This window comes from Alnus glutinosa, chromosome 1, assembly GCF_958979055.1.
Source record: "Alnus glutinosa chromosome 1, dhAlnGlut1.1, whole genome shotgun sequence".
Taxonomy (NCBI): Eukaryota; Viridiplantae; Streptophyta; class Magnoliopsida; order Fagales; family Betulaceae; genus Alnus; species Alnus glutinosa.
This window is the reverse complement of record NC_084886.1, coordinates 9,844,477-9,905,424: the sequence shown is the minus strand read 5'-3', so window position 1 is coordinate 9,905,424 and position 60,948 is coordinate 9,844,477. Positions and strand designations below refer to the sequence as shown.

The 60,948-nt window shown below is 37.1% G+C and overlaps 6 protein-coding genes and 2 pseudogenes across 6 annotated transcripts; all 8 read left to right on the top strand.

The window, feature by feature from the left end:
- Window positions 1-1,533: 1,533 nt before the first annotated feature.
- On the top strand, window positions 1,534-3,121 carry LOC133871582 (phloretin 4'-O-glucosyltransferase-like; annotated as a pseudogene).
- Window positions 3,122-7,424: 4,303 nt separating this feature from the next.
- On the top strand, window positions 7,425-8,972 carry LOC133871576 (phloretin 4'-O-glucosyltransferase-like). Its single transcript, XM_062309007.1, has one exon. It carries the CDS (start codon window positions 7,442-7,444, stop codon window positions 8,837-8,839), a length of 1,398 nt encoding a protein of 465 aa, XP_062164991.1. The 5' UTR covers window positions 7,425-7,441; the 3' UTR covers window positions 8,840-8,972.
- Window positions 8,973-10,841: 1,869 nt separating this feature from the next.
- LOC133866926 (phloretin 4'-O-glucosyltransferase-like) lies at window positions 10,842-13,957 on the top strand (annotated as a pseudogene).
- Window positions 13,958-21,447: 7,490 nt separating this feature from the next.
- LOC133871565 (phloretin 4'-O-glucosyltransferase-like) lies at window positions 21,448-23,006 on the top strand. Its single transcript, XM_062308995.1, has one exon. It carries the CDS (start codon window positions 21,516-21,518, stop codon window positions 22,908-22,910), a length of 1,395 nt encoding a protein of 464 aa, XP_062164979.1. The 5' UTR covers window positions 21,448-21,515; the 3' UTR covers window positions 22,911-23,006.
- Window positions 23,007-23,333: 327 nt separating this feature from the next.
- On the top strand, window positions 23,334-24,039 carry LOC133871571 (crocetin glucosyltransferase, chloroplastic-like). Its single transcript, XM_062309002.1, has one exon. The coding sequence runs from the start codon at window positions 23,595-23,597 to the stop codon at window positions 23,973-23,975; it is 381 nt and encodes a 126-aa protein (XP_062164986.1). The 5' UTR covers window positions 23,334-23,594; the 3' UTR covers window positions 23,976-24,039.
- Window positions 24,040-28,504: 4,465 nt separating this feature from the next.
- LOC133858498 (phloretin 4'-O-glucosyltransferase-like) lies at window positions 28,505-30,055 on the top strand. Its single transcript, XM_062293972.1, has one exon. The coding sequence runs from the start codon at window positions 28,556-28,558 to the stop codon at window positions 29,951-29,953; it is 1,398 nt and encodes a 465-aa protein (XP_062149956.1). The 5' UTR covers window positions 28,505-28,555; the 3' UTR covers window positions 29,954-30,055.
- Window positions 30,056-42,009: 11,954 nt separating this feature from the next.
- Window positions 42,010-44,819, top strand: LOC133866832 (protein FAR-RED IMPAIRED RESPONSE 1-like). Its single transcript, XM_062303516.1, has 5 exons — window positions 42,010-42,115; window positions 42,239-42,930; window positions 43,153-44,430; window positions 44,540-44,653; window positions 44,760-44,819. Exons 1-5 carry the CDS (start codon window positions 42,010-42,012, stop codon window positions 44,817-44,819), a joined length of 2,250 nt encoding a protein of 749 aa, XP_062159500.1.
- A 4,104-nt stretch (window positions 44,820-48,923) lies between these two features.
- On the top strand, window positions 48,924-50,460 carry LOC133858497 (phloretin 4'-O-glucosyltransferase-like). Its single transcript, XM_062293971.1, has one exon. The coding sequence runs from the start codon at window positions 48,938-48,940 to the stop codon at window positions 50,333-50,335; it is 1,398 nt and encodes a 465-aa protein (XP_062149955.1). The 5' UTR covers window positions 48,924-48,937; the 3' UTR covers window positions 50,336-50,460.
- Window positions 50,461-60,948: the final 10,488 nt, after the last annotated feature.

Sequence of the window (60,948 nt, the reverse complement as noted above, 5' to 3'; positions counted from 1 at the left end):
GAAGCTGGCCGATGGTCCAGTGTTGACGGAGATCGAGAGACAGAGAGCGAGAGAGCGAGAGACAGAAGCTGGCCGGTGGTACAGAGAGAGTGAGAGAGAGCGATACAGAGAGAGTGAGAGAGAGCGATACAGTGAGAGAGAGAGAAAGAATAGTGAGAGCGCGCAGAGAGAGAGAGAGCGAACGAGAGTGTATAAAAAAAAAAAAAAATTCCGTTTTGAAACTTAAATTAACAATGCTCACCAGGTGGGCGCGGGATAATTCCCGCGCGCCTACCTACACCAATCCGGGACGTGTATTTAAATACACGTCCCCAATTGTTAAAAATCTATTTAGTTAAAAAAAATTATATTTAGAAAAAAATAACATTTTGACACGTGTATTTAATACACGTGTCCAATTGGACACGCGTGTCCAATTGTTGAAATTCTATTTAATTAAAACAAAATTATATTTGGAAAAAAATAACAGTTTGACACCTGTATTAAATACACGTGTCCAATTGGACACGCGTATTAAATACACGTGTCAAATTGGACACGGGTATTTAATACACGTGTCAAATTGGACACGGGTATTTAATACGCGTGTCCAATTGTTGAAATTCTATTTAAAAAAAAAAAATTATATTTGAAAAAAATAACAGTTTGACACGTGTATTTAATACGCGTGTCCAATTGGACACGTGTATTAAATACACGCGTCTAATTGTGGCGGCTGTACAATTAGACACGTGTCTCATAAGACACGTGTCAAATTGGACGCGTGTCTACAGTAACCGGTACTGTAGACACGCGTCCAATTGTCAGTATTTTTGTAGTGTTTCAAGTTTTCTTCTAACAAATGAAGACAAAATTTGAATTTACGACATTTACGCTTATTAAATTATTATTTATTTTAAAATTATAAACTAATAAAAGTTGTTGATTTAATTATTTAATAATATTCTAATAGCTATACCATATTCTCGTTCAAAATACTTGAGCATTTCATATTTTATCAACTATAGCTTATGATTTAAGCATTGCAAATTAATTAATCTTGGAAATTCGCTGGATTTTTCTCCCTCTTTATTTTTTGAAATAAAATCATTTTTTTAATTATTTTAAATGAACTGAAAATAAGTCATTTAATAGTAAGGATTAAACTTTAGTAACGATAGGAATCTATAGTACTTTTCATATGAATAATTTAGGATTCGATTGTTAATCCTTTTTAGGTGGCATTTTTATTTTTTATTTTTAAAAATAAAGTTTTAGAACTACGTCAAGATAAAAGTAAGTTTTAATATTTTATAAATATTTTGTATTTTATGTTATTTATTTTGAAAACAAAAAATCGTTAACAAAATAAAAGCCCAGAATGCGTAACAAAGTTGATCACGAGCGCATATATATTTAATTTGTTAATGTTAAAAGCTTGTTTTCTTGTCGGAAATAAGATAATTTCCAAATCTCGATCAGGCGGTTCTCCAAATCGTCACCACAAACGTCATAACCCCTATCCCCTCATCCTTTATATGCGACCCTTCTGCGCCCACAGCTTGCATGTCGATCTAGTGATTTGAGCAAAGCAGTCCCATTTTCACAGAGCAGTCACAGCCACACCATCATGGCCCGCCCCCACTTCCTACTCGTAACATTTCCTGCCCAAGGCCATATCAATCCTAGCCTCCAATTCGCCAAGCGCCTCATTCGCTTGGGAGCACATGTCACCTTCGTCACCACCGTCGCCGCCCACCGTCGCATGAGCAAAATCCCCCCTCCCGACGGCTTGTTCTTCACCACCTTCTCCGAAGGCTACGACGACGGGTTTAAACCCGGTGATGATGTTGGCCACTACATGTCCGAGCTCAAGCGCCGTGGCTCCCAAGCTCTCACTGAACTTGTCTTGTCTAGCGCAAACGAGGGTCGCCCATTTACAGGCCTAGTCTACACGATCCTCCTCCCTTGGGCTGCGGACGTGGCGAGTGGACTTCACCTCCCGTCAGCACTTCTTTGGATTCAACCTGCCACGGTTTTGGACATATACTACTACTACTTCAATGGCTATGGAGATGTCATCAGGAACAGCAGCAATGACCCCTCATGTTCAGTAGAATTACCGGGACTGCCATTGTTCGCTAGCCGTGACCTACCCTCCTTTTTGCTTGCTTCAAATACGTATACTTTTATGCTCCCAACATTTCAAGAGCAACTTGAAGCTCTTGAAAAAGAAAGCAAGCCAAGGATACTGGTGAATACCTTTGATGCGCTGGAGCCCGAGGCCTTAAGAGCGATCGAAAAGTACAATTTGATTGGGATTGGGCCGCTAATTCCATCTGCTTTTCTAGATGGAAAAGATCCATCCGATACTTGTTTTGGAGGAGATCTTTTCCAAAGTTCCAAGGATCACTACATCGAATGGCTCAACTCTAAGTCCAAATCATCCGTTATTTACGTGTCGTTCGGGAGCTTGTTGGTGTTAGCCAAGCAACAAATGGAGGAGATTGCACGCGGATTGTTGGATTGTGGGCGCCCCTTCTTGTGGGTCATAAGAGCTAAGCAAAATGGAGAAGAAGAGAAGGAAGATGATAAATTGAGTTGTAGAGAGGAATTAGAAGAAAAGGGAATGATAGTGCCATGGTGCTCTCAGGTGGAGGTTTTGTCACACCCCTCATTGGGATGCTTTGTGACACATTGTGGGTAGAATTCAACTTTGGAGAGCTTGGTTTCTGGGGTGCCGGTAGTGGCGTTCCCCCAGTGGACGGATCAAGGGACAAACGCAAAGCTGATCCAGGACGTATGGAAGACGGGAGTGCGGGTGACTGCAAATGAGGATGGGATTGTTGAAAGTGATGAGATCAAGAGGTGCTTGGAATTGGTTATTGGAGGTGGAGAGGAAGGGGGAGAAATGAGAAGGAATGCTAAGAAATGGAGGGATTTGGCTAGGGAGGCCACCAAGGAAGGTGGCTCTTCGTATGAGAATCTTAAATCCTTTGTGGAAGAGATTAAAGAAGGATGTTGTTAGAAGTGTTGCGAAAGTTTGCTGATGAAAACATTTGACTTAATTAGGCTGCTTGTTGTTGTTAGGGATGAATTTCGTTGGGTTATATTTTGTTAATGAATTAGAATGCTTGTGGCTCGTTAGAATTTACGTACGTACCTTGTGATTTTGAAAGCCATTGATCTCAGAGTCTGTGAGTAATCAAAAATATTATAACGATTTTCTTCAACATTATTGCTTCGTATGATCAGCTTAGTTGACACCTTCCACGGCAATTTTATTTGTTTGAAAAACTATACACTAACCCACTCCTTAATTAGAGCTTTTCAAGAAGCGTTCCAAACTTTAATCAAATTTTAGCTAAAAAATATATTTTTGCTATTTTATTAACAACTACTTTTAAAAAACTTCTTACGCCAAACTCTCTAAATATTTTTTTTTTTATTTTAATTAAATATTAATTTTTTATGGATTTTAAACAACCTCTCCTAACAACTTTAACCGTCGTGAAATAAACGATCAAATGACTTTGCCTTAAAACGCTTTGTTCTTGACAAGTACTGAAAACTCAAAAAATATTTTGAAGCTAACGAAGCATGGGAAACCCCATAGTTGCCTTAGTTGTATTGTATTTTGAAGCTAATTTTAACTTAAAAAGTAAGAAGTTGTTTGGTTTCACTACATTTCTTTTGCAAAATATACATATATTTTTCAATTCGACAAGGGGAAAATGTTATAAAGGTCAGGATGGTTTTCAGCATCGATCTCAGTTAGGTAAATTATGTGCTCAAGAAAATGGAGTGTCGTATAATAATTGGCTGCCTATCCTATATATACTCAAAAAGGACTTGAACAGGATCAGAATCTTTTTAAATTTTTTTGTTTGAATTTGAAATAATTCAAGTAAATAATTATGAGATACCACTTATAAGACTCACTTGCTTGAATAAATAGTTGAATAACCTAATTTTTATTTGGTCAGATAAATTTCATGAGTGATCTCTTACAATCATTTATTCAAACTGTCTCAAATTCGAATATAATTTGAGAGATTCTTACCCTTAAACGGTCAAAGAACACGAACATGGTGAAAGGAATTGAAGGGCATCATTCATTTATTTGTCGAGACAACTTGGAAAGTAAATATTTTTCTTTTCTTTTCTTTTCTTTTGGCCATGGCCTAACTAACTAATGAGAATTATATTAATTACACGACTGTCATCAAATCTTGCTGGCACCAAAGAAGATAGTTTACAACTTGGGTTATAATGAAGACAGGTTGAAATGTTGAATACAGTCTACTTCATTTAATTCTTCTGACAATTCTCTTAACATATGCAATGAATTTTTTTGAGACATGACCAACGACTCCAATTACCTATTGTTAAGGTATAAATTATTTTAAAAGATTAAATTGATGAAAAATTATTTGAATTAGGTTTAAGTGGCGTAAAAAAACTATAGCATAGGTGCAGCAACTAAGCCAAATCCGTTTAATTAATATTCAAATGCTCTTCTTTTATGTGTGTTTTCAAGTTTTCTTTTAATAAACAAAGACAAAATTTGAATTTACGACATTTACGCTTATTAAATTACTATTTCTTTTAAAATTTTAAACTAATAAAAGTTGTTGATTTAATTATTTAATAATATTCTAATAGCTATACCACGTTTAGGAGTGAAAATACGTATGTGGACGCAGTTATTAGCAATATTCGCATCTACATAATGTTGTTATCGCTTTTAGATATCCGTATCCGCGTCATGCAATTACTATTTGCTTCTGCGCGATTATTACAGTTGTTAAATGTCGTTAATATCTGCTATCTGTAATAAGGTACCGAGCGTTTTGGATTACTATCTAAATCTATATATATGGATAATGGTTACGTGCAAATAGCAAATGCAGATAGTTATTATCCGTCCATATTTTTACCTTTAGGGCCCACACTTCCAAATTACCATGTAACTCTATTGATCCCTACCTACTCTTAAAAGCGGTGAAGGGGGTTGACACGAAACGAATTGGATTGAAAATTGTTCTCCAAGTTAGAATTCACGTTTCCCTTAAAAAAAAAGTTAGAATTCACTGTTAATGTTTTGTTTTTAACTATATCAAATTAAATTAGTTCGAATTTTGATTCCAAAAACAAAACTCAATAACTCATAGCATCATTTTGAGTAGCTTTGTAATATTAGTAGCATGTAGAGAAGTATATATGATACGAATTCAATATATTTTGAAGCTAATTTTAACTTAAAAAGTAAGAAGTTGTTTACTTTCACTACATTTCTTGTGCAAAATATATATATATATTTCAATTCGACATGGGGAAAATGTTAAAAAGGTCAGGATGGTCTTTTCAGCATCGATCTCAGTTAGGTAAATTATGTGCTCAAGCATCCCCTTTTAAGATAAAGGCAAAGGGAATTGACCCAATTAACATGAGGCTGTTGTTTGAGTAGGCAGCAAGCAAAATAACTTTAATTCAAACAAGCATATGCATGTCATGTGTATAAAAAAATCTGGCGACATGAGAAACAAAAGTCGCACTAATTCACTACATTTTTAACACACGTGGTATAAAATCTGGCTGGCACTAAAGAAGATAGTTTACAACTTGGGTTATAGTGGTGACAGGTTGAATACAGTCTACTTCATTTACTTCTTCTGACAATTCTCTTAACCTATGCAATGAATTTGAGACATTACCAACGACTCCAATAACCAATTGATAAGGTTTGAATTATTTTATGAAAATTATTTGGATTAGGTTTAGGTGCAGAAAAAAAAAACTACAATATAAGTGCAGCAATTAATATTGCTTATGCGATAGTTTTTTTTTTTTACAGCAATTAAGCCAAATCCGTTTAATTAATATTCAATTGCTCTTCTTTTATGCGTGTTTTCAAGTTTTCTTTTAATAAACGAAGACAAAATTTGAATTTATGAGATTTACGCTTATTAAATTACTATTTATTTTAAAATTTTAAACCAATAAAAATTGTTGATTTAATTATTTAATAATATTCTAATAGCTATACCACATTCGATCTGTTCAAAATAATGGAGCATTTCATATTTATATATATTTAATCAACTATAGCTTATGATTTAAGCATTGCAAATTAATTAATCTTGGAAATTCGCTGGATTTTTCTCCCTCTTTATTTTTTGAAATAAAGTCATTTTTTAATTATTTTAAATGAACTGAAAATAAGTCATTTAATAGTAAGGATTAAATTTTAGTAACGATAGGAATCTATAGTACTTTTCATATGAATAATTTATGATTCTATTTTTTAGTTATTGTAATTATTTTCGTACCGCTTTAATTTGTATTAAGCCTATTATTGAAAAATCCACTCCATTTTCGCGTTTAACATCACCTACGTACTCCTTTTCCAAGCAGGGAAGAATCCTCCCGTAATACTCTCCTTATCCAATTAAAAAAAAAGAAAAGAGAATTGACAAAGTCTTATCGCGTGGCCGGGGCCAAGTACATTTTGGTTTGGTTTTTCGTGGAATTTTGACTCTTCTTCGATTTCCTTCTCTAATAATATAAATCGATGTTGGAGTCTGTTGCCTGACTGACTTTTCAACTTATAAAAGTATGCAGCTTCGACAAGAATGAATGTAGAGAAACCCAGAGATCGGACTTCGGAGTGTGTTTGGCAATCATTTTCTTTCCCCTAGCTTTTTTGTTTTTTTGTTTTATTCTAAAATATTCTTTTCTTTTTTTTCACTTTTTATATTATATAAATAATTTTTTATTACTACTATTCAAACAAAAAAACATACTACAAAACAATCTTTTTTTACTTTTCTATAAAACAATACTAAACTTTTTATACTTTATATAATATCAATTGCTCAAACAAAAATTTTACAACTCCACCATTTACCAAACGGTGCCGAGTTGGAAAATAATAACGAATGATGTGCGTTGAGAAATACAACGGGTTAAAATTACACCATTGATATTTGTTGTTGGCCTAAATTAATAACAAATGGTTTTATATAATATCAAAATTAATTCATGGATTTATTTGATAGGCTTAATTTACAAATCACTCACTCAAATCAAATTTTGTTAAATTTTTTCATAGATTCAATTAGGCATCACGTCCATATCAGTAAAATAGTGATACGTACCACTCTGAATAAAAATAATAAAAATATATAAAACTTAAAAAATTACTTCCAACCGACCGCCATCCCATTTCTTTTTGTCATTTTCCTTTAAAAAATAATTTTAAAAATCTATAGCCCGTTGTATAATGGTGGCAGGTCGAATACTAGAGTAATGTTTGTCCTTTCGTGGGACAGTAGATAATTTGGCGCTTCTCCAGATCGTCACCGCAAACGTCATGATAACCCCTGTCCCCATCCTTTATATACGAATCAGCTTGCATGGCCATAATTTGAGTAAAGCAGTCCCATTTGGCCAAATCATTATGGTCCGCCCCCACTTCCTCCTCATAACACATCCTGTTCAAGGCCATATCAATCCTGGCCTGCAATTCGCCAAGCTCCTCATTCGCTTGGGGGGTTGTGTCACCTTTGTCACCAGCATTGCCGCTCGTCGTCGCATGACCGAAAGCAATGCTCTTGATGGCTTGTCCTTCTCCACCTTCTCTGACGGCTACGATGACGGGTTTAAACCTGGTGACGATGTCAACCACCAGAGGTCCGAGATCAGGCGCTGTGGCTCCCAAGTTCTCACTGATCTTATCGTGTCTGGTGCAAACGAGGGTGACCCATTTACGGCCTTAATCTACGCGATGCTCCTCCCTTGGGCGGCCGAAGTTGCGAGTGGACTTCACCTCCCATCAGCATTTCTTTGGATTCAACCTGCCACAGTTTTGGACATATACTACTACTACTTCAATAGTTATGCTGATGTCATCTGGAACAGCAGCAATGACCCTTCGTGTTCAGTAAAACTACCAGGACTACCATTGCTCGCTGGCCGTGACATGCCCTCCTTTTTGCTTGCTTCAAATTCGTATACTTCTGCACTTCCATCATTTCAAGAGCAACTTGAAGCACTTGAAAAAGAAAGCAACCCGAGAATTCTAGTGAATACCTTTGATGCACTAGAGCCCGATGCCTTAAGGGCGATCGAAAAGTTTAATTTGATTGGAATTGGGCCGCTAATTCCATCTGCTTTTTTGGATGGAAAAGATCCATCCGATACTTCTTTCGGAGGAGATCTTTTCCAAAGCTCCAAGGATCACTACATCAAATGGCTCAACTCTAAGCCCAAATCATCTGTTATTTACGTGTCGTTTGGGAGCTTATTGGTGTTAGCCAAGCAACAAATGGAGGAAATTGCACGCGGATTGTTGGATTGTGGCAGCCCCTTCTTGTGGGTCATAAGAGCCAAGGAAAACAAAGAAGAAGAGAAGGAAGAAGAGAAACTGAGTTGTAGAGAGGAATTGGAAGAAAGGGGAATGATAGTGACATGGTGCTCCCAGGTGGAGGTTTTGTCACACCCCTCATTGGGATGCTTTGTGACACATTGTGGATGGAATTCAACTTTGGAGAGTTTGGTTTCTGGGGTTCCCGTGGTAGCGTATCCCCATTGGTCGGATCAAGGGACAAACGCAAAGCTAATCCAGGATGTGTGGAAGACAGGAGTGCGAGTGACTGCAAATGAGGTTGGGATTGTTGAAAGTGATGAGATCAAGAGGTGCTTGGAATTGGTTATTGGAGGTGGAGAGGAAGGGGGAGAAATGAGAAGGAATGCTAAGAAATGGAGGGATTTGGCTAGGGAGGCCACCAAGGAAGGTGGCTCTTCGTATGAGAATCTTAAATCCTTTGTGGATGAGATTAAAGAAGGATGTTGTTAGAAGTGTCGCGTAAGTTTGCTGATGAAAACATTTGACTTAATTAGGCTGCTTGTTGTTGTTAGGGATGAATTCGTTGGGTTATATTTTGTTAATGAATTAGAATGCTTGTGGCTCGTTGGAATTTACGTAGGTACCTTGTGATTTTGAAGCCATTGATCTCTGAGTCTCTGAGTAATCAAAAATATTATAACGATTTTCTTCAACATTATTGCTTCGTATGATCAGCTTAGTTGACACCTTCCACGGCAATTTTATTCGTTTGAAAAACTATACACTAACCCACTCCTTAATTAGAGCTTTTCAACGAGCTCTCCAAACTTTAATTTAATCAAATTTTAGCTAAAAAATATACTTTTGCTATTTTATTAACTACTACTTTTAATAAACTTTTTATGCCAAATTCTTTAAATTTTTTTTTTTTAACTAAATATTAATTTTTTATGAGTTTTAAACAACCTCTCCTAACAACTTTAACCGTCATCATCAAATAAACAACCAAATGACTTTACCTTAAAACGCTTTGTTTTTGACAAGTACTGAATACTCAGAAAATATTTTGAAGCAAACGAAGCATGGGAAACCCCATAGTTGCCTTAGTTGTATTGTATTTTGAAGCTAATTTTAACTTAAAAAGTAAGAAGTTGTTTGCTTTCACTACATTTCTTGTGCAAAATATACATATATAGGTCTGGATGGTTTTCAGCATCGATCTCAGTTAGGTAAATTATGTGCTCAAGCATCCCCTTTTAAGATAAAGGCAAAGGGAATTGACCCAACATGAGGCTGTTGTTTGAGTAGGCAGAAAGCAAAATAACTTTAATTCAAACAAACATGCATGTCATATTGTCATGTGTATAAAAATCTGGCGACATGATCTTGAGAAACAAAAGGCGCACTAATTGCATGTATTACATCTTCAAGCCAAGAAAATGGAGTGTCGTGTAATAATTGGCTGCCCATCTTATATATACTCAAAAAGGACTTGAACCAGGATTAGATTATTTTAAAATTATTTGCTTCAATTTGAGACAATTCAGACAGGTGATTGTGAATTTGTGAGAGACTATTTATGATACTTGTTTGACAGAATAAGTAGTTGAACACCAATTTTTATTTAGTTAAATAAATTTTATAAAAAAAAATTCCTCATAATTATCTATTCGAATTGTCTCAAATATAGATAATTTGTGAATTAGAAGACTAACATATGTAAAAGGAAGGGCATCATTCATTTATTTGTCCAGACAACTTGGGAAGTAGATATCTTTTCTGTTCTTTTTTTTATTGTTGTTTTTGCCGGGGCCTAATTAAATAAAGTGAATTATATTGCAGCAGAGTAGACGTTAATTACGACTGTCATAAAATTGATCTTGCTGGCACCAAAGAAGATAAAAGCCCAGAATGCGTAACAAAGTTGGTCACGAGCACATATTTAATTTTTTTTTTTTTTTTTTTAATGGAATAGCATGTGCTAACCATTGATACTAAAAAGCCCGAAGGCATACAAGATGAGAAATGAGGGACAGGCCCCTCACACTCTAAGTCAGAAAGATCTGACTTAAAAACAGCTGCCTAAGCAGAATTCCAAATTACACTAGAATTACATTTAAGCTCCCTACAATAAAAATTTCAATAAAATTTGAGCCACACATAAACAAACTGTACATAGTAACAAGGAGAATACACAACACTAAAGCAGAAAACCCTAAAAAGTCACCGGCAATGGAATAGGGAGACAGCTTCACCGGAGTAACGGCGCGTGTAGGACACGAGCGCATATTTAATTTTGTTAATGTTAAAAGCTTGTTTTTTGGTCGGAAAGAAGATAATTTCCAAATCTCAGGCCGTTCTCCAAATCGTCACCGCAAACGTCATAAACCCTATCCCTTCATCCTTTATATACGACCCTTCTGCGTCCTCACTCCTTAGCTTGCATGTCTTGTAATTTGAGCAAACCAGGCCCATTTTCACAGAGCAGTCACAGCCAGTCAGCCACACCATCATGGCCCGCCCCCACTTAGCTTTCTCGTCATAACATATCCTGCCCAAGGCCATATCAATCCTAGCCTGCAATTCGCCAAGCGCCTCATTCGCTTGAGGGCACATATTACCTTCGTCACAAGCGTTTCCGCCTGCCGGCCGTCGCATGACCAAAATTCCTGCTCCCGACGGCTTGTCCTTCGCCACCTTCTTCGACGGCTACGACGACGGGTTTAAACCCGGTGACGATTTCGGCCACTACATGTCTGAGCTCAAGCGCCGTGGCTCCCAAGCTCTCACTGAACTTGTCACGTCCAGCGCAAACGAGGGTCGCCCATTTACGGGCCTAGTCCACACGATCCTCCTCCCTTGGGCTGCGGACTCAGTGAGTGGACTTCACCTCCCGTTAGCGCTTCTTTGGATTCAACCTGCCACGGTTTTGGACATATACTATTACTACTACTTCAATGGTTATGGAGATGTCATCAGGAACAGCAACAATCACTACAAAAAAACATACAATTAGCCACGTGGCTATAGTAACGGCTACTGTAGCCACGTGGCTAATTAGCCAAGTGTAATAAATACACGTAGCTAGATGACAGTTAGCCACGTGTATTTATTACGCGTGGCCAAGTAGCCACGTGTATTAATACGCGTGGCTAAAATACTTACATTTTTTATAATTTTTTTTTATTTATATTTGCAATTAGCCACGTGTATTAATTACACGTGGCCAATTAGCCACGAGTATTAATTACACGTGTCCAATTAGCCACGTGTAATTAATACGCGTGGCTAAAATATTTATATTTTTTTATAATTTTTTTATATTTATATTTGCAATTAGCCACGTGTAATTAATACACGTGGCTAAAATATTTATATTTTTATAATTTTTTTTTATATTTATATTTGCAATTAGCCACGTGTATTAATTACACGTGGCCAATTAGCCACGAGTATTAATTACACGTGTCCAATTAGCCACGTGTAATTAATACACGTGGCCAATTGCAAATATCAAATATATATTAATAAAAAAAAATATATATGTATATGTACCAGAGAATTGGCCACGTGGCTTTAGGCCACGTGGCCAGAATTGGTGTAGGTAGGTGTGCGGGAGTTGTCCCGCGCCCACCTGATTACAATTCTTAATTTAAGTTTCAAAAAGAAAAAAAAAATCGTTATATACTCTTTTATCCCTCGCTCTCTCTCTCTCTCTGCGCGCTCTCACTGTTCTTTCTCTCTCTCTCTCTCTCTCTCTCTCTCTCTCACTGTATCGCTCTCTCTCTCTCTCTCTCTCTGTGTATCGCTCTCTCTCACTCTCTCTATATCGCTCTCTCTCTCTCTCTGTCAGTACTGCATCGCCGGCCAGCTCTCTCTGTCAGCACTGCATCTCGCTCTCTCTCTCTCTCTCTCTCTCTCTCTCTCTCTCTCTCACTCTCTCTCTCCGTCAATACTGGACCACCAGCCAGCTTCCCGACCACCGCGTGGTCGGCCTTCCCGACGTCTCTTGCTCGCTCTCTCTCTCTCTCTCTCTCACTCTCTCTCTCCGTCAATACTGGACCACCGGCCAGCTTCCCGACCACCGCGTGGTCGGCCTTCCCGACGTCTCTTGCTCGCTCTCTCTCTCTCTCTCTCTCTCTCTCTCTCTCTCTCTCTCTCCGTCAATACTGGACCACCGGCCAGCTTCCCGACCACCGCATGGTCGGCCTTCCTGACGTCTCTTGCTCGCTCTCTCTCTGTCTCTCTGTCTCTCGCTCTCTCTCTCTCTCTCTCTCACTCTCTCTCTCTCCCCGTCAATACTGGACCACCGGCCAGCTTCCCGACCACCGCGTGGTCGGCCTTCCTGACGTCTCTTGCTCTCTCTCTCTCTCTCGCTCTCTTTGTCTCTCGCTCTCTCTCTCTCTCTCTCTCTCTCTCTCTCCGTCAATACTGGACCACTGGCCAGCTTCCTGACCACCGCGTGGTCAGCCTTCCCTCCGGCCTTCCCGACGTCTCTTGCTCACTCTCTCTCTCTCTCTCTCTCTGTGTGTATTTCTCTTTGTCTCTGTATCTCTCTCTGTCTCTGTATCTCTCTCTATCTCTCCAAACTCCGGCCGGCCAGTTCTAAGTGGACGACGAGTTGGTTCTGCATGTGTTTCGTATATATAGGTATATCGTATACGTATTAGGAAGGAAAAAAAAAAAAAAAAAGAAGAAGAAAAGAACAGCTGTTCTTTTCTTCTTCTTTTTTTTAAAGCAATATTTTTGATTTTGGCAACGTGTATTCTTAACACGTATCAAGAAAAATATATAATTTTTCATTTTTTTTATTAAAAATATATATATATATATATATACATTTAGCCACGTGTATTTAAATACACATGGCCAATGTTAGCCACTTGTATTAAAATACATGTGGCTAAATGTGTATTTAGTGACACTCACATCAGCCACACATGCGCACGTGGCCACTTGCACGTGGCCAACAGTTCGCCACGTGTACAGTGACCGTACACGTGGCGAAAAGTATGTATTTTTGTAGTGAATGACCCCTCATGTTCAGTTTAATTATCGGGACTGCCATTGTTCGCTAGCCATGACCAGCCCTCCTTTTTGCTTGCTTCAAGTACGTGTACTGTCATGATCCCAACATTTCAAGAGCAACTTGAAGCTCTTGAAAAAGAAAGCAAGCCGAGAACATTGGTGAATACCTTTGATGTGCTGGAGCCCAAGGCCTTAAGAGTGATCGAAAAGTTCAATTTGATTGGGATTGGGCCGTTAATTCCATCTGCCTTTATAGATGGAAAAGATCCATCAGATACTTGTTTGGGAGGAGATCTTTTCCAAAGCTCCAAGGATCACTACATCCTCTTAAGCTTAAAAGTGAGGTTCTTTCATGCTTTACTAAATTTAAAAACTTGGTTGAAAATCTCTTTTCCTGTTCCATCAAACAACTCCAAACTGATAATGGAGGTGAATATACTTCCATGGCCTTCAAACATTTCGCTGATACTCATGGCATCCTGCATCGATTTACATGTCCATATACTTCAGAACAGAATGGCATTTCCGAACGCAAACACAAACGCATCACTAAAACTGCCCTGTCCCTTCTTGCCCACTTGGCTACTCACTATTGGGTAGATGCATTCCTCACAACAGTCTATCTCATCAACTGCCTTCCTATCCATGTGTTGCAACATCAATCTCCTTACTTTAAGCTCCTCCAAAAGCAACCAGATTACTCTTTTATGAAGACCTTTGATTGTGCATGCTACCCTTTCTTCCGGCCTTACATTCCTCACAAATTGTCCTTTAGAAGTACTAAATGTGTCTTCCTTGGCTACAACAGTACTCAGAAAGGTTACCAGTGCCTTGACCTTCAAACCAACCGGGTCTACACTTCTCGCCATGTCATCTTTGATAAAAATCAGTTTCCAGCAAAAGAAGAACCTGCTTCACTCGGCACTCGACAATGCACTCGACACTCTAAGGAAAGTGCAGCCTATGCAGCTTTCCACACAAGGCAACCCTCCATCACACTAATGAAGATATTGCCTAGCATAGACACCCAATCAATCATTTCCTTTTGTTTCTTGTAATTGTTAAACTATTTCCTTTTGTATCTCTAGCAAGCATGTATATATATAGGCGACACTACACATTGTAATACTCAAGCTTTTGAAATAATGTTACAGCATCTGTATTCAAATTGTTCCTCCTTTAACGGATTTTGTCAATTTTTTTAACGGCATTGACTAATTTGTCATTTTTTGCTTATTGCAAGAGTGATTAATCACTTTTTAAAAATTCAGAGAATTATTTGTCAAAACTCAAACTACAAAGACAAAAAATGCTTTTATCTGCAGGTCTGTTTAGTTTCAATTTACCTACACACAAAAAAAAAAAAAAAAATGATGAACTTGGTGATATAAAAAATGGATCTACGTAGTGGAACAACGGTAAAATTGTTGACCCTTTGATTGAAACGGTATATATGTATATGTACCAGAGAATTTCACTTGCACTTCTCAAATGCTCTACCGTTGTTTTACAACGTAGATTCATCAACAATATGTGTTTGAGAAGCATTCGCTGGACTTGAAATTAAGGTTTTAATATTTCTTGGTTTAAATTCCATTGTAAACTTCCTTCAAACTAATTTATTTCCTCTTTTTCTTGATAGAATTTCCAAAACATGAATTTCAACGATTGTAAATTATTCCTAGGAAAAATTCCTAATGCTTCAAGGATTCCAAATTTAGAGATATGGGTTCTTGATGGTTGTACATGCATGTTTAGTTGAGGTTCATTCTTCTGTTGGATTCTTGATAAACTCATTTATTTGAGTCTCGAAGGTTGCGATTATCTTAAATTTTTTTGTGAAGTTGCAAGTTGAGATTTTTAAAATCTCGCTTAAGAACTTTGTCTTCATATTCATATCACATGTGAACTCGAGCTTGAGTAGCATCAAAGTTAAGGTACTACTGTTATGAGGTACATGTATGATATAATTATCTTTGATATCTGAAATGGGATTTTTTTGTTCTTGATTTGTTAGAATTTTTGCATCTTAGTCGTATGAGTTCGTGGTATATATGCCACCAAGGTTGGTTGAATTATTGTTGTAAATCATTTTGACTTGCTGGTTAACTTCAAATGGTATGTTTATTCTTTATTTTTTTCTCTGTTTTGAGTCGAAAGTCAGAATAATAATATGGTATATGCTTGTTAATTATTTTTTTCTCTGTTTTCATTATTATTAGTTATTTGAAAAAGTGTGAAATTTGATCATGGGGTTGGAAGAATCCCAATGGAAATGTTTTCACTTTAATCAGTAGAGATGGTTTATTTGATTAGATTGTCCACATTCAATTAGCCCAAAATCACTAACATCATATATACATTAAATGCAATAAAGTAAAATTTTGAACTGATTCGTACTATAATTATTAATGCAAAAGATAAGTTGAGCAATTAAGAGTTATTGGTTGGATCTTCTAATTCACTTGAACCGGAGAGGAACCTGTCAATTGAATTAAGATAGTATAATTGTTCAAAAAAATATGAAAAAACAATTTTGTCCTCTCAATTCAACTAACTGGCTCCTCTCCAGTTCACTTGAACCGGAGAGGATCCTATTCCATGGCTGGAGGCACATTTGTTTGAACACAATAATTACTCGGGTTCATAATTATCTCTTGTATAGCTTTGAATTGTCAGTTGTCAAAATGGATGTGTTTAGTAAAGATTGTTGAGTAATTTTTTTTTTGAGTAATTATTAAAAATTATTGATGTAATATTAAAAGTAAACAAAGTTAAAATGTTTTAAAGTTGATTATTTTTTATAAAAGTGAAAATAAATGAAAAAAATGGGGTGGTTGTTACCAAACAGCCCCAACATTCATATCCTATCTAGAACATGAGTTTCACAAGTTGGTTATATAAAGTAAGTATCACAAATGTTATTTTTTCATAAATATATATTAATTATTATTAAGATTTTATCATGTAAGTTAATTAAATAAATTAACTTAAATTTTAAATAATTTAATTTCAAGTTTATATATATATATATATTATGGGCTTATATATACACAAATACACTTACCTTTACATACAAACACATTTCTTTTCACAATAATAGTAATTCAAACTTTATATATTATATTTGAAGAAAATTGTGCGTACCGAATAAGAGGATGAGATCACTGCCCATTTGTCCTGCCAAACACATGATTGAAAGAAGCTTCTCGGAGCATCTTCTTTTAGTTATTATTTATTAATGATATCCGAGCCGAAGACAAGAAAGAGTGACATGAACATGAAAATCTCATAGGCGTTTGGCGTGATGAATGACGTACAAAGCCTAAAAATTCTTAGGCCTTACTCACTCTCAAAAGACGTCTTAGGAAAGGGGATATTTAACACGCCCCCTCACGTGTGACACTCTTGTCTAATCACGTGTATTGCATCAGAGTGGCAGCGGGAGGGAAGGCCCAATCCTCTCTCTAAGACGCCTTGAGAGAGAAGGGGTATCCATGGCTTATAAAGTCTACAAGACAATGATCTCTGAGCAATGTGGGACACTTTAACATGCCTCCTCAAGTGTGGCATCTTTGGTCAAATACGTGTTTAACAACGGGAGGAAAAGACCCATCATTGTCAAAGGAACCTGCTCTGATACCATGTAAAAGTCTATAGGTCTTACTCACTCTCAAAAGACGTCTTCAGAAAGGGGATACTTAACCCAAAGAGTCCCATAAAAGTGTAAAACTAATAAACTATAAACTGTCAATCTCTCATGACTCATGCCCGACGCTAAAAGCCTAAAAAGAAGCCAATCAAGCCTGATTTGTCTCTGTCTTTCTCCGCACAACCACAAGTCTGATAGTGTTCTACCGCTGTTTTTTCTCGTCCACAAACATAATATTCTCAAATTGAGAAAAACATTATGGCTTTGGGACCACGTTTGACTTAAAATGCTAAGACGAATGCAATTATTAATTATAAGAATAATTGTACCGTTGGTTTTTGTGGTATGTCATAATTATTTTTCACTCCTTATGGTTTAAAAAATGCATGAGAGGTCCCTGTGATATCCAATAATTACAAATCGATCCCTACAGTTAAATTCCATTAAAATTTTTAACAGATTCCGTCAAATGCCACGTCAGCGCCTCGTGTCGCATCTTATTGGCAACACGTGGTGCTAACATGTTCATCTTAATAAAATAATATAAATTTATTAAAAAATAAATAATTTTTTTTTTTTTTTTTGAAAAAATTAAAATTCAAAAAAAAAAAAAAAACAAAAAAAAAAAAAGAAAAAAGGTGGCAAGGGGGTGGCTGCGCGCCACCCTCAGAGGCCACCGGGGGTGGCGCGCGGCCACCCCTAGTAGATATAGGGGTGGCCCGATGGCCAGCCCCGGCCACTGGGGTGGCCGCATGCCACCCTAGGCGGCCTCTGGGGGTGGCCCAGCCACCCCTTGCTTGCCAGTTTTTTTTTTTTTTTTTTAAATAAATTTATTTATTAATAAATTTATATTTTTTATGAAGATGGACACGTGTCGCTAATAAGATGGTGACATGTGGCGCTGACATGTAGGGCTAACAGATTCCGTCAAAATGGTGGACGAAAAATCGACCTAGGGAGTAAAACATAATTATTGCATATCACAGGGACCTCCCATGCACTTTTTAAACCATAGGGAGTGAAAAATAATTATGGCATACCACAGGGACCAACAGTGCAATTATCCCTTAATTATATTCGCATTTACATAATGTGGTTATTACTTTTAGGTATTTGCATTCGCGTCATGCAATTATTTTTCATTCATGCGCAGTTATTAAAGTTGTTAGATATGGTTAATATCTGCTATTCGTATATGAGGTAATGAGCGTTTTGAATTACTTTCTAAATCTATAAACAAAATTAAATAATATGGTTATTACTATATGTAAGTTTAAATAAATTAAGATTTCACTTTTTACACAATTAAAGATTATCAGCCATAAAATGGACATTAGCTCATAGAGTAATGGGGGATTTGGATTACCCAAAGAAAAGAAGAAAAAAACAATAATAATAAATGTAATGAGGTATGGTTTTGGGATGATAGTGAAAAAAACATAACATAACATAAAGGTCATAAACTTCCCAAATTCAAAACAACATCGTTTTAGTGAATTTAATTAAATATATATTGAGTATAAAGAGAATGCGTTTGTTGTTATTAAACGCATCCGCATACCCTAAAATCTCTATCCACATCCGCATATACAGATAAAGATTTTTCCAGATCTCATCGGCATATATGGATAATGGTAATTAGGTGCGAATAGCAAATGCGAGTAATTATTATCAGCTGCATTTGTATCCGTAGGGCCACGCCTCCCAAGCTAAATTGTAGATTGAACCTAACAAAGCATGGGAAACCCATCGTTGCCTTGTAGTGTATTTTAAAGCTAATTTTAACTTCAAAAGTAAGAAGTTGTCTGCTTTCACTACATTTCTTGTGCAAAATATATATATTTTTCAATTCGACAAGGTCAGGATGGTCTTTTCAGCATCTCGATCAGTTAGGTAAATTATTTGCTCAAGCATCTTTTTATTTTATTTTATTTTTATTTATTTAAATTAATCATCCCCTTTTAAGATAAAGGGAATTGACCCACATGACTGCATGAGGCTGTTGTTTGAGTACGCAGCACGCAGCACGCAGCAAGCAGCAAAACAAGCATGCGTGTCATGTGAATAAAAATCTGACGACATGAGAAACAAAAGTCGCACTAATTAATTTACTACATTTTCATTTATGCTCCGTTTGTTTCGGCGTAAAATGATTTTTGAAAAATGATTTCGTCATTTTTAGGTGTTTAGTTGGAGCGAAAATAACAGTCAACGAAAATCATTTTCGGTTTAACCGTAAAAGCTTCTTTAATTTTCGGAAAACGATTTACGATTTTTAAAACCGTAAATCGTTTTCCGAAATTAAGCTTTTCATCTTTACACGCATGTTTGATATCCGATCGTTAAAATTTAGCAATTGTCGGTCATCGGGATCCAGTCGGCGCCGGAGTCCGACAACATCCAGTCGCCGAAAACCTGCTGGTGCCTTAATCAGGCCACCGGAATTTTGCCGGTGCAAGAATCAGGCGGTCGGAATTCTGCCGTTATCGGAATCCGGCACCGACAGACCAAATTCAGGCCGGAATATTGCCGGATTCCGGCCAAGCAGGTCGGATCCGGCCGGATCTGGCCAAAACGGCCGGGATCCTGCCGGATCTTGACGGATCCGGCCATTGATCCAGCCGGATCTGGCCAAAACGGCTGAGATCCGCCAGGATCTGGACGGATCCGACCATTAATCCGGCCGGATCTGAAAGATTCCAGCCTGAATCCCGCCATTTTGGTCGGATCCGGTCAAACTTTCTCACCGGAATCCGGCAACTGCGACCGGACGTTGCCGGATTCCGGCGACAATTACCAAACTCTTATTTTTGCATTTCGTAATTTTTTCGTGCGAACCAAACACCGAAAAATATTTTCGAGAAAATCATTTTATCTGAAAATGATTTCGTCGAAATTATTTTACGACGGAAATCATTTTACGTCGAAATAAACGGAGCATTAATTGCATGTATTACATCGTCAAGCCACGAAAATGGAGTGTCGTATAATAATTGGCTGCCCATCCTATATATACTTAAAAAGGATTTGAATAGGGATTAAAATCTTTTTAAATTATTTGTTTGAATTTGAAATAATTCAGACAGATAATTATGAGAGACCACTTATAAGACCCACTTGACTGGATTAATAGTTGAACAACTTAATTTTTATTTAGTCAGATAAATTTAATGAGTGACCTCTCACAATCGTTTATTCAAATTATCTCAAATTCAAATATAATTTGAGAAATTCTTACCCTTAAACAGTCGAAGAACACTAACATCCGTGAAAGGCATTGAAGGGCATCATTCATTTATTTTAACTTGGAAAGTAAATATATATTTTTTTCTTTTCTTTTCTTTTCTTTTGCCAGGCCCTAATTAAGTAAAGAGAATTATATTAATTACACGACTGTCATAAAATCTTGCTGGCACCAAAGAAGATAGTTTACAACTTGGGTTATAATGGTGACAGGTTGAATACAATTCTCTTAACATATGCAATGAATTTGAGACGTTACCAACGACTCCAATTACCAATTGTTAAGGTTTGAATTATTTGGATTAGGTTTAGGTGCCATAAAAAAAAAATTTACAATATAAGTGCAGCAATTAATATTACTTATGCTGTAGTTTTTTTTACAGCAATTAAGCCAAATTCGTTTTATTAATATTCAAATCCTCTTCTTTTATGCATGTTTTCAAGGTTTATTTTAATAAACAACCACAAAATTTGAATTTACGAGAATTACGCTTATTAAATTACTATTTATTTTAAAAATTTAAACTAATGAAAATTGTTGATTTAATGATTTAATAATATTCTAATAGCTATTCCACATTCGATCTGTTCAAAATAATGGAGCATTTCATATATATATATATATATAATCAACTATAGCTTATGATTTAAGCATTGCAAATTAATTAAACTGGGAAATTTGCTGGATTTTTCTCCCTCTTTAGTTTTTGAAATAAAATCGTTTTTTTTTAATTATTTTAAATGAACTGAAAATAAGTCATTTAATAGGAAGGATTAAATTTTAGTAACGATAGGATTCTATAGTACTTTTCATATGAATAATTTAGGATTCAATTGTTAATCCTTTTTAGGTGGCATTTTTTTTTTATAAAAAAAAAAAAAAAGTTTTAGAATTACGTCAAGATAAAAGTAAGTTTTAATATTTTAATATTTTATATTTTATAAAGTTTTATTATTTTATAAATATTTTATATTTTATGTTATTTATTTTGAAAATAAAAAATGGTTAACAAAATAAAAGCCCAGAATGCGTAACAAAGTTGATCACGAGCGCATATTTAATTTGTTAATATTAAAAGCTTGTTTTCTTGTCGGAAAGAAGATAATTTCCAAATCTCAGGCCGTTCTCCAAATCGTCACCACAAACGTCATAACCCCTATTCCCTCATCCTTTATATGCGACCCTTCTGCGCCCTCACTTTGCATGTCCACTGATTTGTGCAAACCAGTCCCATTTTCACAGGCACTCACAGCCACACCATCATGGCCCGCCCCCACTTCCTCCTCGTAACATTTCCTATCCAAGGCCATATCAATCCTGGCCTCCAATTCGCCAAGCGCCTCATTCGCTTTGGAGCGCATGTCACCTTCGTCACCACTGTCGCCGCCCGCCGACGCATGAGCAAAATCCCCGCTCCTGGCAACTTGTCCTTCACCACCTTCTCCGATGGCTACGACGACGGGATTAAACCCGGTGACGATGTCGGCCACTTCATGTCCGAGATCAAGCGTTGTGGCTCCCAAGCTCTCACTGAACTTGTCGTGTCCACCGCAAACGAGGGTCGCCCATTTACGGGCCTAGTCTACACGATCCTCCTCCCTTGGGCTGCGGACGTGGCGAGTGGACTTCACCTCCCGTCAGCGCTTCTTTGGATTCAACCTGCCACGGTTTTGGACATATACTACTACTACTTCAATGGTTATGGAGATGTCATCAGGAACAGCAGCAATGACCCCTCATGTTCAGTAGAATTAACGGGACTGCCATTGTTCGCTAGCCGTGACCTGCCCTCCTATTTGCTTGCTTCAAATACGTATACTTTTATGCTCCCAACATTTCAAGAGCAACTTGAAGCTCTTGAAAAAGAAAGCAAGCCGAGAATACTGGTGAATACCTTTGATGCGCTGGAGCCCGATGCCTTAAGAGCGATCGAAAAGTACAATTTGATTGGGATTGGGCCACTAATTCCATCTGCTTTTCTGGATGGAAAAGATCCATCCGATACTTGTTTTGGAGGAGATCTTTTCCAAAGCTCCAAGGATCACTACATCGAATGGCTCAACTCTAAGCCCAAATCATCCGTTATTTACGTGTCGTTCGGGAGCTTGTTGGTGTTAGCCAAGCAACAAATGGAGGAGATTGCACGCGGATTGTTGGATTGTGGCCGCCCCTTCTTGTGGGTCATAAGAGCTAAGCAAAATGGAGAAGAAGAGAAGGAAGATGATAAATTGAGTTGTAGAGAGGAATTAGAAGAAAAGGGAATGATAGTGCCATGGTGCTCTCAGTTGGAGGTTTTGTCACACCCCTCATTGGGATGCTTTGTGACACATTGTGGGTGGAATTCAACTTTGGAGAGTTTGGTTTTTGGGGTGCCGGTAGTGGCGTTCCCCCAGTGGACGGATCAAGGGACAAACGCAAAGCTGATCCAGGACGTATGGAAGACGGGAGTGCGGGTGACTGCAAATGAGGATGGGATTGTTGAAAGTGATGAGATCAAGAGGTGCTTGGAATTGGTTATTGGAGGTGGAGAGGAAGGGGAAGAAATGAGAAGGAATGCTAAGAAATGGAGGGATTTAGCTAGGGAGGCCACCAAGGAAGGTGGCTCTTCGTATGAGAATCTTAAATCCTTTGTGGATGAAATTAGAGAATATTGTTAGAAGAGTTGCGTATGTTTGATGATGAAAACATTTAATTGCCTTATTAGGCTTAAGTGTTGTTGTTATATAGGGATGAATTCATGGGGTTATATTAAATGCATGTAGCCCGGTAGAATTTACCTTGTGATTTTGAAAGACGCTCTAACTCTCTAAAGTAATCAAAAATCTTATAACGATGTTCTTCAACAATAAATATTGACTTCCTATTATTTGCTTCCACGGCAGTTTTATTCGTTTGAAAAAATTATGAACTAATTAACCACTCCTTAAGCGGGCAAATCAGCAATATTAATAGCATTTTGTGGGTTGCTGTGAAGACTTTTGTAATCGAAATCGTGTTGGTTCTTCTCTTTTTTGCTGTCTTTATATTAGACTACAACAATATATATTCGGCTTCAGCATCTTTGCAGTGGATGTGGCTAATTTCAAGTGTGGGTTCAGATAGATTCGCCTTAATCTATGTCTATTTTATTTCTGTAATCGTCTCGTGTGGCCTTTTGAGAGAATTGGATTACTTGTGTGACTTATTTTTTACCTATTCTAATTATTCCATCCGATACTTGTTTTGGAGGAGATATTTTCCAAAGCTCCAAGGATCACTACATCGAATGGCTCAACTCTAAGCCCAAATCATCCGTTATTTACGTGTCGTTCGGGAGCTTGTTGGTGTTAGCCAAGCAACAGATGGAAGAGATTGCATGTGGATTGTTGGATTGTGGGCGCCCCTCCTTGTGGGTCATAAGAGCTAAGGAAAATGGAGAAGAAGAGAAGGAAGAGGATAAATTGAAATGTAGAGAGGAATTAGAAGAAAATGGAATGATAGTGCCATGGTGCTCTCAGGTGGAGGTTTTGTCACACCCCTTATTGGGATGCTTTGTGACACATTGTGGGTGGAATTCAACTTTGGAGAGTTTGGTTTCTGGGGTGCTAGTGGTGGCGTTCCCCCAATGGACGGATCAAGGGACAAACGCAAAGCTGATCCAGGACGTATGGAAGATGGGAGTGCGGGTGACTGCAAATGAGAATGGGAATGTTTTGGATATGATAGGAGGCACATTTGTTTGAACATAATAATTGATCGGGCTTGTAACTATCTCACGTGTAGCTTTGAATTGTCGGTTGTCATAATGGATGCATGTGTTTGGTAAAAATTGTTGAGTATTTTTATTTTTTGATTAATTATAAAAAATTATTGATATAATATAAAAAGTAAAAAAAGTAAATATAGAGAGGAATTAGAAGAAAATGGAATGACAGTGCCATGGTGCTCTCAGGTGGAGGTTTTGTCACACCCCTTATTGGGATGCTTTGTGACACATTGTGGGTGAAATTCAACTTTGGAGAGTTTAGTTTCTGGGGTGCCAGTGGTGGCGTTCCCCCAGTGGACGGATCAAGGGACAAACGCAAAGCTAATCCAGGACGTATGGAAGACAGGAGTGCGGGTGACTGCAAATGAGAATGGGAATGTTTTGGATATGATAGGAGGCACATTTGTTTGAACATAATAATTGCTCGGGCTCGTAACTATCTCACGTGTAGCTTTGAATTGTCAGTTGTCATAATGGATGTGTTTGGTAAAAATTGTTGAGTATTTTTTTTTTATTAATTATAAAAAATTATTGATATAATATAAAAAGTAAAAAAAGTAAAAAAAAAAAAAAAATTAAAATTGATTGTTTTTTATAAAAGTGAAAATAAAGAAGAGAATGGAGTGTTGGTTACCGAACACCTCCAATATTCATATCCTATATAGAACACAAGTTGGTTACATAAAGTAAATATCACAAATGTTATTTTTCCATAAATATATATTCACTATTATTAAGATTTTATCATGTAAGTTAAATAAATAAATTAACTTAAATTTTAAATAATTTAATTTCAAGTTTATATATGTATGTGTTATAATATATATATATATATATATATATATATATAAATTTATTATGCCAAATTTATATATAAACAATTAAACAAATACACTTATGTGTACATACAAACACACTTTTTTTTTTTTTTTTTTGAAGGGAAAATGGAGAAATCTCATTAATCAAACCCCGAAGGTAACAAAGTTACAAACAAACTGAGACTATGCTCAGGCTAAGACAAGGACTCACATTATAGGTACCCCGTTACAGTTACCTTAAAAACTCAGATCGTACCAAACGTTTGCTACAAATAAGCCTAGCCAACAGAAAGGTGCCTCTGCGCTAACATAGAAACTACTACTTGCACTATGGAGACGGTCATACAATCTGTGCACAAAGCAATGACCAGGTTAATCTGACACCGAGCAAACTGTTAAATACAATCCGCAAAAAAAAAAAAAAAAATCCAAACAGAAACATCCGTCGGAAAAGCTGTCATTGGTGACGGTGCATGTAGCACACGCGCCACCGTCGTACACCCCCCTCCAAACTCTCAAGACACCCCAGAGCACTGGAAACCACCATATACGGCAAAAGGGATGGAGCGTAACTCTCACGCGAGATCAAAGTATGAACACCCCTTGGCGCGTGAGAAAAACGCGCCAAGCTCCGGCGGTCATTTGGGTCGATACAATGCGGCGGCTGGGCCAGAAGGCGACAGCGAGCTAGGCTAGAGGGCGCGTGTCGAATTGAGGATGGCTGAACTTTGTAGATCTAGACTCAAAGAAAGGAGACAAGCTGAAGCTTCCCAAATCCCAACCGCCGACGACACGAGCGGCAATTTCTTCCCCCTTAGAGCTTCTCTGAAAAGTTTTCCTGTCAACAAATTAATAAAAAATGAAAAAACAAAACACAAAACCTCCCTAGCCCTTCGGACTAGGAGGACCAAAAAATTACCACCGGATCAGAGACCGGGGGGACCGAAAACCACCCCCGAAACTAGTTTGGGAGGAACAAAACTCCAAAATCTTAAAGATTGAAAAACGCTAAACTCCATCGAGAAAACTCAAGGAGGACCAAGGAAAACCCCTTAGTCCAAGAAGACCAAGGGAACAAAACCATGTCGGGGGGAGAGAGGTTTGGCAACACTGACTTCGAAGGGGGGTTTTGTGTGGGAAGGTTCGAGAGGGAGAGAGAGCTTCTGTGGTTCTATATTTTGGGAGGATGTTAGAAGTAATAAAAGTATACAAACACACTTCTTTTCACAATAATAGTAATTCAAAGTTTATATATTATATTAAGAAGAAAACTGTGTGTACCGAATACGAGGATGAGATCACTGCCCATTTGTCCTGCCAATTAAGCACATGATTGAAAGAAGCTTCTCGGAGTGACATGAACATGAAAATCCCAGAGACGTTTTGCGTGATGAATGACGTACAAGGAGTCACATAAAACTAATAAAACTAATAAACTATAAACTGTCAATCTGTCATGACTCATGCCTATCCCTAAAAGCCTAAAAAGAAGCCAATCAAGCCTGATTTGTCTTTGTCTTTCTCTGCACAACCACAAGTCTGGTTGCGTTGAACCGCTGTTTTTTTCTCGTCCACAAACATAATACTCTCAAATTGAGAAGAACATGGTGGCTTGGGGACCACGTTCAGGGGTGAACATGCTAACGTGAACGTTGTTATTAGTAATATTCGTATTTATATAATGTGATTATTATTTTTGAGTATTTGTATTCGCGTTATGTAATTATTATTCATTCTTGTGCGGTTATTACAGTTGTTAGATGCGGTTAATATCCGCTATCCGTATACGAGGTAATAAGCATTTTAGATTGCTATCTAATTCTATAAGCAAAATTAAATAATACGGTTATTACTATATGTAAGTTTAAATAAATTAATATTTCACTTGATATAAAATTTACGATTATCAGCCATAAAATGGACATTAGCTCCTAGAGTAATGGGGGATTTGGATTACCCAAATAAAAGAAAAGAAAAAAATAATAATAATAAATGTAATGAGATATGGCTTTGGAATGATAGTGAAAAAAACATAACATAACATAAATCTCCTATACTTCCTAAATTCAAAACGATGTCATTTTAGTGAATTTAATTAAATATATATTATATATAAAGGGAATGTGGTTACTATTATTAACCGCATCCGCATACCTTAAAATCACTATCCATATTCGCATATGAGGATAAGGATTTTTGCTGACCTAATCGGCATATACGGATAATGGTAATTAGGTACGAATAACAAGTGCGGATAATTATTATCCGCTGCATTTTTACCGCAGGGCCACACCTCCCAAGCTACCTTGTAGATTGAACCTAACTAAGCATGGGAAACCCCATCGTTGCCTTGTAGTGTATTTTGAGAGAGCTGATATGCAGGGGACGGGAAACTATCTCCTTGCAAGCTCTTTTGATTAAAAAAAATGAAATTTAATAAAAAAAGTGTCCTTTGATATCACATCAAAGGACACTTTTTTATTAAAATTCAATTTTTTTAACAAAAAGGGCTTGTTGGGGGACGGTTTTTCGTCCCCAACAATCATTTCCCGTATTTTGAAACTAATTTTAACTCCAAAAGTAAGAAGTTGTTTGCTTTCACTTCATTTCTTGTGCAAAATATATATATATTTTTCAATTCGACAAGGTCAGGATGGTCTTTTCAGCATCTCGATCAGTTAGGTAAATTATTTGCTCAAGCATCTTTTTATTTTATTTTTATTTATTTAAATTAAGCATCCCCTTTTAAGATAAAGGGTATTGACCCGCATGAGGCTGTTGTTTGAGCACGCAGCACGCAGCACGCAGCACGCAGCAAGCAAAAACAAGCATGCATGTCATGTATGTGTATAAAAATCAGGCGACATGAGAAACAAAAAGTCGCACTAATTTACTACATTTTCTTTTTATAGATAGATTAATTTACTAGATTTTCTTTTATGGATAGATTAATTTACCAGATTTTCATTTAATTGTATTACATCTTCAAGCCAAGAAACTGGAGTACTGTCGTGTAATAATTGGCTGCCCAACCTATATATACACTCAAAAAGGACTTGAGATTCCTTTTAGATTATTTGCTTGAATTTGAGATAATTAGAGTAGGTGATTGTGAGAGACCACATATAAGACCTATTTGACATGATAAATGATAGGACAATCCAATTTTTATTTGATCAAATGAATTTCATAAGGAATCTCTCATAATCATCTGTTCGAATTGTATCAAATTCAAACATAATTTAAGAGAATATTACCCTTGAACAGTCAAAGAACACTAACCTCTGTGGAAGGAAAGGCATCATTCATTTATTTGTCCAGATAACTTGGGAAGTAAATATCTTTTTTTTTTTTTTTTTTTTTTTTTTTTTTTTTTTTTTTTTTCCTTTTTGCCAGAGCCTAATTAACTAAAGAGAATTATATTGCACGAGAGTAGATATTGATTACGACTGTCATAAACTCTTGCTGGCACCAAAGAACATAAAAGCCCAAAATGCGTAACAATGTTGGTCACGAGCGCATATTTAATGTTGTTAATGTTGAAACCTTGTTTTTCTGTCTGAAAGAAGATACTTTCCAAATCTCAGGCCGTTCTCCAAAATCCAAATCGTCACCGCAAACGTCATAACACCTATCCCCTCATCCTTTATATACGAACCCTTCTGCGTCCTCAGCTTGCATGTCTCGTAATTTGAGCAAACCAGGCCCATTTTCACAGAACAGTCACAGCCACACCATCATGGCCCGCCCCCACTTCCTCCTCGTAACATTTCCTGCCCAAGGCCATATCAATCCTGGCCTCCAATTCGCCAAGCGACTCATTCGCTTTGGAGCGCATGTCACCTTCGTCACCACTGTCGCCGCCCGCCGTCGTATGAGCAAAATCCCCTCTCTCGTCGGCTTGTCCTTTGCCACCTTCTCCGACGGTTACGACAATGGGTTTAAACCCAGTGACGGTATCGGCCACCACATGTCCGAGCTCAAGCGTTGTGGCTCCCAAGCTCTCACTGAACTTGTCGTGTCCAGCGCAAACGAGAGTCTCCCATTTACAGGCCTAGTCTACACGATCCTCCTCCCTTGGGCTGCGGACGTGGCAAGTGAATTTCACCTCCCGTCAGCGCTTCTTTGGATTCAACCTGCCACGGTCTTGGACATATACTACTACTACTTCAATGGTTATGGAGATGTCGTCAGGAAAGGCAACAATGACCCCTCATGTTCAGTAGAATTACCGGGACTGCCATTGTTCGCTAGCCGTGACCTGCCCTCCTTTTTGCTTGCTTCAAATACGTATACTTTCATGCTCCCAACATTTCAAGAGCAACTTGAAGCTCTTGAAAAAGAAAGCAAGCCGAGAATACTGGTGAATACCTTTGATGCGCTGGAGCCCGATGCCTTAAGAGCGATCGAAAAGTACAATTTGATTGGGATTGGGCCACTAATTCCATCTGCTTTTCTGGATGGAAAAGATCCATCCGATACTTGTTTTGGAGGAGATCTTTTCCAAAGCTCCAAGGATCACTACATCGAATGGCTCAACTCTAAGCCCAAATCATCTGTTATTTACGTGTCGTTTGGGAGCTTCTTCATGTTAGCCAAGCAACAAATGGAGGAAATTGCACGCGGATTGTTGGATTGTGGCCGCCCCTTCTTGTGGGTCATAAAAGCCAAGGAAAACGAAGAAGAAGAGAAGGAAGAAGAGAAACTGAGTTGTAGAGAGGAATTGAAAGAAAGGGGAATGATAGTGACATGGTGCTCCCAGGTGGAGGTTTTGTCACACCCTTCATTGGGATGCTTTTTGACACATTGTGGATGGAATTCAACTTTGGAGAGTTTGGTTTCTGGGGTTCCCGTGGTAACGTATCCCCAATGGTCGGATCAAGGGACAAACGCAAAGCTAATCCAGGATGTGTGGAAGACAGGAGTGCGGGTGACTGCAAATGAGGATGGGATTGTTGAAAGTGATGAGATCAAGAGGTGCTTGGAATTGGTTATTGGAGGTGGAGAGGAAGGGGGAGAAATGAGAAGAAATGCTAAGAAATGGAGGGATTTGGCTAGGGAGGCCACCAAGGAAGGTGGCTCTTCGTATGAGAATCTTAAATCCTTTGTGGAAGAGATTAAAGAAGGATGTTATTAGAAGTGTTGTGAAAGTTTAATTATGCATTTAGTACAATGTATAAATAAGAATACTATTTACAGTACATACATGTATGTAAATGTATATAGTACAATATGTAAACCCTAAGTATAGTATTTACATATATGATACAAATTTAAGATTATGATATATATATATATATATATATAGCTATAAACCCTATGTGTAAATATTATATATAGTTATAAACCTTAATCCTAAGTGTATATATTATATATATCGATAAACCATAATCCAAAGTATATATACTATATATAGGTATAAACCCTAAACCTAAGTGTATATACTATATATAGCTATAAACTCTAATCCTAACCCTAACCCTAAGTGTATGTACTATATATAGCCATAAACCCTAAATGTATGTACTATATAAGGGACTAAACCATAAGTATTTAATTCATTATGTAGCGCGAAACCCTTAAAATAATTGTATTTACTATATATAGCCATAAATAGCAAGATTACTGTATATAGTTTCTAAACCGTTTACATGCATGCATATCTATATATGTAGTATTAATTATAAGTTTTTTAACTTTGTTATGTTTTAAATATTTTTTATTGTGTCTAAACGTAGATGGTGTACAAAATTAAACATTAATTTGAACTATTTGGTTTAATTATATATATAGCACCAAATTTGTTTAATTATGCGTATAGTACAATATGTAAATTAGGTCAGGGTTTACGTACTTATTAGTATATCATATATATATATATAAATAAGGAACCTAAAAAGCATAAACTCCAAGTATAGAATTTACATATAGCATATAGCTTTCAAACATAATTTTATGTGTATAAGCTATGTATACCGTATTTTCACAGATTTATATGGTTAATAAGATAAGGAGTTTTTTAATTTTTTTTCAAAAAATAAACACAACACAATTTTTTTTTTTTTTTTTAATATATATTTGGGAAAAAATAACAGTTTGACACGTGTATTAATACACGTGTCCAATTGGACAGACGTATTAAATACACGCGTCCAATTGGACACGAGTATTAAATACACGTGTCCAATTGTGAAAATTGTTCAATTAGACACGTTTTTCATAAGACACGTGTCTACAGTACCCGGTACTGTAGACACGCGTCGAATTGTATAAATTTTTGTAGTGTTTGCTGATGAAAACATTTGACTTAATTAGGCTGCTTCTTGTTGTTAGCGATGAATTCGTTGGGTTATATTTTGTTAATGAATTAGAATGCTTGTGGCTCGTTAGAATTTACGTACGTACCTTGTGATTTTGAAAGCCATTGATCTCAGAGTCTCTGAGTAATCAAAAATATTATAACGATTTTCTTCAACATTATTGCTTCATATGATCAGCTTAATTAATTGACACTTTCCACGGCAATTTTATTTGTTTGAAAAACTATACACTAACCCACTCCTTAATTAGAGCTTTTCAAGAAGTTTTCCAAACTTTAATAAAATTTTAGCTAAAAAATATACTTTTGCTATTTTATTAACAACTACTTTTAAAAAACTTCTTACGCCAAATTCTTTAAATATTTTTTTATTTTAACTAAATATTAATTTTTTATAGGTTTTAAACAACCTCTTCTAACAACTTTATCCGTCATGAAATAAACAATCAAATGACTTTGCCTTAAAACGCTTTGTTTTTGACAAGTACTGAAAACTCAAAAAATATTTTAAAGCAAACGAAGCATGGGAAACCCCATAGTTGCCTTAATTAGTTGTATTGTATTTTGAAGCTAATTTTAACTTAAAAAGTAAGAATTTGTTTGCTTTCACTACATTTCTTGTGCAAAATATATATATATTTTTCAATTCGACATGGGGAAAATGTTATAAAGGTCAGGATGGTCTTTTAATTTCAGCATCTCAGTTAGGTAAATTAAGGGTCCGTTTGGGTTTGCGATTTCAAAAAGTGCAATTTAAAATAACGATTTTAAAATGTGCGATTTGAAAAAAGTGATTTTTAAAAACGCAGTTAAGCGTTTGGCAAAATCGCAGTTTAGCCTTTAAAATCGGGAATTTACCTTTAAATTTCTGCGTTTTCAAAAAAGCATCATCTTATCTGCGATTTGAAAAAGCAGATTTTTTGCGTTTTCAAATCGCAATTTTTAAAAACGCAGTTCCCAAACAATCTATGTTCTGCGATTTGGTTTAAAATCGCACTTATTGTCTATGAAATCGCAATCCCAAACGCACCCTAATTATATATGTGCTCAAGCATCCCCTTTCAAGATAAAGGCAAAGGGAATTGACCCAACATGAGGCTGTTGTTTGAGTACGTAGGCAGCAAGCAAAATAACTTTAATTCAAACAAGCATGCATGTCATGTGTATAAAAATCTGGCGACATGAGAAGCAAAAGTCGCACTAATTCACTACATTTTTAACACACGTGGTATAAAATCTGGCTGGCACCAAAGAGGATAGTTTACAAGTTGGGTTATTGTAGTGGTGACAGGTTGAATATATACAGTCTACTTCATTTACTTCTTCTGACAATTCTCTTAACATATGCAATGAATTTGAGACATTACCAACGACTCCAATTACCAATTGTTAAGGGTTGAATTAATTATTTTAAAAATTTAAGTTGATGAAAATTATTTGGATTAAGGCTTAAGTGGTGTAAAAAAAATTACAATATAAGTGCAGCAATTAATATTGCTTATGCTGTAGTTTTTTTTAAAGCAACTAATTAAGCCATAACCGTTTAATTAATATTCAAATGCTCTTCTTTTATGCGTGTTTTCAAGTTTTCTTTTAATAAACGAAGACAAAATTTGAATTCATGAGATTTACGCTTATTAAATTACTATTTATTTTAAAATTTTAAACCAATAAAAATTGTTGATTTAATTATTTAATAATATTCTAATAGCTATACCACATTCGATCTGTTCAAAATAATGGAGCATTTCATATATATATATATATATATATATATATATATATATATATAATCAACTATAGCTTATGATTTAAGCATTGCAAATTAATTAATCTTGGAAATTCGCTGGATTTTTCTCCCTCTTTATTTTTTGAAATAAAATCATTTTTTTAATTATTTTAAATGAACTGAAAATAAGTCATTTAATAGTAAGGATTAAACTTTAGTAACGATAGGAATCTGTAGTACTTTTCATATGAATAATTTAGGATTCGATTGTTAATCCTTTTGAGGTGGCATTTTTATTTTTTATTTTTTAAAAATAAATTTTTAGAACTACGTCAAGATAAAAGTAAGTTTTAATATTTTATAAATATTTTGTATTTTATGTTATTTATTTTGAAAACAAAAAATCGTTAACAAAATAAAAGCCCAGAATGCGTAACAAAGTTGATCACGAGCGATTAATAGTAACGATTAAATTTTAGTAACGATAGGAATCTATAGTACTTTTCATATGAATAATTTAGGAATATTCTAATTTTTAGTTATTGTAATTATTTTCGTACCGCTTTAATTTGTATTAAGCCTGTTATTGAAATATCCACTCCATTTTTGCGTTCCTACGTACTCCTTTTCCAAGCAGGAAGAATCCTCCCGTAAGAGTATTTTTAGTAGCCTCATCAAAATAGTTTTTTAGCTATTTTGGTGAGCAAATTTGTTGAAAATCCTGAAAAATCATTCACAACAGTCTCACCATTTTAACCCAAAAAATTTGATGACTGAAATTACTAACCAAATTAGATGAGGTATTTTCACTTAACAACTCACTCACCAAATTTTGTTTCACCTTTCTTTCTCACATGATTAGCACACATTTTTCCTTTTTTCTCTCATTTTCTTCTCCCATCTCCCATCTCTCACACGATAATGTCCTTATTTCATGGATATGAATGATTTTTTGTAAAAAGATTATATAGAGAAAAAAAAAAATGAAAAAATTATTATTTAAATGGAATAGTGAATATTAACTAGTTAAAATGGTGAGGCTGCTGGGGGAATTTTAATAAAGTGGCTCACTAGAATAGAAAAAAGTGATTTTTAGTTATTTTGGTGAGTAAAATTTGGTGAGGTTACTTAAATAATATTAAATTTAAAAGATGCTCTAATCCTCTCATTATCCAATTACTAAAAAAAAAAGAATTGACAAAGTCTTATCGCGTGGCCGGGGCCCAGTACATTTTGGTTTGGTTTTTCGTGGAATTTTGACTCTTCTTCGATTTCTTTCTCTAATAATATAGAGGAATGCCAGAACATTTTATTGCGTTCTCCTGATGTTCTCCTACAATAGTATAGATGTAATTGTTTAATTACGTCTATGTCATTCCAGGAGAATATCGAGAGATGTTCTAACATTTCCCTAATAATATAAATCGATTTTGGAGTGCTGGCCAACTTTTCAACTGATAGTCGATGTTGGAGTCTGTTGCTTGACTGACTTTTCAACTTATAAAAGTATGCAGCTTCGACAAGAATGAATATAGAGAAACCCAGAGATCGGAGTGTGTTTGGCAATCATTTTCTTTTTCCTTTTTTGTTTTTTTGTTTTATTCTAAAATATTCTTTTCTTTTCTTTTTTTCACTTTTTATATTATATCAATAATTTTTTATTACTACTATCCAAACAAAAAAACATACTACAAAACAATTTTTTTTTTTTTACTTTTCTATAAAACAATACTAAACTTTTTATATTTTATATAATATTTATCAATTGCTTTTGACTACTGCTCAAACAAAAATTTCACAACTCAACCATTTACCAAACGGTGCCGAGTTTAAAAAAAATAACGCATGACGTGCGTTGAGAAATATAACGGGTTAAAATTACACCATTGATATTTGTTGTTGGCTTAAATAACAAATGATTTTATATAATATCAAAATTAATTCATGGATTCATTTGATAGACTTAATTTATACTCAAGTCAAATTTCGTTAAATTTTTTTATAAATTCAATTAGTCATCACGTCCGTGTCAGTAAAATGAGAGCTTCTACACATGAGACTTTCGTCCGTCTCTCTTCCGTCGGTTTTCCAGCGTGGCTTTTTGTTTTTTGTTTTTTTTTTTTTAACCAAAAAAGTTTGAAAACGCGGGTGGTCGACATTTAGGTTGATTTTCAAAATTTTTGCCATTTCCCAAATCTCCCCCTCTCCACTGTCCCCTCCCCCACAGATCAACTGCCGCCCAACGGCCGACACTGTCCGGCCCTCTCAGACCACCGCAGGCCACCGATCTCCACCCGAGACCCAGCAGACCGTCGACCCCTGACGAACGGCGCCCGCGACCCATCTCCGACACTGTCCGGCCCTCTTAGACCACCGCAGCCGCAGGCCACCGATCTCCACCCGCCACCTAGCAGACCGTCAACCCCTGACGAACGGCGCCCGCGACCCATCTCCGACACTGTCCGGCCCTCTCAGACCACCGCAGGCCACCGATCTCCACCCGAGACCTAACAGACCGTTGAACCCTGACGAACGGCGCTCGCGACCTCCATCTCTTCCAACCGACACCGTCCCGGCGACCCATTTCTCTCTCTCTCTCTCTCTCTCTCTCTCTCACCCAGAAGACCGTGCGAACCAGGGGTTTGTAAGTAACTTTGCCATTCCTTCTCCAGCTTCCAGTAACTTCCCGTTCACTATTGTCCCTCACACCGTGTTTATATCATGCATTTTCTTTTCATTGCTTACGTTTCCTTTTTGGGTGTAGGTGTTTTGCGGTTATCCATTCAGTGCGTTGTTCGTTTTCGGCCCTGCATTGATATACACAAGGTACCCAAAACTAAAGTTAGATCAAATTTTTTTTGTCTTTGCTTGTGAATTAGCTTATTGAGTTTAGGGTGTTTGACAAAAGGTCAAGGAGAGGAATTTTTGCGACATTTTTGCTTGATGGGGGTTGTTTGCCTTTTATATCAAAGTTGGAGCCTTGAGTTTTGTCCATACCGAGATGCCACTTTCTATTATTTCCTTTTGGTATCTCCTAGGTTTTAGGATTTTCGTTTTGATGTTTATTGTTGTCTCTAGGCCTTTTGATTTTCCTGTTTGATTGTTATCTTATTTCGCATGCTAGAGTTTTCTTGGGTTTTTGTTTTTGTTTTTGTTCTTTTTATGCTTATTGGGTTCGTGCGATTAAAAGTAACGGAATTTTGATTGGTTCATCTGGGTTCACTTTGATTTGATCATAATATGGAAAGAAAAAAATTGATTTGATCATATTATGAGTAGTTATCTGATTTATGTGCCTCTTGCATGTTCATATTGTTTGGGTTTGGTTTTATCTAGTGAAAGATGTAATGCTTCTTTATCTTTTTACTTCATTTGCTGATTCTTATTCTGGGTTTGGTTTGAATTCACAATTTAAATTTTGGTAGGCTAAATATCAGAAATTGGTTCTATTTTGTTCATCTATTACTGGATTCTTTAATAATAAAATGACAAATTGGAAGTCATATGTTAATTCCCATATCATGTTTCCTTGTATGCATGAATTTTTTTTTTATTGTGATATATGTTCTGGATATCATATTCTACATGCTGACAGTGACAGTGATAAATATTTGGATAATGTTATGGCTGGTTGAAGTCCATAACATATTTTGATTACAGCATTTGGTATGTTCTAATTACAGCCATGGACCTACATAGATTACAGAATTTGAATGCTCTGTAAAATTTTCTTCTTCCACATTTTGTCTTTGTTTACTGGACTGCTTGGAAGTGACATTTCAATTAGAGATATGCCGAGAATCATCAAAACAATTTACTCATTGTTGCTTCTTTTAAAGGTTCAAAGAACCCTAGCTGTATTTTCATTTGGATATTTGCAAGGCTTCACTTTTGTTACTATTTACTTTTCTTCTTTATTTAGTGATATTCTGATATTCATTTGGGGGTTTGTTTATTCTTTGTTCTGATATTCTTTTGATTGGTGATTATTTGACATGCTTGTTTGACATGCTCGCATGCTTAGATTGGCTGGTTAGTTGAATGATACTTTCTGAGGTTTTATGTTTTATTTAGGTCTTTTGCATAGGCATGAGAAAATGTCGGTAAATAGTGGTGCGTCAAGTGCACATCCGTTATGTTATTGTGGAGTGCCTGCATGTGTAAGGTATTCTTAGACTGATACCAATACCGCCAGAAAGTGGTATGACTGTGAAAATTATAAGGTAATTTTTGAAATTAATGTTGTGTTATACTTTGTTTAATTGCTAGTAGGTGATGACATTAAAATTTACTCTTTCTTTGTCATGCAGAGAACGGGTGATTGTGATTTTTTTGCATGGGCTAATAATGAAATGACTACGTACGAGACAAAGATAATGGAACGCCTGAAAGTCCTAGACGATAGAAGAAAGGCAGATAGTGATAGACTTGAGAAGCTGATTGAAAAAAAATATAATTATCAATATGTTAAACTTGAGAAGCTAATTGAAAAAAAAAATATAATGATCAATATGTTAAACTTCGACGGGAGTTGGAGCTGTGTCAAACTAATGGGAAGATTTTCCAAATGTTTCGGGCTATTATAGTAGTGGTCATTTTGCTTTTAGTTTTTTACTTTAGTGGCTATGGTGGATCTCGAGATCGATACTTGATGTTAAACTAAAAGAAAATGAGGTATGTATCAAGTTGGGATGTATTGTATTGTGGTCTGTTGAATTGTAATGTGGTCACTTGGTTTTTATTTTGGAAGAGGAATGCTATTTTGTAATTGGTGAACAAGTCTAGTAAATTTGGTTGAATGTAATATCATTACACTTTTGGTTTAATGTAATATGATAGTCTACCCTTCAAATGGTTCTTTGCAAATGAATCGTAGTACTCAAATATATTTTGCATAAATCATAAAATTTTGCTTTGGTAGAAGGTAGATTCTTCTTAGACAATTTTTGTTTAAATCCTGGGAAATTTAATTGGAAGCTCATTTTTTGGTGATACTTGATAATTATTGGATGAAGCTTCTTGAGGCTGAGTGTTACACTTTGAGACATTTTGGAGAAACTTAACTTAAAGCTTTCCATAAAAGGGATAGTTGGATGGTTTCAAAGGATTTGGAAGATCCATTTAATAGAAATTGCTCAAAAACAAATTTACACATACAATCCATACCCTTAAAACCACTTCACACTTCAGTTTCACAATCTTCGTTAGGCTTACATTTCTAAGGACAAAAAAAGAAAAAAGAAAAAAAAGAGAAGCAGATTCTCAACATTTTCTCAGTCAAAAGATATACAACAATATGAAATCTTTTTATCCATATATTGGTGAAATTGTTGGATGAGTTGATATCATCTGAAGGCAGCGAACAATGATTGTCAACGGGTGTTTGTTTAACAGTCTTCTAGTCAAAACCATCTGTTTGCATCACAACTGGAGGGAAAAAAAAACAAAATGAATAAGGAATAATCATTGAAATAATCAACAGTTTCTATTCAAATGAGAATACATTTCAATAGTGCTGCACAATATGTTTTCCTCTTTGGCAGCAAGCTTTCTGTTCAAAAATCAGTATCTTGTATTGTTTTTGCAAACTTTAGAACATAGGAATTAGAGAAAACACAAAGGAGAAGTTTTTCTCAGATTTGTTGAAAATTAACTCTCAAAAACTTGAAAGAATAGTTGAAAACACTTCCCAAAATCTTGATTAAAAGCTGGACAGCGAGTGGCAACTTCTAGGAATCAGTTTTGGGGTTCAAATTGCCACTGATTTTGCATGGAAACAACACATATATTTAGTTATGTTAGAACCTAAAGACCAAAATAGAGCAATGCATCATAATCAAGATACTTCAGTGGGACAAAGCAAATAAAAATGACAAATGCATAATAAAATCTGCTAACAAGTGTATCTACAATCCACCCTCCAAGATTTGCAGAAAATGCCATTGTAAGCCAAGGCAAAACACAAAAAAGCCCAGATTCCGTAAGATCAAACTTCAGGACCTAGGAAGTTATCAGAGGAAATGTATTTACTCTGTCAGTATGATGAATGCAAGCAGCAGCATCTATTCAGTTTTGCAAAATTTGCAACCCAAAGAGCCATCAGAATTTAACACTATGTATTGTTCCAGGTTTCAACATATCACAAAACAAAAAAATGGTAATTAAGTAGGAATCCATAGCTTTAAGAATTTATGTTGTCACACCAAAAGATGGTAAAGCTGAACACTATAATATTCCAAACAAAAAAGTATGGTTTTACTGTTTTAGAATTTTCTGTATCACACATTAACATATGAGAAAATCATAACTCCAGAAGATATTAATGTAAACAAGGGCTGAACTAACTAAATGCTTAGAGGCAGTAGCTCGTCCACGAGAATGTTATTGTAACATTAACAACTAGCTTTTTCCACCATTGCACTATTGAGGAACAATTAAAAACTAGCTTCTATTTTACTTACAAAGGACAGGGGAAAAAGGAAAATTGGAACACAGTAGCACCAAAAAATTCGATCAAGAATATCACCTGAAATAACATGTAGGTACACCTTAGACAATAGCAATAAAAACGACCAAATTTGAAGAAAATGATAAAAAACCAAATACTTACGACAAGTATATGAAATCTCCTTCAACAGGACATGATGGTTGTGAATTCTTGAAAGTCTGAAACAAAACAGATGGTGCATGAGTTGTCAACCCGGGCTTTCAACTCATCAGGCAGAGCAAATCCCCATATACATCATGCTAGAAAGAAATGCACCCCTTTTGTTTATGGGGAAGGAAATGATTGTTCTCAAAAGCACCAACGAGCCAAAACCAACAGACAAAAGCTCAAAACACCCAAGTAAAAAAATCAACAGGAAATAGTAACGGAGAGGAGAGGTTGTTTTACCTATGAAGAGCTTCTTTGAGAAGGAACTTGAGACGGGCTGAGATCGGTCGGCATTGGAAGTGGAGAGCTCGGTCAATGGTGGAGACGCCGCCAGAAAAGGGGGAGTTCTGCTCCTGCCGGAAGTAGGAGAGCTCGATCGCCACAGGAAAGTGGAGGAGATCGGCCAGAAAATGGGGCAACGATCTGCCGGAAATAGGGGAGCTAGTGCCGGAAAAACGGGAGATCGGCCGGAAATAGGGCAGCTCGGTGGCTGCCGGAAAATGGGGGCAAAGTGCCGGAAAAGCGGGAGCTCGGCCGGAAATAGGGAAGCTCGGTCGCTGCCGGAAAAGGGAAGTGATCGGCCGAAAAATAGGGGCAAAGAGATCGACCGGAAAATGGGGAAGGAGAGATTTTTGAGGGAAAGAGAAAGGGAAGAAAAATTGGGGGGAAAATGTTGTCTAATGGCGCAAAATACTGTCAGTATACTGAGTCTTTCCCATGGGTCGACATTGAGTTGGAGTTGAGTTCAAAATTTTAAGTTCATTGTCAGTGCCACGGTGGAAAGAGACGGAAGAGGGACGAACAAAAGGCTTACGTTTAGCATTTCCCCAGTAAGATAGTGATACGTGTCACTCGAGAAATGCTACACAGTAGACTTTTGTCCGTCTTTCATCAGCCTCTTTCCAGCGTGGCCCTAACAAAATTTAATGAAGGAGAAAAGTTGATAATTTGGGTATGAAGAAGTCTCGAGATACTGACTGAATCAGTGCCCAAAGTTCCCCCCAAATTTTCTCCCCCCAAATTTTCTCCCCTTTCTCCCTCCCCATTTTCCGGCGATCTCCATGGTTCCGGGTGCCCCCATTTTCCAGGCGTGCCACCTAGCTTTTCCGGTGAGCTCTAGCTTTTCCGGCAGAGGCGTGCCCACAACCAGTGCCCACGACCAGCGCCCACAGCCGGTCAGCTGCAGAGGCGTGCCCACGACCGGCGTCCACGACCGAGCGTCCACGACCGAGCTCCTCTCTCTGACCCAGCAGGCCCACGACCGGCATCCACGACCGAGCTCCCGGTACCCACGACCAGTGCCCACGGCCGGTCAGCTGCAGAGGCGTGCCCACACGACCAGCGTCCACCGAGCTCCCAGTACCCACGACCAGTGCCCACGGCCGGTCAGCTGCAGAGGACCGGCGTCCACGAACGAGCTCCCGGTACCCACGACCATTGCCCACGGCCGGTCAGCTGCAGAGGCGTGCCCACACGACCGGCGTCCACCGAGCTCCCAGTACCCACGACCAGTGCCCACGGCCGGTCAGCTGCAGAGGCGTGCCCACGACCGGCGTCCACCTCTCTCTGACCTAGCAGGCCCACGACCGAGCTCCTCTCTCTGACCCAGCAGACCTCTGAGCACCGCGGATCTCCGATTTGCGTGCCCCCATTTTCCGGCCAATCTCCTCCATTTCCAGCAGAGGCGTGCCCCCATTTTTCCGGCCGATCTCCTCCATTTTCCGGCGGCTACCGAGCTCCCCGCCCCCGTCTCCACCATTGACCAAGCTCTTCAGAGGTAAAACAACCTCTCCTCTCTGTTACTATTTCCTCCTCAATTTTTTTCTTGGGTGTTTTGAGCTTTGAGCTTGTATTTTGTCATTTCATTCTCTTCCCCATAACCAAAGGGGGCGCATTTCTGGCATGATATATGTGGGGATTTGCTCATGGTTTTTTGAAACTGCCTGATGAGTTGAAAGCCTGGGTTGACAACTCATGCACCATATGTTTACTGCATAGAGCTAATTTGAGACTAATCTGATTATCTATTGTAGGCTTTTATTTTTCTATGACACCTGCTAGTGTGGGTTGTGAATTGTAAATTGTATAGTTTTTAAGGTTTATCTTTTCTGTGTCCTATATGTGCATACAAAGATTTGGTACTTTAGTATGTGAAAATTTGGAGAAACAAATTATTAGTTACCATTGATATGTTATATTTGAAATATATATATATCAACACAGAATACTAGTTTACTTTTAGTTTAGTAAGGTAGAATTACTTTGCCTACATATAATTCTAAATGTATTGATATAGCTATGACATATATATGTTTGATTTACTTGATGTGATTACAGATCATGCAAGATTAGGGAGATTATTCCTTTGTCTTTCACTTTACTTTACTTAGTACTTGGTTCCTCCAACGAAAAAAATATCATGATTCCCCCATTTTTTTTTTAAGCTTTAATTCATATGGTTTTTTTTTTATTCCCTACAGAAACTTTTAGATGAACTTATCACAACTGCCCTTGATTTCACATTGCGAAAATGAATGTTCGTTGACACATGAACAAGTTGAAGATATTGTTCCCATTGAAATAGACCCTCAAAATGGTATGTTGGTTGTTTCATGCTTACCTTTAATTTTTATAACATATCTCTAAATGTTATTATTTATAATTGATTTTTTTACACTTTGTTTCATTTGTTTTGATACGGATGGAAATGAAACTGTAGCTAATGAACAGTTGAAAGATGATAGTTTGGTCAATTGTCGTTCGAAGCACAAGCTTATAGATGAAGAAAAAAATGTTAAGGAACCTAAGGAGGGTATGTTATTTGGCTCCACAGAGGAACTTCTTGAATATTATAGAAATTATGCGAAGCAAGAGGGTTTTGGTGTGGTGCAGAAGAAGAAAAAAAAGTATGAAAATGGAGATGTACATTACATCACTTTAGCATGTGCTCGTCAAGGCAACGCATCATCCAGCTCAAGCAATAGCCTTTCCAAGCCAATGAAAACAAGCAAAACGGGGTGTAGGGCTACTGTGAGTGCAACATTAGTGGATACAATGTGGTATGTGACTAATGTAAATCTAGGGCATAATCACGATTTAAGCCCGGGCAAAGCGAGATATATTAGATGTCACAAGAAGTTGGATCTTGCTACAAAGAGAAAGCTTGATATAGATGATAGAGCTGGAATTCGAACAAATAAGATCTATAACTCGCTAGCCGTTGAAGCTGGGGGATACGAGAATCTCACATTTGGAGAGAAAGAATGTCGCAATTATATTGCGAACTCAAGACGTCTTCGCCTTGGCACAGGAGGTGCTACAGCACTTCGTGACTACTTCGATAGAATGCAAAAAGTGGATAGTGATTTCTACTTTGAAATGGATGTGGATGATGATTTTAGGCTAAAAAATGTGTTTTGGGCTGATGCACGAAGTAGGGCATCGTATGAAGATTTTGGTGATGTAGTTACATTTGACACCACATACTTGACCAACAAGTACGAAATGCCATTTGCCCCTTTTGTGGGAGTGAATCATCACGGGCAATCAATTCTTTTTGGAGCAGCGTTAATTTCAAGTGAAGATACAGCGACATTTGTTTGGTTGTTTGAGGCATGGTTGAAATGTATGAAGGGCCGTGCGCCAAGGGCAATTATAACAGATCAAGACAGAGCTATGAAAAATGCAATTAAAAAGGTTTTTCCATATGCTCGACATAGGTTTTGTTTATGGCACATACTAAAAAAACTTCCAGAAAAGTTTGGATCAAATTCACAGTACAAAGCCATTAAGAGTGCTATACGAAGTTGTGTGTATAATTCTCAAACATGTGATGAGTTTGATGCTAAATGGCAGAGTGTACTTGAGTGTTATAATCTGGAGGAGAATGCATGGCTGCAAGATTTATACAGTGAACGGAGTTTCTGGGTACCAGCATATTTGAATAGTATATTTTGGGCTGGCATGACTACCACGCAGCGTAGTGAGAGTATGAATGCATTTTTTGATGGTTATGTGAAATCGTCTACCTCATTGAAAGAATTTGTGGATCAATATGATAACGCTTTGCGTAGGAAGGTTGAGGTTGAGAATGTCGCTGATTTCGATTCTTTTCATACCACGATTTCATGTGTAAGCAGGTATCCCTTTGAGAAGCAATTTCAAAAAATGTACACACATGCAAAGTTCAAAGAAGTTCAAAAGGAGATTTCAGAGATTATGTATTGTGGTTGCTCTTGTTTAGAAAGTGAAGGTGGAATTAATACCTACCAGGTGATTGAAAAGGTAGAAATTAGTGATTCCTACATTAAGAAAGTATGCTTCACTGTTTACTATAATGGAGTTTCATGTGACGTGAACTGTAGTTGTCATTTGTTTGAAGCAAGAGGAATTTTGTGCAGACATGCCATGTCTGTACTGACTATATGTGAAGATGTGAAATTGTTGCCCGATAAATACTTTCTAAACCGATGGAGGAAGGATTTGGAGCGGCCATATAAATTAATCAAAAGTAGTTATGATCCTTTGAGTGGCAACCCTACTGCAGATCGATATGCTGAACTGAGCAAAAATATGTTGAAGTTAGCTGCAATCGTAGCACCAAACGTGGACCATTGCACGGAAGTGCAAAATTATGTTGATATGTTAACTAATAAATTTAGTGGTCCAAGATGTGAACAAAGTCCATCTTCCCAATCACTTCCAAGTGCAAAATTGCTCCCAAGTGCGTCTATGACTATGACTGGTGATGGAGTAGAGGTGTGTAGTCCTCTCGTGGCTCATACTAAAGGGAGAAAACCATCGAACAGAAAGGTGTCCGCAGTTGAAAAAGCGGTCAAAAAGTCTGCTGCATCAAACAAGAGTGCCACAAATCCCAATCAGCAGAGGAAACAACAGAGGAAAAAAAAACAGGTATGCAAATATTTGAAAGCCGATGTTTACCAATTATGTCCACATATTTGATTTGTAATTTTAATATTATATGTAACATGTTATTCATATGGTTTTTTATTTATTGAAGCCATGCCAAAGATCACTAGTAGATGAACTAGACACAAGTGAAGATCCGTTCACTTTTGTAACTGATGTTCCGCATGACCAAGTAATTGGAACTCATAGTAGTGTTGTTACACAGGTATGGAAAGAGAAAAATATATATATGTTTGTAGATATGTTGATTCGTATATGTTGACGAATAATTTTATTTCATATATATTAATCGTACGAAGATTTTGTTTCAGACTTTTGGGAATACACAGCCATCATGTCCTGTTGAAGGAGATTTTATATACTTGTCGTAGGTATTTGTAGATATGTCTAAATGTGTGGTATGCCCTCGCCTTACATGAAATTATAATTTTTTATTTCCCTTTCCTTCCACAGTTTCTTTCCAATGATACATTTTTGTGTTGCGCTGTCTACAGATCAAGGATCTCAAGGGAATTTTGTTTGATCTTCTTGTTCCAGGCATGATGGTCAATGCTCGTGTACAGTCAATTCTTGAAAATGACGTTATGTTATCATTCCTTACATATTTGCAGTAAAGATTTTGATTTGGTTCAATTTGGATCCAATTTTGTGTTTACCTTGTTTTGAGACAGTTAGGTTCAATTTGATATCATCTTTGTGTATATTACTGAATTTGGACACAAAAGATAGATGATAACATTGTGCTTTGAGGTTGAAATCTTGCAATTTACTGTGATTTGAATCTATATTTGATTTTATAGTGAAGTGGAATCTGGATTTTATGGATTGAATCTGGATTTTATGGATTGAATGGATTTTATAGCGAAGTGGAATCTGGATTTTATGGATTGAATCTGGATTTTATGGATTGAATGGATTTTATGGATTGATTTATCATACTATTTTGTAAGTTGTGTTATTCAAGGAAGTATGCATTTGAGATTATCAAAGTATGTAGCATTTATCGAATGAATGAGAGAGTTGAACAATGCAGGTTTTGTCTAATATGCAGGAAAATTTCAAACCCAGAAATGTGGTTATGAAAATGAAGGTTATCCTGTCAAAATGTGAGGAAAAAAATAATGGGGGGGTAAAAAACTATTTTACATGAACATTCAAGCAATCACCAATCACAAACCAATCACCATATTACATTCAACCAATCACCATCTACCAAAGCAAAATGACATGATTTATGCAAAATCCACCATCCAACCAAAAGTTTAATGAAATAAGCTGTCATATTACATTCAACCAATCACAAAATAACATTCCTCTTCTACAATAAAAACCAAGTGACCACATTACAATCCAACATACAACAGTACATCCCAACTTGGTACATACTTCTCATTTTCTTTTAATTTAACATCAAGTAAGTACCTCGAGATCCACCATAGCCACTAAGGCAAAAAACTAAAAGCAAAATGACCACTACTACTATAGCCCGAAACATCCAAAACATCGTCCCATTAGTGCGACGCACCTCCAGCTCCCGTCGAAGTCTAACATATTCATCATTATATTTTTTTTCAATCAGCTTCTCAAGTTTAACATATTCATCTTTATATTTTTTTCAATTAACTTCTCAAGTTTAACATACTGATCATTACATTTTTTTTCAATTAGCTTCTCAAGAGCTTCATATTGATCATTATCTTTTCTTTCAATTAGCTTCTCAAGTCTATCACTATCTGTCTTTCTTCTATCGTCTAGGACTTTCAGGCGTTCCATTATCTTCGTCTCATACGTAGTCATTTCATTATTAGCCCATGCAAAAAAATCACAATAACCCGTTCTCTGCATAACAAAGAAAGTAAATTAATGTCATCACAATGCCAACACCTACTACCAATTAAACAAAGCATAACACAATATTAATTTCAAAAATTACCTTATAATTTTCACAGCCATACCATTTTCTGGCGGTATTGGTATCAGTCCAAGAATACCTGACACGTGCAGGCACTCCACAATAACATAACGGACGTGCACTTGACGCACTTGACGCACTTGACGCACCACTATTTACCGACATTTTGTTATACCTATGCAAAAGACCCAAATAAAACCTTAGAAAATATCATTCAACCAACCAACCAATCTAAGCATGCGAGCATGTCAAACAATCACCAGTCAAAAGAATATCAAAATAAAAAATAAACAAACCCCAAATGAATAACAGAATATCACTAAATATCATAATAAAGAAGAAAAGTAAATAGTAGCATCTTTACATTTTTTTTTTCTTTAAAATGTACCCTGTAAGCATTATAACAATCTATTGCCAAATGTACAAGCAATAATGCATGAAGTGCATGGCTCACAAAGACACACATAGATTTGATAACGACACAGCTGTTTGCTAATTCACAACATTAGAGGGCTGAATTTCTACAAATATAATCCAAAAATAAGAATATGTTATTACAAATATAATAAACCTTAATTTGATCATTCAACAACAATAAACCTTAATGCTGTGCTTGGTTACCAATAAAAGGTTTTTTCAAAAAATAATAATAAAATTTAAAACTTACACCACAACATAAACAATCCTCAGGTTTCCAGAGAAAATAACAAAATTATTTCTTCTTTTGTTTTATTCCAACACTTGTATATGTGCTCAGACCCTCTCATCTTCATTTTCAACTAACCCTTTACTATGAACCATTAACAAAACTATATTTCTTGAATAACATAGGAGTTGTTAGAAATAGCCAAAAATTTGAATTAACAAAACCCCCAACCTCAGAACCCAAAATAGTTTTTATATACAATCAAAGGGACCCAAAATAGCCAAAAATTTGAATTAAAGCTCAAAAGAAAAAAATCAACAACAACCAAAAACAAAAACAAAAACCTATGACGCCTATGCCAACCAAATGTTGGCCTTTAAACTGATTAGGTGAATTCACAATCAGAACTTATTGGTTGCATCAAAAGTAAACAATAGAGCAAATTCTGCTATGTAGTAACCCATCTAGTAGAAGCAATTTACACAAAAATAAAAAGGATCACAAGTTTTAGTGGGTAATTATAATGGATCTTAGGTTCAAACAATCAGGTAAAAGAAAAGACATCAATAGATATGTACAGACAATAAATCCAAGGAGGAAAATTCATATTCAGCATAGAAAGGGTGCTGAAAGTGCCATGAATTTTATCACAGTTAAACAAACCGATTCATGTGAAGTAATCTTTTTTTTTTTTTTACCACCGATTTATTTATAGTAATTAATCACAAAAGAAAGAAAAAAAAGAGTGATATTCCCACCACCACCAACCAAAGCAACAAGGCCAGGAAAAAAAAACATAGAGAACAACAAGAATTTCAACTAATCAAGCACAAAACCCTAAGAGAAAGCAATACTTGACAGTAAACGCATACAAAAACCCAAAGCCAGATTCAGACCCAACCAGTCCAGAAAAATCAAACGATGAGAGATTGAGAAGTGCCACCTGAGATTTTGTCGGAGAGAGAGAGGGAGACTGACTGGAGATCGGCGGTGCTCGTGGTCCGCTCTGGCGCTCCTCGTCGGACCAGGTCGGAGATCGAGATCCGCGGTGCTCGTGGGCGATGCTCTGTGCTGGGTTCGAGAGAGAGAGCTGGGACGGGACGGCCGGTCTGCTGGGTTCGAGAGAGAGAGCTGGGACGGGACGGCCGGTCAGTGCTGGGTTCGAGAGTGAGAGCTGGGACGGCCGGTCTGGGAAACGTCGGAGATCCGGTGGCGGTCTGTGGGAGAGCTGGGAGTCGATCTGGGCGCCGATCGGTGGGCCGGGGAGCTGGAACGGCCGGTCTATTCTAGGTTCGAGAGTGCGAGCTGGGACGGCCGGTCTGGGCAACCTCGGAGATCCGGTGCCGGTCTGTGAGAGGTCGAAAGGGCGTCGGATTTCTAGTCGAAATGGGGGGGAAGGCGTCGGCGTTGGCAAGGCCGTGATTTTGGTGGGAAAGAAAATGGGGGGGGGGGGGGGAAATGGTTTTTGTTCTCGACGACCAGTGATTTTGGTTTCAAATTTTGTGATTTTGGTTTCAAATTTTTTTTAATAAAATAGGACTGCCACGCTGGAAAGAGGCTGATGAAAGACGGACAAAAGTCTACTGTGTAGCATTTCTCCGTGTCACTCTGAATAAAAATAATATAAATATATAAAACTTAAAAAATTACTTCTAAAAAAATGAAAGGCGTGGCTATCCAACCGACCGCCATCCCATTTCTTTTTATCATTTTCCTTTAAAAAATAATTTTAAAAATCTATAGCCCGTTGTATAATGGTGGTAGGTCGAATACTAGAGTAATGTTTGTCCTTTCGTGGGACAGTAGATAATTTGGCGCTTCTCCAGATCGTCACCGCAAACGTCATGATAACCCTTAAGCCCATCCTTTACATACGAATCAGCTTGCATGACCATAATTTGAGTAAAGCAGTCCCATTTGGCCAAATCATTATGGTCCGCCCCCACTTCCTCCTCATAACACATCCTGTTCAAGGCCATATCAATCCTGGCCTGCAATTCGCCAAGCTCCTCATTCGCTTAGGGGGTTGTGTCACCTTTGTCACCAGCATTGCCGCTCGTCGTCGCATGACCGAAAGCATTGCTCTTGATGGCTTGTCCTTCTCCACCTTCTCTGATGGCTACGATGACGGGTTTAAACCTGGTGACGATGTCAACCACCAGAGGTCCGAGATCAGACGCTGTGGCTCCCAAGTTCTCACTGATCTTATCGTGTCTGGTGCAAACGAGAGTGACCCATTTACGGCATTAATCTACGCGATGCTCCTCCCTTGGGTGGCCGAAGTTGCGAGTGGACTTCACCTCCCATCAGCAATTCTTTGGATTCAACCTGCCACAGTTTTGGACATATACTACTACTACTTCAATAGTTATGCTGATGTCATCTGGAACAGCAGCAATGACCCTTCGTGTTCAGTAAAACTACCAGGACTACCATTGCTTGCTGGCCGTGACATGCCCTCCTTTTTGCTTGCTTCAAATACGTATACTTCTGCACTTCCATCATTTCAAGAGCAACTTGAAGCACTTGAAAAAGAAAGCAACCCGAGAATTCTAGTGAATACCTTTGATGCACTAGAGCCCGATGCCTTAAAGGCGATCGAAAAGTTTAATTTGATTGGAATTGGGCCGCTAATTCCATCTGCTTTTTTGGATGGAAAAGATCCATCCGATACTTCTTTCGGAGGAGACCTTTTCCAAAGCTCCAAGGATCACTACATCAAATGGCTCAACTCTAAGCCCAAATCATCTGTTATTTACGTGTCGTTTGGGAGCTTATTGGTGTTAGCCAAGCAACAAATGGAGGAAATTGCACGCGGATTGTTGGATTGTGGCAGCCCCTTCTTGTGGGTCATAAGAGCCAAGGAAAACAAAGAAGAAGAGAAGGAAGAAGAGAAACTGAGTTGTAGAGAGGAATTGGAAGAAAGGGGAATGATAGTGACATGGTGCTCCCAGGTGGAGGTTTTGTCACACCCCTCATTGGGATGCTTTGTGACACATTGTGGATGGAATTCAACTTTGGAGAGTTTGGTTTCTGGGGTTCCTGTGGTAGCGTATCCCCATTGGTCGGATCAAGGGACAAACGCAAAACTAATCCAGGATGTGTGGAAGACAGGAGTGCGAGTAACTGCAAATGAGGATGGGATTGTTGAAAGTGATGAGATCAAGAGGTGCTTGGAATTGGTTATTGGAGATGGAGAGGAAGGGGGAGAAATGAGAAGGAATGCTAAGAAATGGAGGGATTTGGCTAGGGAGGCCACCAAGGAAGGTGGCTCTTCGTATGAGAATCTTAAATCCTTTGTGGATGAGATTAAAGAAGGATGTTGTTAGAAGTGTCGCGTAAGTTTGCTGATGAAAACATTTGACTTAATTAGGCTGCTTGTTGTTGTTAGGGATGAATTCGTTGGGTTATATTTTGTTAATGAATTAGAATGCTTGTGGCTCGTTAGAATTTACGTACGGACCTTGTGATTTTGAAGCCGTTGATCTCTGAGTCTCTGAGTAATCAAAAATATTATAACGATTTTCTTCAACATTATTGCTTCGTATGATCAGCTTAGTTGACACCTTCCACGGCAATTTTATTCGTTTGAAAAACTATACACTAACCCACTCCTTAATTAGAGCTTTTCAAGAAGTTTTCCAAACTTTAATCAAATTTTAGCTAAAAAATATACTTTTGCTATTTTATTAACAACTACTTTTAAAAAACTTCTTAAGCCAAATTCTCTAAATATTTTTTTATTTTAACTAAATATTAATTTTTTATAGGTTTTAAACAACCTCTTCTAACAACTTTATCCGTCATGAAATAAACAATCAAATGACTTTGCCTTAAAACGCTTTGTTTTTGACAAGTACTGAAAACTCAAAAAATATTTTGAAGCTAACGAAGCATGGGAAACCCCATAGTTGCCTTAATTAGTTGTATTGTATTTTGAAGCTAATTTTAACTTAAAAAGTAAGAAGTTGTTTGCTTTCACTACATTTCTTGTGCAAAATATACATATATAGGTCTGGATGGTTTTCAGCATCGATCTCAGTTAGGTAAATTATGTGCTCAAGCATCCCCTTTTAAGATAAGGGCAAAGGGAATTGACCCCACATGAGGCTGTTGTTTGAGTAGGCAGAAAGCAAAATAACTTTAATTCAAACAAACATGCATGTCATATTGTCATGTGTATAAAAATCTGGTGACATGATCTTGAGAAACAAAAGTCGCACTAATTGCATGTATTACATCTTCAAGCCAAGAAAATGGAGTGTCGTGTAATAATTGGCTGCCCATCTTATATATACTCAAAAAGGACTTGAACCAGGATTAGATTATTTTAAAATTATTTGCTTCAATTTGAGACAATTCAGACAGGTGATTGTGAATTTGTGAGAAACTATTTGACAGGATAAGTAGTTAAACACCAATTTTTATTTAGTTAAATAAATTTTATAAAAAAAATTTCTCATAATTATCTGTTTGAATTGTCTCAAATACAGACAATTTGTGAATTAGAAGACTAACATATGTAAAAGGAAGGGCATCATTCATTTATTTGTCCAGACAACTTGGGAAGTAGATATCTTTTCTGTTCTTTTTTTTTATTGTCGTTTTTGCCGGGGCCTACTTAACTAAAGTGAATTATATTGCAGCAGAGTAGACGTTAATTGCGACTGTCATAAAATCGATCTTTCTGGCACCAAAGAAGATAAAAGCCCAGAATGCGTAACAAAGTTGGTCACGAGCGCATATTTAATTTTTTTTTTTTTTTTTTTAATGGAATAGCATGTGCTAACCATTGATACTAAAAAGCTCGAAGGCATACAAGTTGAAAAATGAGGGACACCCCTCACACTCTAAGTCAGAAGGATCTGACTTAAAAACAGCTGCCTAAGCAGAATCCTAAATTACACTAGAATTACATTTAAGTTCCCTACAATAAAAATTCCAATAAAATTTGAGCCACACATAAGCAAACTGTACATAGTAACAAGGAGAATACACAACACAAAGGCAGAAAACCCTAAAAAGTCGCCGATAGTGGAGCAAGGAGGCAGCTTCACCGGAGTGACGGCGTGTGTAAGACACGAGCGCATATTTAAAAGCTTGTTTTTTGGTCGGAAAGAAGATAATTTTGTTAATGTTAAAAGCTTGTTTTTTGGTCGGAAAGAAGATAATTTCCAAATCTCAGGCCGTTCTCCAAATCGTCACCGCAAACGTCATAACCCCTATCCCTTCATCCTTTATTTACGACCCTTCTGCGTCCTCACTCCTCAGCTTGCATGTCTTGTAATTTGAGCAAACCAGGCCCATTTTCACAGAGCAGTCACAGCCAGTTAGCCACACCATCATGGCCCGCCCCCACTTAGCTTCTATTACAAACTGGAGTTTGGGAGAGAAAATCTAATTCTCATTGAATTAATTATAATGATACAGATGTAAAGTTTATATACAATCCGAGAATGCATAAAGCAAATTACAGAAAACTAACTATGCTAGTTACAAAGTGGTTACAGAGTTCTAACTAACTATGCATAAACTGACTATACAGGTTGACTAACTAACTTGTTTCGTACATTAGGCTAGCTGGATCAATCTGGAATTCACGCACGTTTATCTTGCTTAACACATGAATGTTCAATACTCCCCCTCAAGATGAGGAGAAAATATTATGAAGACTCATCTTGGACAGTAATGGAAGAAATAGAGAACAACCAAGAGCTTTAGTAAACAAGTCAACCAACTGATGAGTAGAAGAAACATGAAATGTGTGAATGATACCAAGCTGCAGTTTTTCACGAATAACATGACAATCAATATCTATATGTTTTGTACGTTCGTGAAAGACCGGATTGGCTGCAATATGTAATGCAGCCTTACTGTCACAGTACAACAAGGCCACTTGAAGAGGAACAAGAAGATCCTGCAACAAGGAACGTAACCAGACGATTTCACAACAAGTAGAAGCCATAGCTCGATATTCAGCCTCAGCAGAGGATCTGGAAACGGTGGACTGCTTCTTGGATTTCCAAGAAATTAAGGAATTATCAAGAAAAATACAGAAACCCGTGACTGATCGGCGGGTATCAACACAACCAGCCCAATCGGAGTCACAAAAATCCTTGAGCTAAAGAGAAGACTGAGCTGAAAAGAACAATCCTTGTCCTGGAGAAGCTTTGATGTATCGAAGTATCCTATGAGCTGCATCTAAGTGAGTGGACCGTGGTTGATCCATAAACTGGCTGAGAACTTGAACAGCATAGGATATGTCAGGACGAGTAATGGTGAGGTATAAGAGACGACCTATTAGCCTTCGGTAAGAAGAATGATCATCCAAGGGAGAACCGAATGCTTTTGAGAACTTGGCATTCGGCTCCATGGGAAATTTAACTGGTTTAGAAGCTAGAAAACCAGTATCATCAAGAATTTCCAAAGCGTATTTATGCTGACTAAGAGAAATCCCAGCTTTGCTCCGAGCAATCTCCAAGCCAAGAAAGAATTTCAAAGGACCAAGATCCTTTAGTTTAAACTTGTCATTAAGGACAGAAATAAGTTGAGAAACAGCAGCCTGATCATTGCTAGCAATTACTATATCATCCACATAAACTAGCAATGCAATAAAAGATGAATCTTGATGCCGTGTAAACAAAGTATAATAAGCTTTTGACTGAATAAACTAAAAATCAAGCAAGGCAGAAGAGAATTTAGCAAACCACTGTCGAGAGGCTTGCTTAAGACCATATAAAGACTTGTTAAGCTTGCATACTTTGCACTCCCCCTTTCTACCAAATCCGGGAGGCATGGTCATATAGACCTCTTCATGAAGATCACCATGAAGAAATGCATTGTTCACATCAAGCTGATGAAGATACCAATTGCGGGCTGAAGCAACAGCAAGAAGAGTCCTTACAGTGGTGAGCTTGGCAACCGGAGAAAATGTCTCATGGTAATCAAGACCTTCGCTGTCACGCCCCCGTTTTGGGATATAAGGGAAAACGTGAGTTTAAGTGCTAAAAACAAACATTATAAATGAAAGCGTGCATTTACAACTAAAAATTTAAAATTTCTACTCTCTTAAACCTTTCTATTTATAAATCTATACAAAATCATGAACTCCAAAAGGAACAAATCATACTATACAATATTAAGGTTTGGCTAGTTCATCACGAACTATCGCTCTCAGCGAGGTCTACGCTCTTACAAGAAAAAGTCTTCGTCTTACGGTTGTCATCTGGAGAGGGGTGGAGGAAGAAGGGGTGAGTTCGACAACTCAGTAAGGAAAATACAACACCAGGGGAAATAAAACATGCTATAAACCTTTATGCCATAATCTTTAGTCATTTTCATAATGACAGATTTATTCTACTCATTGTTAAGAATTAATTTCACATATGATGAATTGCATAATGTAAATTGATTTATAACCTAAACCAATTGTATGTTGATTTTAATTTATTTTAGATGATTTAAGTGTTTTTTAAAAATATATTAAGATTTATGATGATGTTTAGAAATATGAATATGATATGTGATTTTCGACCGAGTATAAGTTGGAGATTCAAGTTATGAAAAATTATCTGAGAAGTGACATGCTAGACTGTTTATGTTTTATAAGAAAACACATATTAAAGCATGATTCATGAAATGAAATGTATTGTTTTAGGACAGGTGGCATGGCATATGAACAATTAAATAACATTTGAAGAATATGAATAATGATATAAGAATGACAGTTTATAAATGAGAATGACAGTTTATTATGATCCAGTATATTCTTTTTATCAGTTTTCTCTTTAATCCTTTCTCTGTGGTTTAACCTCTTATAGACTCTACACCGCCAATTCCCGTGAGCGGCGCACGTTGGCTTTGTCCAAAGGACCTATAGACTCAGCCTGTCGTCACAGAGAAGAGTCGCCGGGTTGGGGGTCTTCCCTAGGTGAAGGCCAACCTCGGATGGTAGCACACACCGACTAACGGTATGCTTGCCATGCTACCCTATGGGTACCAATTCTAACTGTAGTAGTGCCTCAAGGTTAAACAATTACTGCACATGAACGTTTCTCTGTAATTCTGTAGGCTCCGCTATAACTGTATACTTTGCTTTAAAACTGTATGAGCCGCGTTTATAACTGTAGTCATGTGCAGAATTTAAAACTTTATATTCTCTTTTCTTTCAAAGCTGTATTCTTGAATAGAGTCATATACTTTGGAATTCTCTGTAATCATATCTTCTTCTTTTTTATGCTCTTTATCATTTCTCTGAGTATGCATAATTCATAATTTTTGAAATGCTCATAATCATAACTTTAATTATGCATAAATCATAACTTTAAAATCCTCTTAATCATATCTGTAATTATGCATAAATCATATCTTTAAAAATGCTCTTACTCATAACTATAATTTATGCACAAAATTCTTTAATAATAACATATGAGCAATAAAAACTTCGCATTAAAAATCACATGATCAACGCTGTATAAAATTCCCCAACATTTTTTCAAAAGATTTATAATAAAATCTTGTTGGGGGTTTTTCGGTGTTGTATCCCCTTACCTGTACTTTCCATTAGCGTCGGAATCGACCTTTTACCTAGATCAAGCACAAGGATGGATTTAGCGGAGCGTTCTGAAATTTAATTCTAAAACTTAAACTAATTTATCCTATATATATATATACAAAATCTCTATCCAAAATTAAAACATATGAGATTTAATATTAAATACAAAATCCACCAATTCAACTTAATCCCAAACCCAATACAAATCCTCCCAAAATCACTCCCGATCAAAGTAGTAACCATAACTCAATACTCTCAAAACACAGAGCATGATCCTAAACTTAGTAAATCCACAATCATCCCAATATCTAGTCTTCAAATACCACTAAACTTCCAATAGTTGAACACAACCCGAACACTTACTAAATCACCCAAATCAAAACATCACCATACTCATAATTGATCAGAAACTACATTCACATACTAATTTAACCAACTTAAACCAGCAATCTCTTTAAAAAAAACATTAATCCTCAATTTAAGCATTAAATCAACCAACAGCAAAACTTATAAATTGATTTGGTCAGAACAACCCAAATACCAACACCTATCTCTCAAATATAACATAACTGAAATAGAAACACCAACACCCATGCCTACAAATCAAATAACCAAAACAATACATAGTCGGCCAAAGAACCCATAAACAGTTCACAACACAATCCTCCAAATAACATTCCAATACCTATCCAATTGAAACAATCCCAAAACAAATCTCCAAAACACCCATCAACAAAGAATAGTATTTCAGCCAAGATCAACAAACAGGAACCACAATACTCAATACCACTAAACAGAGACCCAAACTCAAGATTATCAATGCATAACCTTCACTGAATCGGTCTAAATAGGAAACTAAACCAAACCTACAAATCAGTCCATCACAGTCAACAATAGAGACTCTTTTAATCCTCAAAACCATTTGTCCAAAAGCATCATAAATCCAAACACTACTTAATCGGTTAAGATACACAAGAATTCAAATTTGCCAAAGCACTCATACACCCACTGAATCAGCCCAGAACAAAAAACAAAGTACCACAAACACCCAATCAACCTATTTAAACACAATCGTTTGAAAAGCCCCAAATTAATCAAACCCTAATTTCATAATAAGCAAATTATCCCCTAAAAATAAAACATCATAGGCTATAAGAAATTACCCCAAGGATTTTCATAGAAAATCCACCGGAAAAGCTACTGATTCCGCCGGAAAAGTCGCCGGAAAATGCTTAAAAACCGGGTCTTCCTCTCGGGTCTGACGGGTCGGGTTCTGGGTCTGGGGCTTCGGGTCTTCGTCTGGGTTGCTGTACACAGGTCACAACTCGCCGGAAACCACTTTTGGAACCACCGGACATCGCCGAAAAACCGCCATGGAGAACCGGGTCTCACTCGGGTTCAATGATTCACGGCTTCAGAGGATCGGGTTGCGGGTTTGGTGGGTCGCACGGACTTCACGGCTTCACGATCGGAGCTCCTCCATCGCCGGACTTCAATCCCAGCCGCCGATCATGGAGGATCGGAGCTCCTAGGCTCACGGGTCCACGAACCGCCCCGTCGGGTCACCCACTCCCGGATCCACCGAACCCCCCTCTCTCCCGATCTCACAATCTCCCCCCCTATCTCACGTTCCCTGACTCTCTCTCTTTCCCCCCTCAGTCTCTCAATCTCCCTCTCAGTCTCTCGGTGTCTCTGCTTTGGGCGACAAGAAGAAAAGAAATGAAGAAGGAAGAAGAATAGAAAGGAGGAAAGAACAGAGAGGTATCGGGCAGGGAGAATAAAAGATAAAAAGAAAAGTTTGGTGGTTTTTTTTTTTTTTTTTTTTTTTTTTTTTTTTTTTTTTTATAAAAAGAAGAAACTTGCTGATGAAGTATGAACAAAACTTATCAATTAAGTTTGCTTAACTTACTCAACAAGTCCCTTTTTTTTTTATAAATATTATTAAAAATTTGAGATATTACATTCGCACTGAGTGTAGCCCTTAGCAACCAACCGGGCTTTATATCTCTCAACAGTGCCATCTGATTTGAGTTTAACTTTGTAAACCCATTTGCACCCAATAGCTCGCTTGGAAGAAGGAAGATCAACAACAGTCCAAGTGTTGTTTAATTCAAGAGCTTGTATCTCATTATTCATAGCTTCACGCCATTCAGCAAACTGAACAGCTTGATAATAATATTGTGGCTCAACAATGGCAGAAACCAAAAAACTAAAGTGTTTATGGTTAGATGAAAGTTTATCATAAGAAAGAAAAGAAGAAATATCATAGGGAATACCTGAAGATGAAAAAGACCTTGAAGGGGATCCAGAGGAATTAGCAAAATGACAGTGATAGTCTTGCAAGTAACCAGGTTTAGTTCTAAGTCTAGAAGATTTACGAGAAACTGATGCAGGAAAATAAGGTATAGAAGAAGGAACATTATCAAAAATAGGAGATGAAGAAAGTGAAGTAGAGATAGGAGCAGAGGAAACAGGAGACGGAGTAGAAGAAGAGTAAGGAACAATATCTGAAAAAGGTAAAGGAAGAACAAGATTATGCGGAGGCAGATTAGAAGAATGAGTATTTAAGGACGGAAGAGCAAATGGAAAAAATTTTTCATGAAATTGAACATCCTTGGAGACAAAATAAGATTTTGAAATAAGATCAAAAAGTTTATAACCCTTAGTACCAGCAGGATATCCAAGAAAAATACAGAGTTTTGCCCTGGCATCAAATTTATGTCTGTTGCGGGTGAGTGTATTAGCATAACAAAGGCAACCGAAAACCTTCAAATGAGAATAAGAAGGTTGAACTGAAGATAAAGCCTCGAAAGGGATTTATTATGAAGAATTGGGGTAGGAATTCGATTGATTAAGTATACTGCAGTGAGAACATAATCACTCCAAAATTGTAAAGGAAGATGAGATTGAAATCGAAGAGACCGAGCAACATTAAGAATATGTTGATGTTTTCTTTCAACCACAGAATTCTGTAGTGGCGTCTCCACACAACTAAGTTGATGAAGAGTACCATGAGAAGAATAAAATTCAGGCATAGCAAACTCAATACCATTATCTGATCTAAGAGATTTAATTTTGGTATTAAACTGAGTTTCAACCATAGCAAAAAAATGTTGAATGTGAGTTCAGGTTTGAGATTTATGTTGCATAAGGTGAATCCAAGTGAAACGAGAGTAGTCATCTACAATGGTGAGGAAATAGCTAGCACCAGTAACAGATTTAATGGAGAAAGGTCCCCAAATATCACAGTGAATCAAGGCAAAAGAATGCTGAGAAATACTAGCACTATGAGGAAAAGGAATTCGATGTTGCTTAGCCAATGGACAAGCTGTGCAAGTTTTATTTGATTCAAGAGTGAAATGAGGAATTACATGAGAAAGTATCTTCAATGGTGTATCAGACAAGTGACCTAATCTATAATGCCACAAGCTGTTGGCTACAGAATGATCAGGATCACCAAGAGATACATGATTATTAGTCAAAACCGAATTTGACAAACTATGTACATTGAAATGAGGCAGAGTATGTACAACATTATTAGACAAGGAAGACTTAACCAAAGATGGTACTTGCAGCAAATAGTATAAGCCTCCTTTCTCCTTACCCACTCCAATCGTCCTCCATCTGGTAAGGTGCTGAATGAAACAGAATTGGGATAGAAAGATGAGACAACAATTCATCATCTTAATCAATTTGCTAACAGAAATTAAGTTGAAAGAAAACGAAGGAATGCATAGAACATCAGTTAAAATAAAAGATTCAGAAATTCTAACTGTGCCAATGTGAGTTACAGATGCAAATTGAACATTAGGTAACCGAACTTTCTGTGAAACTACAGCAGTTATAGTAGTAAACAAAGAGACAGTACAGATCATATGATCTGTAGCTCCAGTATCAATGATCCATGGAGCGTGAATTGAGTTTGTAAAAGGAGTGTGCTGAAGTAAAGAAGACGAAGAAGCAAAAACAGAATGATTGATATCTAAGGAGGAAATATGAGATTTTATGAAAATATTACCTGCCATGTGAGAAATCAATTGCTCTTGAGGAGAAGAAGATGACACCTGATTCACTGCTACAGCTGAAGAAGAAGGAACATCCAAAGATGTTGGCTTGAACATGTTCATGAGCTGTTGACATTGCTCATATGTAATCGGCAGCTGAGGAGAATCAATTTCAGAAGAAATCTGATTTGCTGCAGAAGAAGCGTTCTTGCCTTTGGTAAACTTATACCCGGGTGGAAAACCATGAAGCCTATAGCACTTCTCCATGGTGTGTCCAGTAATCCCACAGTGGGAGCAAACAGGACGATCTTTGCCTTTTGGATAATACTTGCCACGAGATGGATTAGAAGCGGCTGTCTTTGTGAGTAAGGCAGTGGTATTATGATTGAAAGAACTACTAGAAATTGATAAACCTCGCTGTCTTTCCTCCTGAAGAACAAGAGAAAAGACCTTGTTCATTGGAGGTAGAGGATCAAGTAGAAGAATTTGACCTCTGATGTGCGAGTAACTCTCATTTAAGCCTATGAGAAATTGATACACATATTGACGCTGATGCTTGGCTTGTAAAGCCTTTACAGCACCGCACGTACAGCAAGGCAATGGTTCTTGATGATCAAGCTCATCCCATAAACCCTTCAAAGTAGTATAATAGGTACTCACCGAATCATTCTCTTGAGAAAGAGAAGACATTTTCTGCTGCAATTGAAAAACTCTCGGTCCATTGAGATGAGAAAAACGATCCTGAAGATCTTTCCACATATCTGCTGCAGATTCGATGTATATGATGCTAGCTGCAATCTCTTTCGAGACGGAATTGATCAGCCAAGATAGCACCATATTGTTGCATCGGCACCATGAAAAACTCAGGGGATCAGATTCAGGAACCTCTGGTTTAGGCAAGGCTCCATTCACAAACCCTATTTATTCTTTGCCGTCAAAGCAAGAATCATAGCTCGCCTCCATGAGCTATAATTATCTCCGGTTAGTGACTGCGAGACTAACACAGCACCAGGACTATCTCCGTGATGAAGGAAAAATGGATTAGAATAATCCATATCTGGAAGTGAAAGATGATTGTCCGCCATTGAAGGAAAAGCTTGAAACAAGAAGAAGAAGAAAAGAACAACTGATGCAGAAGTTCAGAGAAAGAGCTCTGATACCATATTACAAACTGGAGTTTAGGAGAGAAAATCTGATTCTCATTGAATTAATTATAATGATACAGATGTAAAGTTTATATACAATCCTAGAATGCATAAAGCAAATTACAAAAAACTAACTATGCTAGTTACAAAGTGGTTACAGAGTTCTAACTAACTATGCATAAACTGACTATACAGGTTGACTAACTAACTTGTTTCGTACATTAGGCTAGCTGGATCAA

Bases quoted from the DNA above. Each gene is read 5' to 3' on its own strand.
- LOC133871576 (XM_062309007.1), top strand. From the start codon at position 7,442: ATGGTCCGCCCCCACTTCCTCCTCATAACACATCCTGTTCAAGGCCAT.
- LOC133871565 (XM_062308995.1), top strand. From the start codon at position 21,516: ATGGCCCGCCCCCACTTCCTCCTCGTAACATTTCCTATCCAAGGCCAT.
- LOC133871571 (XM_062309002.1), top strand. From the start codon at position 23,595: ATGGAAGAGATTGCATGTGGATTGTTGGATTGTGGGCGCCCCTCCTTG.
- LOC133858498 (XM_062293972.1), top strand. From the start codon at position 28,556: ATGGCCCGCCCCCACTTCCTCCTCGTAACATTTCCTGCCCAAGGCCAT.
- LOC133866832 (XM_062303516.1), top strand. From the start codon at position 42,010: ATGAACTTATCACAACTGCCCTTGATTTCACATTGCGAAAATGAATGT. The intron at 44,431-44,539 runs GTATGCAAATAT...TATTTATTGAAG, and splicing joins AACAGAGGAAAAAAAAACAG to CCATGCCAAAGATCACTAGT. The intron at 44,654-44,759 runs GTATGGAAAGAG...ATTTTGTTTCAG, and splicing joins ATAGTAGTGTTGTTACACAG to ACTTTTGGGAATACACAGCC.
- LOC133858497 (XM_062293971.1), top strand. From the start codon at position 48,938: ATGGTCCGCCCCCACTTCCTCCTCATAACACATCCTGTTCAAGGCCAT.